The sequence below is a fragment of the Carya illinoinensis genome, chromosome 1 (assembly GCF_018687715.1).
Source record: "Carya illinoinensis cultivar Pawnee chromosome 1, C.illinoinensisPawnee_v1, whole genome shotgun sequence".
Classification (NCBI taxonomy): domain Eukaryota; kingdom Viridiplantae; phylum Streptophyta; class Magnoliopsida; order Fagales; family Juglandaceae; genus Carya; species Carya illinoinensis.
Window position 1 is genome coordinate 51664791 of NC_056752.1, and position 71939 is coordinate 51736729.

Below are 71939 nucleotides of genomic sequence, written 5' to 3' on the forward strand. Positions count from 1 at the left end.
TTCCATGCATTACATTGGTCAACAATACGTCACAACTCTCTCTATAGTTATTCACAACTCCAACGAAGGAATCTCTTTTTATTTGAAGATGTGACAATCTTCAAGTTCAATAACCCATTGAATCAATCTTTGTTATAAGAAGAATAAGAATCATATTACTATCAAACACTTGTTACATAAAAAAGCAAAATAATAATATTATAGCTTTTAATAATGTTGGACTATGCTCAAAATTTTAAGAGTTATGTTATATATTACACTGTATTCAACTCTGATCAAATTATATTGATGTAGAATTGTTTATCAATCGTTAAATCAATTTTTATCTTTTAAAATATAAATTTAAAGATTCCACGTCAACAACATAAAATCTAAATGAGAGGAGGATTTAATATATAATATATTTTTTTAAAAATTATTTATAAGTTGATATGGATAACAATGTAAATATTTTATTGAGAAAAAATTTATTCATCTATTTTTTCAGTATCATCTGATTATTTTATAATGTGACATTAGATGATAAGTTTACAAGAAAAATATAATAAATAATTTTTAATTATCTAATACTACATAATAAAATGTTAAAAATTAGAATGATGAGTAGTATTATTTTTTTAAAGAAGATTCAAAATTAAGTTTACAACGGCTGGGCCCTACATTTCCAACGGCCGACAGTCCCTCCCAAGCACAATCAAACCCAACCCCCCACCCAACGGCCGAACCACAAAGAAAAAGCCCAATTGATACCACCCACTTTCCCTGAAAACGTAAAACTTTAAAAATATCAAGGGCATTATCGTCAGTTCATCTCCCTCCAACCTCTCCGTCGGTCGTCGTTTAAACGTCGCTATCAAGTCCACTGCTCCATCGAACCAGACCGAGCGAGAAAATCTGAAGAAACTGGAGAAAAAAAGTACTGAAGAGAGAAGCTTTCGAACACCGTGAGCTTTTTCTTCTACTTCTTCTCCTTTCTCTTCACGAGGAAACCGTAATTCTTCAGATTTCGTTTCTCTATAGAAGTTTAGAGAGAGAGAGAGAATGGGAGGAGCTTCACTGTCTGGCTTGCAGGAACACCTGAAATTGGCGAGGGAGTATGCTATGGAAGGAGTCTATGACACCTCCGTTATCTTTTTCGACGGGGCCATTGCTCAGATCAACAAGTGAGTGATCTCTACCTTCATCTCTTTAGAATTCTGTCATTGGATAAGTGGCTTGATTTTGGTATTGTATTGATAATCTTGGAAGTTCCTAGGGAAGTGTTTGAAAATGTTGGTGTTATTGGCTTTGATTGCGCGCTTGTTGCTTTTCCATCAGTTTTGGGCTCATGATTTCCATTGTTTCATATGGATTTGGGGATTTTTTGTTGTGGAAAATGCTTGGCTGAATTTTTCCGAGGTTCTGTTTGTTTGGATGGAGAAGTTGAGTAGCTGAAGAAGGAAAATTTAGTGCGGGATGTACATTTTTGGCGTGGACAAGTATATATATTTTTTTCAGTAACTGTAAGCAATCTTGTTTCTGAAACACTCCGGAATTTTAGAATTTTGTATATTGGGTTTTGTTTTAGGTGAGGCTTAGGTAAGTTGATTAGAGTTGATATTTTACTTTTCAAGTATATGGATATTGGTGAATACATGCAATTGGGAATTTGGGAACGTGGACCTTTACTTACTGGAATTTGCTAATTACGTCAAACATAGTTTTCTCTTAGTTAAATCTGCTTTGCTAATGTGGACAAGGCTCAAAATATTTACCCCAACCTTCTACATCGTAGACATACTAAGACATACCCAGGGTTAATAGAATATCATATCCAAAAATGCTTATTGATTGTTGTCAGTCACACTATGCTGCAGATTGTGTCATATAAAATGATAACACCTCAGATTGTGATATTTCAGTATTCTGGTTTGTGCCGGGGTTGGTAGTAAAGTTTTTTCCGTATCTGTTCTGATTTCAGACACCTTAATACTCTTGATGACCCTTTAATTCGTGCAAAATGGATGAACGTTAAAAAGGCCTTGTCTGAAGAGATAGAAGTTGTAAAGCAACTAGATTCAGAGAGAAAGGCATTCAAGGAAAGTGCCATGGGACGACGCACTTCTTCGCCACCAGTAAATTCTAAATCTTCATTTGTTTTTCAACCATTGGATGAGTACCCAACTTCCTCACGTGGTCCAATGGATGATCCTGATGTATGGCGGCCACCTAGTCGGGATACTTCCAGCAGAAGACCAGCGAGGGCTGGTCAAGTGGGCATGAGGAAGTCCCCACAAGATGGGGCATGGGCTCGCAGTTCTGCTAGGACTAATACAACTGGCCGAGCTACAAAGGCTGGTGGTTCAAGCAGGGTTAACTCAGGTGTTCGAGCATCAACTACTGGAAAGAAAGGCACTGGTTCTGGCAAATCTAGTAAAGGAGATGCAACGGTAAGTTGTAGTTGGCAAACTAGTTCTGGTTAACTACAGTTTGGAGTTACCGTAATAAAGTATATTTTTGTTATTTAGAGGACCTATAGTTGGTAATAAATAGGTGGATGGAGTTTTATCTGCAAAGGAGGAAGCATACAATCACATGGTTGTTTTTTTACTGTCCTTGCATGAAGAATTTTTGATCCCAAGAGTCATATTACACTTGGCTATTCTGGTTTCAAATCAAATTGAACCCCAAGCATCAATGTTCTATTGGATGTTTAGTATGATGTGGAAGTTTTGAAAAGTTTTTAGATCCAAATGATGGAATTACTGACACTGAAATTATCAAATGTTGGAGTTTTCCTTTGAGATGTGACCGTATCAACTAATGAGTTTTTTAATTATAGTTTATATGGGATCAAAAGTATGGTTTGGTTATTCGAAGTTAGTGACTTGATGGATCTAATCAGGCTAAAGTAGACAAGGCCTTGATTACCTAATTTTACTTTAATAAAGGATTAATTTCACTTCTCAATGCATAAATTGGTTTTACGGAAGCACAACTCCTCAGTGTATGGTGTTCATCTAACATTATATGGTTCGTCTTACCTTCGATGTATATGAAGATATTGCAAGCCCCATTGAGAGAATATATTGTATTTAGGGTTTGTTCGACTTATAGGCAAGTAATTGGTGCAGGCTGGGATTTTCTTCGCACAGTTGTTTGATCTTTATTATGATTTTTTTTATGATCTTTATTATGATTTTAGAAGGAAATTATGCAAGAGATGGATGAATTGATCTATCCTATTTCCATCCAGGAATTTTTTTATTATTTGTAACTACCGACCACTTTTTTATTCTTATAATGTGAATTCTTTCAGAATAAAAAATGTGTAAACTCTAGCTTTTTTCGGTTATCTTTTGTTGCTATCCTCAAGTTCTACATGTTATTTCTGTTGAGGAAACAGTAATCCATGCTCTTCTTCTGTTTCCAGCCTCTGAAGCACCTGTACCTGTCTGCCTTCTCTAAGTATGTTTAATAGTTATATAGGGCTGAGTTTATCTATATTCTGCTAAATGTGTTTTTGGAATTATTAGATTAGTGATGCTGAAGATGGAAAATCAAAGAGGGCACAATATGAGGGGCCTGATCCTGAGTTGGCTGAAATGCTTGAAAGGGACGTGTTGGAAAACAGTCCTGGAGTGAGATGGGATGACGTTGCGGGGCTGAGTGAAGCAAAAAGGTTACTAGAAGAAGCTGTTGTGCTTCCTCTATGGATGCCTGAGTATTTCCAGGTACTATTGGCTGGTTATATATGGTTTGTGTATCACTAAATTAAATCACGTTCATTAACAATTTTATTAGCTCATATCTCACTTTAATTATACATACCCGCATTAAACCTATAGTATGTGCTCAGATGCAGATTTCTTTCTGCTCTTATCATGCTTTAACGTTCTATGTGCTGGGATTATTTCAAGTTCATTTGAATGAGTATTAAGGACATGCCAACATAACTTTTGTATTGGATGTGACCACCCAAATTTAATTCTCCTTTTAATTGGCCTGGGAAAACAAAAGATAAAAGAATAAATTTAAAATATAAAAATTAGTTTTTTAATTTTATTAGATATTACTTATCCAAAAGAATGGGTAGGGGTCTGACTAATTTTCTATCCCACATTGCTGCTTCTCCTTGGATTTAATTGCTTTCTCTTGTGAAATGAGATGTAGCTGCAGGTATAATAGATCATTGGTTGGAACTTGGGGTTAAGCTTATTGCTTTTTTACTTGTAGGGAATTAGGAGACCCTGGAAAGGAGTACTCATGTTTGGTCCTCCCGGAACTGGGAAGACGCTACTAGCTAAGGCGGTTGCTACCGAGTGTGGTACCACATTTTTCAATGTTTCGTCAGCTACATTGGCTTCTAAATGGCGTGGGGAGAGTGAGCGCATGGTGCGGTGCTTGTTTGATCTTGCAAGAGCTTATGCACCAAGTACAATTTTCATTGATGAGATCGATTCTCTCTGCAATGCCCGAGGGTAAGTCTTTCACTTCTTCTTGTGGATACTTGGAATGCCAATTGATGTTTGTTCTGCTTCTTTTAGTGTAAGATCTTAATGATCCTTTTTTCTCGGGATCCTTTTTCTTGTGTGTTATCCATCTTTTGGCTATGTTGCTGCTCATATAGTTTTGTGCTTTTATGGATAACCAGATCTGTGATATGTTTATTCTGCTCTAATATGTAAATTAATTGAATATTTTTTGGCAATTCTGTTTTGTATTTTTATTGAAGCCAAATTCAAATAATTTCGTTTTTTTTTCAGGGCATCGGGGGAGCATGAATCATCCAGACGGGTTAAGTCTGAGCTTCTAGTTCAGGTGGATGGTGTAAACAATAGTTCCACAGGTGAAGATGGTTCCCGTAAAATAGTGATGGTTTTGGCAGCTACTAACTTTCCATGGGACATAGACGAGGCGTTGAGGTTGGTTTTCTATATTATGAATCTATCTATGGGTTTTATTTTTACCCAATGAGTTGTCAATTGTAGTAACCATCCTTTATTCATATACATGTCTAAAGTCTACCATTTGAATTTATTAATCGTACTCGATATAATTTAATGCAGGAGGCGGCTGGAAAAGCGTATTTATATTCCCCTTCCAAATTTTGAGAGCCGTAAGGAGCTTATACGGATCAACTTGAAAACTGTAGAGGTATAATAGCGTATGGGTATTTTTTCTGGGCATGTACTGGAATATGATGTTTTGACAATCCCAGATTTGTCTTTTCTTTTGGTCCTGCACATAACTTCTAATTTCTCTGCAGTGTTATCTGAATTTCTTGTTTCTATTTTCAGACGTGGTGTCATTTCTCTTCTGGATTTGAATATAATTGTAATTTGATTGGCATATAACTGCACATACATGTTTTACGAAGAAAGTCTCAAGACTTTTGAATAAAAACTAGGATTTCTCATCAAAAGATTCATGGTAGCTTAAGTTGATCTTGTTGCTTCTGCTTTCACTGCATTTTTTTTTTTTATATTGTTATCGTCTTGAAGGTATAATTTTGTCGTAGCCGGCAATTATGTGTGCGCAATTATCATAATTTTGTTTCGAAGCCTAAATATATTTTGCAGTTCTTTTTCCCTGATCAATCATATTTATCATGTATCAGGTGGCCCCTGATGTAGATATTGACAAAGTGGCTCGCCGAACAGATGGGTACAGTGGAGATGATCTGACGAATGTGTGCCGGGATGCTTCCTTGAATGGCATGAGGCGTAAAATAGCTGGTAAAACACGTGACGAGATTAAGAACATGGCAAAGGATGAGATTTCAAACGATCCTGTTGCCATGTGCGACTTTGAAGAAGCCTTGGTGAAGGTCCAGCGTAGTGTTTCTGCAGCTGATATAGAGAAGCATGAGAAGTGGTTTTCAGAATTTGGGTCAGCATAAATAAAGAAATAAAGAATATAATGCCATAGAGAAGATAGTACATGATCGTCTTCCTAACGAGTCAGTGTGATTGTCTTCGGATTGTCTCTCGGTATTTCATTTGTTTCTCCGGCAGCCGATCGATTGTAATCAAGTGTTTGGAAAGTTATACAATTGCTGTGCTATTTTTTGTATGTAATCCCTGAAATGTAATGTAAATTGAACTCGATCTCAAAATGCCTTATTAATTTACTTCACTCTCGAAATTTAATGTATAAGTTCTGAATCATGTAACAATCCAAAGATGCGACGAATCATATCCAAAAATCTTAGTTATCATCAGCAAAGCAGAATTGATTTCGTGACCAATGAAGAGTTAAAAAGAAAAGAAAAGGTGAATTAAGAAGAGGAAAAGGAAAACGAGAAGCCTCTTTGACTCTGAAGTGGCACATATTGAGAGGTCAGGCCTGCGATCGAGAAGAGTAGGACGGCCGAAGCGTGCACTTGGCTAATTAACCACCAATTGCCGATTGCATTGTGGCTAAAATCGACACAACCAATTTCATCTATATGTCTCATTCTTTCTCCCTCCATCGCATGCACCGCCCCCATCTAAACCTCATTAATTACACGTGAAAAGCTTGGGCGGACACCCCCATCGGCGATCGCATTGCCCACCAAGGGATAGACACTCTTATTGATGCTTCCGCCCAATGTTCGGTCACTTGCGTGCGTAAGTGCCTTTCCCTTTCTTCCTTTTTCGTGTAAAACATAATCGAGTACCTTACTAATTTTTTGCTCAGAAAAACCAAAGTTATAAAGTACTTCGAAGGTTTAAATTTATTCAAACAAAAAGAGAAGTTCTTTTGATTCGGTGCCAAAGAATAAATTAGAAAATGAATGATATTTGCAGTTATGAAATAAGTAATTATTGCGTAATTTCTTTAAAAAAATTAATAAATATAAAAATTATATGGGAAAAAAATTCAAAGTGATTTTGTAACGCTTGCGCATTCTATAATTATATGTAGATAGCATTATTCAAAAAAGAAGGAAAAATGAAATTTGGATAGATATTAGATATTGCTAAATAACTCTTTTTTTTTTTTTTTTTTTTTTGGAAAGAAAACTTATTAAAAAAATATAAGAAAATAAGAAAAAGGTAACTTCGGGGGTGAGTTTATCATTACTAGTTAAACTTCTCATATAAATGACCTTGAAACGAGGCTCTTCCAACCGTGCCGCCCGTCCATCCACCACCCTAGCTAGAAAATGGAATTCTTCAGTTTGAAGATGATCACTCTCATTCATTTCCATCTCCTTCTCTTCACTTTCTTCTGCTGCAATCTGAGAGCCACTTCTGCACAGTTGATTCCAAACGGCCCGTTACAAGGTGACAACCCAATATTTGAAATCGAACACTAGTACTCGATCTTGTTTCGATAAATTTGTTCTAGATCTGTATGTATTATGTTATTGAATTAAAATGGGTTTGGTTTCGATTAGCGTGTTTGGAGTGGTAGTGATGATGATGATGTGTTTCTACATATAATGCGTAGATGTACCGTGTGCACTAATAAATTGTGGGGAAGGGACATGCAAGGCCTCTAATGCTTCAACGCTAATTGGTTTCGACTGCGAGTGTAATCCTGGTTGGAAGAAAACGCAGATCGGTCCTTTGACTTTCCCCTCTTGTGTTGTTCCTAACTGTGAGTCTCTCTCTCTCTCTCTCTCTCTCTCTCTCTCTCTGTGCATGCAGTTTGTCTATATGTGTGCACATGATGCATGGTTGGGTTTATGTCTCTGTGTGCACTACTACTACTTTATATGCATGCAAAGAAGTACTAGAACCGCAAGGCAAATGCCCGCAAGACCATCCATACATATACATTACAATTTAACAGTTAACAGACTTTCATTATGTTTTACTCCCTCTCTCTCTCTCAAAAAAAAAAAAAAAATCCAGCTTCTCCTATTTTCAATTCTTTTTATATATAGTGTTTCTTTTTAATTAGCTGCTTAGAAAACAGTTTTTTGTTCGTCAATTATCAAAGGTCGACTAACGTTTCGGATTCCGTGGTTTATAGTCAATTCTGCTATACTTTTGGAACTGCAATCTTTAGAAGATTTTTTGTTGTTGTTATTATTATTATTATTTTCAATCAAAACGACAGCCATTTTGCTCTTAATATGAAATGCGAAGTAGGCCCATCGCATAACTTATGGTGTACATTAGGAACTCAACAACTTAAAGTTGGGTTTTTTATTTTATTTTATTTTTTTAAATGATACATTGTGATTGAACAATTAAAATCCTAGAAGTCGAAGCTCATTGTTAATTCATTCCATTTGTAATATTTTCTTGATGATTTTAACCGATTAACTACTTAAATTCCATGATTATAATTTATGAACTCTATTTGTTGTTTTTTTTTTTTAAAAAAATAAAAATTCATGAAATGAAAGAAAAGACAAATTAATTAATTGGGTGATTGATGATATTGCAGGCACAGTTGATTTTCAATGTGGGAAGGGGTCAACATCACCACCACCAGCTCCTCTCGTTCCACTTCCACCCCCTCTAAATTTGCCTAACCGTACGCCCTTCCCATTAACCACCGCATATATATATATATATATATATATATATTTAATTTCCAAATATATAAAACAACTAAAAGTATAAAGTTGGTGCAGTTGGAGAAAATTAAGCATTTTCTTTTTGTTTTTTGAATTGATTTACAGCTTGTGCTCTCGTTTGGTGCGGCGATGGAACTTGCGTAAGCAATGGAACTGCATACACATGCGAATGTAATGAAGGCTCCCAGAATTTGTTGAATTTAAAAGGCAGAGCTTGTTTTAAGCAATGTAAGCTAATTTCTACAATACAATCAATTCCTTTAATACTAATTCCTTCTTCTTCAATAGAAGCATCAATATTATATATTAATTTATACATAGTCTTTTAAATAGCACCAAATATAGGTTTAAATTATGAGAAATAATATATACAATTTTAGAGTATGCAAACCCTCTATACTTTAAAAAAAAAAGTAAGATCCACATTTTTTTTTTTCAAAAGAAGTTCTCGGAGTTTCTACATCCTAAAACTGTATCTATCATTACTCTTTAAATAATGATGATTAAAAAAAAAAACTGCCGGCAACTCATAATTAAAAAGTAGGTTCAAGAATTTGTTTCTCTCCCTAATTCATGTTTTTACCTAAAGTTTGAGATTTTTTTGATTTTTATTTTTTGGGTCTGTATAACAAATAAAATTTTTATTGAATTGATAAGATACATGTTAAATTGATGGTTACAATTCCTTTTGACAGGCTACTGGGGAGCAGATTGTAATAGTCTGGGGTTCGGCCCAGCACCCACTCCTCCTGCCTCGCCGAGAAGTACTGGACCTCCTGGCTTAAAAGGGGGTAAATTTATCTAATCTTTTGCTGATCTATTAAAATTGAAAATTCTTGACATATTGCTTCACACACACAAATATATATATATATATATATTAACGATTTAGACAACAAAAATAATTCCACTTTTTCCTTATAAAAGTAATTATATATTATATTTTTTAATATATATATTACTTATCATTCTGGTATCACATATCAACAACTGAAAATAATTGTTTTTTCTTAAACTAATGAATCGGAGGAGCAGATTCCTCCCGAGGACTATATATGGGCCCATGAGCCCAATCCCTTCCCCCCTTATTTAATCCCGTATCTTATTTGTTTGCCTTATGGGCTGAAAGAGTAGTCGTAATTGCCTGGATTTGCTCTTGCGCAAGGGTAGATAATTACTTGTTGATCTACTTCTAAATTAAAATTTAATTAATTATGTAAAATGATATTTATAATTTTAGAGTGTGAAATTTATTCTTATTTTTTTTGAATAAAAAAATAGATAAATTTAAGATCTATATAAAAAAAATTATTTTTTTAATGATAATCTTCACTTTTTTTTTAACTGCAATACATAAAGACTGCACATTCTATATATAATATTACCCAAACAATTATATATGCATTAAATATTAATGTCATATTAACGAAAAGAAAAAAAGAAAAGATTTTTTTTTTTTTTTTTGGAATTTCAACAATTTGTCATTACTCATTTTATTGTGTTGACGGTGGGATCAGGGAGGAATAATTTTTTCTTTTATAAATATATTATAATGTATGTTTTGGAATAAATAGATAATACCAATATTATAAAAATCTGTACGAGTTGCACCAATCGAAAAATTCATTTACAAAGATCAATGCATGCAAGATCACCACATAGTAGTCAAACAACAACCTTTGATCTTTCGAGAAAGGCTATGTTATACCACATATTAAATTTTCCCCCTCCTCTCTCTTTTTCTGTTTTTCATGTTAATAAAACTGTTTTTTTTTTTTTAAATAAAAAAAATTAATCGTATTAATTTCATTGCGCTAAAAATAGGTTATAAATTAATTATTAAAAACAGGTAACATACAACTTTAATTATTTATTTTATTTCAGTCGTAGAAGCCCTCCTTTTAAAAAAAATTATCTAGCAATATTATACATATGGGATAGGCTAAAAAAGGATCTGCTGATGGATATCGATCGTAGGTACGCAATCGCTATTGACATCCACGTAGTCTCCTTGATCTTTATATCCCTTAGAGTATTGACTTAATTACTTAATATTTTTTCTTATGTATTGAACTATTCTTTTAGTGAATATTTTAAACAAAAATTTAAATTATTTTTTTAGGGTATGATAATATTTTAAAATTAAAATTTTCATATTTTTGTAATTATTTAAATTATTTTTAAAATTATCATTTAAAACTATAATAAATATGAGTATAAAAAAAATGTAGATGATTGGAAAAAGGATTTATTTTATTTATTAGAATAAAATATTAATAAAAAATAATTTAGGGGATGAATATTGATTTCATATATTTGGAGCACTACTGTTTATCCTCTAAACATTTTTTCTAAAATAGGGATTCGGATGTAGGGGAGATTTTAATCAAATTTTTAAATTTTTTATCAAATTTTAAGAAAAATAATATTATTGGGAATGAGATGAAAATGCTCTTTTATATATATATATATATATATATGGTATTTTGGTGTACTTAATTGTGTGAACTTAAAAGACTTTTCCTGGGACAGGATCTAGTGAAGCACCAATTTGCTTGAGGAGTCTCCACGCACTAACCACAGTAATGTTGGCCCTGATCTTTCTATGTTGGACCTAAGCGGGGAGCAAGAAGAGTCAAGACGTTGAACACAATGATCATAGAGATAAGAATAATGATCTGATTTTTATACGCCAATATATATACACACAATCTTTTGTTTTTGGCAATAATTATAACACGTGCGCGCGATTCTAGCGGCCACTAGCTAGCGACAGTACGTTCTATATAATATTAAACAAATTAAAACATTATCTTTCTAGTCGATCTTCTTGTCTTTTTTGAGGATGTTTTCCAATCTCATCATGTGCTTCTCGACCCAAAAATTTATAAAGTGGACTACGTTTTTGTATATAGTCAGAACTACTTTCTAATCTTGATCGTCTGGTCAAAATTATCACTGAAAAGTCCGGGGGCCTGTAAAAAATGTTGCAGATTATTGTTAACGAAGATCATGACGAGGTTGGTAATATAAAAGCAGCACGTCGTTAAGATCTAAAAATGATTTAAAAATCCCAAGATCATATAAATTAAATAATATGTAAATTTTTAAAATTAAAAAATTAAAGTGTGATCGCAGCATACATGCAGTACTCTATGGCATGGCTTGTATATTTTCGATGATATCTATAGAAAAAATTTAATTGCAAGCATAATTGCGTATTAATATGTATACGAATTGAATATGATTAGTCAAAAAGTTGATTTGATTGAAAATAGTGCTAATTTAAATTTTAAATATGAAGGAATCAATTTTGGTATTCATATTAGTACACTACTTTACTTATATGTAGCAAAACTAATATCTATATCAATAAAATTTGACAAAGATCATATACTTTAATTGAGAAAATTACAAATTTAAGGATTATAATAATGATAATTAAAATTAATAATCGGAAGAAATGAAGAGAGAATATTATAAAACCGATTGATTGGATTAGGTAGTACTCAACCTGAAGATGTTTATATATTGAGCAGACAAGTTCAGAAGCTTAGCAGGGTGCATGCCAACATTTCGTGCTAGCTTTTCACGGATTGCACATTAATTGGGACTACTGCTCTTTAACTCGATCGAAAGGACAAGTACTTTTAGGTTCACAGATGACAGTAGTACTGTCGTGTTAATAAACAAGGTTGGAGTTTGGCATGCATGTATGAAGGTACAAACCTAACCTATTGAATCTGACAAGAAAAATATACAAAAACCTGTGACCAATAGTACAGGAGGAATGGTAAGCTGTTGAATCATGCAGCATGTGTCCTGCTAATTTACCTCACAGATCAGGACAAGTCGTGCGCGAGGAAGATTATTTCTGTTATCATGGGAGCAGTTTTAAGATGTCTTGCCTGCTTTGCTTTTGTTCTTTCTATTGTACGTCTCAATTTCTGGTTCCTTTAGTTCTGATATTAATCTTCTGTATATCATGGTAGTCATGATCATGTATATATAATTATAATATCTTCATGAAGGGCCACAATTAATTAATTTTTTGTACAGTTTGTCTTTAAAATTAGGGAATCTTTGTTTTCTCCTTATGTATATCGAAATGGAGTGAATCGATGAGTCCAGTTAAAGCATCTTAACAAATCAAAGTAGTCGAATTAGTACACGATTCCATTCAATTTTCTTCTATTAAACTAGTATAGACTTGGATGCTCCGCGCGCGCTGATTGTAGCTTTGCGTTCCATTAGAAAGGGTACGTACTTACTGGCTGGCTTTGCACAATGACTTGAAGACCCAAGAATTGGAAGAGAAAGTACAGGAGCATGAGCAGCAATCAATTTATCAATGTCGTGTGTTGCTTCCCCAACTAGAGGACAAGGCATGCATGATAATATGTCATATGATATGTCGCTAAATTAGATTTATATACCGCCCATGAATCAAAGCTGTACAGAATGGCCGCTTGCTTTACGCAATTATTGTCTTTTCTCTCATCTTCTTCCATATTTCCAAGAATACTTCTTTCATCTGTGTGCGAACTGCATTTGATGAGATTTATATATATATGTGTGTGTGTGTGTCATGTGTTCAGGGTGGACATGCAAATGGAGGGAAAGTAGGTTTCAATCGTCCGGCCGTTAATTACTTGAATTCGTTGAGGAGGAATATGGGAAAGATAGTATATCATGTTAATTTTTTTTTTTTTTCTCTTGGCACCGTACAAATTTAAATAAGTCTTGGGATTTTTGGGGGGCACCGGAACCTAACTTTGAGGTGCTCTTTATTCTGACTATATATATATACACACCCTCGCGGGAGCATTCCAATTCGATTTTTTATACGTTCTAAAATCTCTAAATTTTAGAGAATTAACTTAACTTTTTGACAAAATAAATACTTTATCCAGTTCCCTATTTTAAGGTATAGGTTTAGAATGTAAATAATGATTCTCTATATTTAAATAGTCACAATTCATCCCCTAAATAAGTTTTTATATATATTTTATAGAGAATAGTTAAAGATGTACATAGAAATAAAGTTGTAGAAATAATAATAAAAAAATAGTTAAAATTTATAAAAAATTATAGAAAACTCAATGTGAATACTCTTAAAAAACTAAGAGAGTACAAGGTGTCAAGGACTCGTTTGGATAGCTATCTTAATTCATATTTTTTTTATCTCGTTTAATCCTTTTTTTTTTCTAAATATCACTCAAATACAAATATTTTTAAATTTAAATCTTTGACTTTTTCATTTAAACATTATCTAATAATTACAACTTTATCAAACTTCCATATAAAACACAACAAATAATTTAATTTTTTTTAAATCTCAAAATAAAAATAATATTCTAACAATATTTTAACTTTAAAATATTTTTATTCAATTTTTTTCTCACTTTTTCCAAAACTCAATAAAATATTTTAACTTAAACCATTTCACAAATACTAATAGATTTCTGATCATGTGATCAACATACAAACGAGGCCTAAGTAGTGCTAGCTACGTTGACTCTTTTTTTTTTTTTTTTGAAATAAAGAACTTTATAAGAGAACCATTATTAATTAAGAAATATTTTAATAACAAAAAGATTTCAAAAAAGTAAATTTATAAATTGACGTGATTTAATGTAATAAATTAGATTGTAATGCTACTTTTATTGTAAAATATTAAATCTTAAGTATCATATAAAGTTTTATCAATTTATAAATTTATTTCTATAAAATCCTTTTGTATATATAACACTTTTTATATTGATTAGTAAGAGCGATAATCGCCTTCAGATTTTGAAACTTGAGATAGAACCCAAAGTGAATTTGGTAGAATGAAAGGCAGCTCGCTTTAAAATTAAGCATCTATTAATTTTTCATTCTCGTTAATGGCGATAAACCCGCCTGGCTTGTCCAATTAATTTAGGCAAATATATAAATATATATTCAATTATTACAGTACAACGCATGCACTGTATCACTGGCTATAGTTTTTACTTTTCAGCAAAATTAATATATATATATATATCAACCTGTTGATTAATAAAATATTATTCTGGGCATAACATCTGATATTTTACTTTTTTTTTTTTTTTCCTGGCCTCCATATATTCTGTATGGATGGACACCGTATGATTGAATGATTGTTGATACAAAAATTTTATTTATCATTCTCATATTACAATATATCACACATTTTTTTTCTTACTAAATGTGTAGTATATAGATGTTGAATAGAAAAATTCTGTTAGTTTAATATCAATAAAACTAAAAAAAATTATAAAAAATTTAAAATAATAAAAATGTGTGTGGTACTATATATATGAGAATAATGATGAGTATCAAAACTCTTTTTGAAACTAGCTAGCCACGTATTATTTACTCCCAGAATTATCATGTGAAGACAACAAAACTCATGTAAAAAAAAAAAAAAAAAATCGATTCGACCCGGCCAGGACATAATTGGCTATGATATTTTGGTATTTTATGGCTTTATTAGGTTTTCAAAATTTTAATATACGTAGATGTAGATACCTGCACGAAGTACGTACCTTTCAAGAATAATTATATAATGGGTCAAAGATATCATGAATAACTTGGCAATTACCATATATATATATATATATATATATGCATGCAAGCTAGCTAGCTAGATGCTCTTTCGGTACCCTCACAAAGTAAATTATAAGCTGCTGCTATATATGGAAATAATAATAATAAAAAAATATGTTATCATGACTGGCATACTAGTAAGCCCAGGAGATCGATCAGATATTGGATAAATTAAAGCTAATTTAGATCATAGTACATATATATGCCAATTTTGTGCATTTGTGACGTGTGTGTGCATGGCAGTCATGCATCCAGTGGAAATATCGCATTATTGTCAAAGCACCCTGCAAAACATACAGGAAGATCAACTTCCAAATTAAGAGTGAAATTGGCGCCCCATTGCTATTTTGGAAATTATTATTTCTAGAAAAATTATATTAATTTAATTACACTCCCAAACTACCACTAATTCTTTTAATTTCCAACATGATAACCAAACTACCAAGGTAATTATTGCCATTTAATTAGCTCCTTAATTTGAAATAATATAATTTATAATTTAATATATATCGAATCCATAAAATTTGGAAGATCGATAAAATATATATAATTTTCCATGTTTCAGTTATGAAAAGTTCAACGATTATGTGGTAATTCTTTTATCTTCCAAAAATAGAAAGTAGTACTTGGGGTTGACTAGTTCTGTTAATATGTTAGTTTAAGGGTTAGTACTATTCTATCTTTTCACAACTAAAAAATAAAAAAAATAAAACAAAAAACAAATTAAGGAAAGTTATAAGTACGTAGTGGTGAAAACTGAAGAAGATGATGTATGATGTATTTATACAGTAACTTATAATTACTAAGATATTCAGAGGATAAGAATAATGGTCCCCCCAACCCAGCAATTTTGTCGTCTTAAGTCTTCAAAAATCAAGCGTACATAACTTATGCAACTGAAGAATAAACACGTAAGAGTTATAATTATATCGTTCAAGTGCCTCTGGAGAAAAATCATGCACTGGATTCACTTTTGAAAGAGGGTCTCATGACTTGATTAGCATTTTGATGTTATATTTACAACTTATTAAAATGTTACGTGGCTAATCAAGATTATATTCTGAAATTCTCCTCAGTTTTTCAAAAAATACATCATGGTATTGTTTTTAAAAATCTTTAAATTATTACTTTTACATTGATGAGATGACAAAATTTGAATGATTTGACATACCTGATTGATATTTCAGGAAAGAATTTCGTTATGTATATAGAGCTATATATATATATATATAGAAAAATTATATTCATAAGCTTCATACACTACACATCACTCTTTTTATTAATTTATTAATTTTTTTCTCTTATAAAATATGTAGTATATGGATGATTAGTAGAAGAATTCAATTATTTTAAGAAGAATAAAATAAAAATAAAAAATAAAAAAATTATGTAGTGTGTAGTATAGAAGTTTATAAATAGCAAAACTCATATATATAATATCCAGCGAAATCTTATAATGGATTCCAACGTCAAATAAAAGTTTATTACGTGAGCACTGATCATCATCCTATATTATATAAGAAAAATAATATTTACAGTTAAAAATATATAAATGTAGTATAATTTTTTTTTGAAAAATAAATAAATATGAAATTTAAATAAAAAAAATTAATTTTTTTAACAACAAATGGCGTAATTTATTTCAAAAAAATTATGTAACACTTACCTATTCTATAATTATATTTATCGTTACACAATAACATCATTTCAAACATCATTTCTTTATTTTTTGTGTACCACGTTATGTGTCTGGATGTGTCTCTTACATGGGGATCGGTTTCCGCGCCTTCGTTCGCTGCTACATCATGTGATTGGTTGCGAGTAAGAAAAATAAGTAAATCCAAAGTGCATTAAGCTATTCACCATAAATCATGGCATTATTTATACTGAGTCCAAAAGGTGATGATCTCTAACTTCGAACTTTTTAATTATTTTCTGGCTTCGCGTGGACCCAGATAAGAAAGCAGATCATAGATATTAATCAGCTCTTTATAAGGTTGCTTCAAAGGAAACATACTAGCTAGGGATCAACGCATTTTTTACATAAATTGTGATCATGATCTCGATCTCGATCTTAATTACAAAGATTACTTGAAATTGTATGATGCAAGACATTTATTTATCATTTTGATACTCAATATATATAGTATAAATATCATCAATAGGTAGCATTATTTGTAGCAGATTTTGCTGTAATCAATATAAAATCTTAGGAAATGAGAGGTTTGTCCGTATCTATTACTCTGTTATTGGTAAAAATTATGTATAATATAAAAAATGCTACTACTGCTGAGAGAAGCTACCGACTCATGAGGTGGCTATTACACCGTGAATAATTAAAAACAATTAATAAACAAAAAATCAAGTAACTCTACCATCACCCCTCTCATTTTGAAACCCAAAGATCCAAACAACTCAATTTCTGATGGGATTGTAATTTTTGGTTAGCTCACATGTCAAATATGAGGGCTCCACTGAAATATGAGGGATCCAGTGGCTATATATGTAAGACGTACGATACAATTTTTTGATATCTTTTCTCGATGACATTAGCACCGCCCATATAATATATATCCTACCTACTCATAAATTATAATGACATGTATTAACGTCACATTTTGTCTGCATTTGGGCCGGATTGCTTAGTTGGTTTGGACCTTCACTCGATTTGCATACGGCTAGTCGATGGCGGTGTTGGGCCCGCATTGACGATGTGCGGACCCAGTTGTGCTGGGCTTGAATGAGGTTGTGTAAGCACTCGGCTTTTCCGTTACAATTGTATGGAGTCCATGTGTATGGCCATGAAGGTGAACAATATATAAATGCAAAGAGAGAGAAGTAGACATAAAAATTTACATAGTTCAACACTAGACCTACATCCACTGGGTTTGAGGAGATGGGAATCCACTATATAAGTTTTATCTATAGTCTATCAGAGTTTCTCATCCTCAATGTACAATAGATTTATAGATCATTTTTTCCGATCTGGACACCATCGTTGCAATGTCTGGAGGTTAGAGAAGCTCTCCCTTGAAGCCTTTCAGAAGCTTGGCCAAACGTTCCTCAAAAAGTCCCCCTAGCTCCAGAAGACGTCCTCCCGAAGATCCTTAAAGTCCTTTAAGTCGTCCACCCTCCTCTTCTTTTATTTTTTTTCCCATTCTTTATGTCATATCAACTCACCTCACGTCTTTTCTCCCATTCCCTGCCTTCTTGATACTATTTTTTTCTCTCATTTTTCCTTTTCCATACTCCATTATTTTTTCCTATTTCGTCCTCTAGTTAAGCCCCCTTGGTGGGCTTGGATTTTGAGGGCCCTCACGGGCCTAAGACGAAAATCACCCCTAAGAACATGATCATATTTAAGGAATTTAATTTTAATAAAGTTTTACAGTTTTCTAAACCCTTCTATATATTTGATTGAAAAAATTTAATTATAAGTATAATTGCATACTAATATGTGCATTAATCTAATGTGATTGGTCAAAAAGTAGATTTTATTAAAAACAGTGTTAATTTAAATTTTGAATATGAATGAATCAGTATTAATATGTAGATTAGTATACAACTTTACTTGTACGTAGCAAAAATCTATTTGATTTCTCTTTAAATTCCGTAATTTTCAGGCCAATCATGTGAAGGTTTTTTAGTAAATGGTGGTAGATCGCTTAATCCTTACGGGAAATACTATTCCGGGTATTCTCACATAAATTTCTTACTGAATTGCATTTTATTTTTTTTAATAATTTTTGTTTTTACTTTATGATTTAGAAACTGTTTTTAAATGAATTTATGTTTTTTTTTTTTAATTTTTAAAAAATATTTAAACAGTTTTAAAAAATGTTTGAAAAAAAAGTAAAAAAGAAAAAGAAAAAAAAATGTTGCTGTTCGGTGAGGATTGAGAATCTTATGTGGGAGTAGCACTTCCCCAATTCCTTCCCAGCTAACTAGCTTCCGTACGTTTGGCATTGCATGTCAGGCTCAAACGTCTACTCTCTGCATGTAATTTGCCCTGTGGTTTAATTAGTGGAGAGAAGCCAAACCCACTGAACCAAATCTGGGTTTTGGAGACCACAGTACTAAAAAATGAATGCCTCAATCATATATTATTATTATTATTATTATTAATTATATGAGTACTAGGGACGGCATTATTAGGGGACCAGGCTACTAAAACATTTCTCATTTTAATTTATAAGGGGGGCCGGGGTATTAATATAAGCATAAGCCTTTATGTTTTAATAATTTAAAGAAAGATCGAGTTTGCTTATATTTTAAGATGCTTAGTCAACCTTATAATTTATGCCTCTTGAAATCATTATAAATTACAAGAACTTCATTCTCAACATAACTAGCTAGCTGCAGTCTAATTAAGAATCATATCTATAAATGACTTTGAAATCACTCGTAAATTCTTAAAAATATAAAAATTCAAGACACATCGAAGATTTTTTCTAAAAGGATATTGTTCAATGTTAAAGTTCTAGTCTCTTGACATTTTTATAAATTTCATGAAATTATTTTTTTAGATAATGTGGTATCTCATACATCACATCACGAGTAATACTCTCATATTTGATTAGAACTTGATCATCTGAAACTTGAAATTAGATAAAAAAGAAAAAAAAAACTCAAGCACTCATGTATTTATAGAAGAAAAAACTTTTGGATATACATGTTTGAAACAATACATGCATGATATGCCTAGATTTTATATATCTTCTATATATAAAAAGTATCTATAAAATAGTAATTTATTATTTTAATAATTTTTTATTATTTTTCTGTTAATTTTTAACACCGTTCGTCTAAATTCCATCCGTATACTGTGTACCGTTGAATGTAAAATCTACTTTCACGGTACACAGTACACGGATGCCTTTGGTACTCGAATATGTATATACTTTCACCAACTTTAGTACTCGAATTGTAATGGTCTAATTCGATATTGATGATGAAGACGCGTGTGAAACTTTTACAGGAGCTCTCCTCCACGATTGCATGCCCATACCACTGCTCGGTGCATGCCTTTGGGAACTTGTTATGGGCATGCAATTGAAAAGAATCTCGATCCCGGCCTTGAGGATTTGGGAAGTGTTGACCGATATTACAGGTCTCTTAACTTGTGCGCGCGCGCGTGCAAGATGTTTTTGGCTATTCTGGGAACTTAATTAATTAATTCCCTGTACGAGGATTTGGGGAATTAATGCGACCTGACCCACAAAAGACTGGCATATGATCTATGTCATGCATGCGGTCTAATTTACATGTAATTAACTGCAAATATTATTGATTTCATTCTACTTAATTTCCTCTTAATTAAAGCCAATATTAATTAATTAAGTGATTAATCGTTATCTTATCAGATGGCTCCAAAACATGACGTTTAAATATAGAGAATTATTATAAATATAAAGAGATTACATATCTCTTTATAAATTTATTTTTATATAATTTTTTTATGGTTAAAATATTTCTCTTAAATATATATCATTTTAACATGTATATATATAATATGAGAATAAAAGTGTTAAATTATAAAATTATTTTTATTATAAAGTAAATTTAATGAATCACATAAAATCTTATCAATTTATAAAATTATTTTTATATAATATTTTTTTATAATTATAATACTTATATATATAAATTAAATAGGAGAATAAAAGTGTCACCGTACGTATAACTATTTGTTTTATTGTCTTAGACTCTGACTAGCTAGCTAGCTAGCTAGTTGATGATTTCCACTCAGATCTTATCCCATGACTTTTTTAATTCCAAAACTTTAGAATAATTTCACCCTTAAAATTTAATAACGAAAAGCAAATGCACGTCAGCATCCAACATGATAAAGAACAGAATACGCATTTTATGAACGAAAATGATGCCATCCAATAAGGTGGAAACTCAAAAGAATCTTGCTTTTTAGCATCAAGTAAAATAATTGTAAAACTAAAAGCAAAGTTAAAACAAAGTGGGATTTTCCAAATTTAGTAAGAAAAAAAAGTAGAAAGTTAAAACAAAGTGGGGCTTTCCAAATTTAGATATGTCTACCACATTCAATATTTTAAACACTAGCTATGTCCTTGTTTATTTTACATAAGGTTCTTAATCAAACATTTGGGGAATGAATTAAATCTACATTAATCCCACACAATCCCTGATCAGACCACATTTTTAGACAAACAGATATTCAAGTAAAATCTTATGAAGTTAATGGATCGAACAAATGTTACAGTCGAGTACTGATCATCATATATGATCTCTCATCTCGCATAATATTGTCAACATGCATATGCATACAGAATAAAAAGATGTGGCTGCGATCATACTAGTCTTTGAGGATTTGAGTCATGTTTGAGTTTTGCCATCAGAACCAAATTAAATACTCGATCTACATGAGAAAAGTTGTGTGCATCGATCCGAGCATATACAAATATCCATATACATAATCGTTTATAGATAGATGTGCCTGATCTTGGACACTTGCAGCAGCTAGCAATTATACAAGTTAACAGCCGAAATGCCCATGGTTTAGGATTTCTATCCTGTATGGGGCCAGGGAAGAAATCTTACAATCATATGGGAAGGTGAAAATGTTTAGCTAGCTAGCCGAAATCATGAAACTAGTCATTTTCCCCTTTCACGAACAAAACAAATTAGCCTATCAGCTTTGCTGTCCTGGCTAAAACCAAACAAAAAACATTGTAAATTGAAGTTCTGCTCACTAGTAGCTAGCTAAGAGTACTACTGTATACTTGAAGGCATGTCTGTTTTTTAACCGAAAATAGAAGTCATGAGCATGTTATATAAGCAAAAATGGTACTGTACATGAAATTTTCCCTAGAAATAAGAATATTTAACTAGCTAGGCAGGCATGATATATAACGCTCTTTTCTAAAAAGGGAAAAAAAAAAAAAAAAAAACATCCATACAAACTTTTACATGACATGCGCGCATGTTAAGAAATATATACCACCCGATCGATCAGATGGTATTTCATAAAATAAATTACTAGCATGTGTGGAGATAATAAATTAACGATTAAAGAAGAAGAAATATCTAAGAATAATTAGAAACCTGGAAATTTGTCATATTTTAAAGGGGAAATTTTGCCCCATGCACAGACAACAATGCAGCTTCACCCATATATATAGGTCAAGAATTGGGTATATTTACTGTGCAGCAAATGAAACTTCACCCCCAAATCATTTTTTCTGGTAAGTGGCCAGGCAACCGTCTCTAACGACCGGACCTCCCCATGTTTGTGCCACGTGAAGTACTGCATATGCATGTAGAATGATGATAAGGCATATGTGCGCAGGGCGAGTGCTCACGAGCAAATGTCCCATGTATGCGGGTCATCTCGTCATGGAAGGGGTAGCCCATGTCCCATGATGTATGAGGGTCATCATCCTTAGCTACGTACATATGAGCTACTTGTGGTATATCTATATATATCTATATCTTAGATATATATATGTACTTATATATCTATATATAATATCTACATATATAGGGGTATGAGTAAGATATATATATGACGTACGCACTGATATAATCTTGTACGTTGTGATTAATATTGGTGTGTGAGAGTGGCAACCACACAAAAGAAGAAAGAGGGGAATCAAATCAATTAAACAAGATATATCGAAGAAAATGCTCATATTTTCTAATTAACTTGTCGTCTGTGGATAAAAAAGAGAGAGAGAAATTGCAGGGGACAATGGTGGAAGGATATTGAATTATTCAAAGAACAAAGTGACCCATTGTGCAGTGCTAGTTTTTAGTAACACCTCTAAAAATGTTCAAGTACGACAGAATTTGTGGCTTTTGGGAGCCCACTGGAGTCACATAGGACAAAAGGAAACAAATCTAACCACAAAATACCAAAATAAACTTTATTACTTTTCTTGGAAATTACCAAATATTCAAGTGAAAAAGCATAGGAGCACTCACTAATTCAATTTTTTTTTTGGCCTGGGCCGGGGAATGAATCATCATGCCCTTCAACATCTCTCTCTCTCTCTCTCCCTAAAAATCTCTCTTTCCAATTGCTTCATGATGAGGAATCCAGAGGAAACTCCCAACAAGTTGCCAACCGTAGTACTACTCCCTCAGCCATATAATACAATAGATTCAAGAGAAGGTTCCCCAAATTTCGAAAGGGCAAGTTGGGAAGAAGTCGATTTTGGTCAATTTACTTTAACTGAAGGTTGGCATTGTTCTATTAGAGAGAGAGAGAGAGAGAGAGAGAGAGAGAGAGAGAGAGTAAAGGTGGGTATTGTCCTATAGTTCAGAGAGATTAGGAGCAAGATAGAGGGGGCGGAGGGGGGGGGAGGGTGCTGATTTAGATGTTTTTCTACTTGAGGACAAGACAGAGGCACATGGAGAGAGGGAGGGCCCTTCTCTTTCATGGAATACCTTTGGTTTTTGAGAGGTTGAGATGCCTTTCTATGGATCAGTTATATTGTTTGTAGAGGACAAGATGGTCCTTTCCGTTTTTGTTCTTTCCCTTGTCCAATACAAAATACTTGCTTCCCCTTTCATTTCTTGTCCCCTTCTGTCAACACTCCCCAACACCACTCAACCCCTCTTGAGAAACTACCGCTCCACCCCGTCCTCTCTCTCTCTCTCTCTCTCTCTCACACACACACACACACACACTAATCTCACCCCACCTTTGACATACTCCAATGCCCATCACCTCCAATTGCACACTCTTGCTCTCTCCCTATATAAACCCCCCCACTCCCCCCATCATTGTTATCATCTCAGCTTCCAGCTTTCATCCTTGCATTCTCACAACCAAAGTACTTCCACCAGTACTGTTACCACTGCTACTAAAACTTTATTCTAGCTAACTTTCCATAGTTCCTAGCTCGAGACACACCCACCAATTTCTTCTACACATAAAAGTACAATTAGTCCTCTCTCTTTCTGATCTCCCTACCTCTCGCTACAAAGCCCCCACAGCAAAACTTTCACTATGCCTTCAAGACTATCAGATGCCTTTAGAGCCCATCCTGTCCACCTGTGCCATAAACACCCTGACTTCACCTCACTCCAAGAGTTACCTGACTCGTACACATGGGGACACCTCGACGTCGAGTCTTCTTCTTCAGATGGTGACTCATTTAGCTCAGAGTCCGTGCCAGTTGTAGATCTCTCTGACCCAAATGCTCTCACACTAGTAGGCCATGCATGTAAAACTTGGGGTGTGTTCCAAGTTACAAACCATAACATCTCTCAAAACCTTCTTGATGACATTGAGAATACTGGTAGAAGCCTATTCTCTCTACCTGTCCAGCAAAAACTCAAAGCCGCTCGTACCCCAGATGGTGTCTCCGGCTATGGCCTGGCTCGGATCTCTTCCTTTTTCCCAAAGCTCATGTGGTCCGAGGGATTTACCGTCGTAGGCTCGCCACTCGAACAATTCCGCCAACTTTGGCCGCAAGATTATGGCAAATTCTGGTACGGTTATACATGCTCATGCACGTGTAAAAGCGCGATATTGTTGTTTGCTTTTTCATAGTCAAGTTTTTTCTTTTTCTTTTTCTTTTCTTTTGGCTGTGTGTTGGGAAAGTACTAAAGCTAAACATAAAACGCATTTCCTTCCCTTAATGCAATTAGCAAAGATTGCAATGATGGCTACGGACCCACAAAAAAGATTCGGAGCGAGAATAGGAGGAAAACAAAATCCAAATTGTTACTGTTTTCCTAGTTTAATATCCATAATGTTAGCTTCTTTCCTAGCATATACACAGTGTTCTTAATCTTCCTTGAATATATATATTTTTTTCCAGTGACATAATTGAAGAATACGAGACAGAGATGAAAAAGCTCGCGGGGAGGCTTATGTGGCTAATGCTAGGCTCCTTGGGCATATCCAAGGAAGATATCAAATGGGCTGGCCCAAAAGGTGACTTGAAAGGGGCATCCGCAGCCTTGCAACTGAACTCCTATCCTGCTTGTCCGGACCCCGACCGAGCCATGGGTCTAGCAGCGCACACCGACTCGACCCTGCTCACCATTCTCTACCAAAACAACACCAGTGGCCTTCAGGTCCACCGGGAGGGAACAGGGTGGGTCACGGTTCCACCAGTTCCGGGTGCACTTGTGGTCAACGTGGGCGACCTCCTCCACATTCTATCAAACGGCTCGTACCCGAGTGTCCTCCACCGCGCCGTTGTTAACCGCACCCTTTATCGTCTCTCAGTTGCATATCTCTATGGGCCACCAGGAAGTGTCCAAATCTCGCCACTCTCAAAGCTGCTAGGACCCAGTCGCCCCCCACTCTACCGGCCAGTCACTTGGACTGAGTACCTTGGCACCAAGGCTAAGCATTTCAACAAGGCACTTTCCTCTGTCCGCCTTTGCGCTCCTCTTAGTGGATTGGTTGATGTAAATGATCATAACAGAGTACAAGTTGGCTAGCTAGCTAGCTACTTACCTTCGAATGTTAATTTTCATTTTTTCTTTTCTTTTTTGAGAATTTTATCCATTATTTTGGCCTACCATTTCTTGTTTTGTCTGTTGTTTTTTGTTTGGCCATGTTATCGTTGGTGATCTCATTTCTTGAGGATTGTGGGGTTAACAAAAAGAAAAGGAAGGTGGAGGAATATTGATTAGGTCAATCGGCATTGGAGAAAAAAGACCCACAAAGGATAAGTTTATACCAAATTCCATATACAGGGGATGCAAACAAAAGAGCGTTTGGTACTATCTGTTGTCTTTGTGTTGAAAGAGATAGAGGGAAAGTTGCCCGATTTGAATATTCAAATAGTAAAGGACGCAAGCCGACGTCGTTGGTTTGCCCTGGAAGTGATCCCCCCCCCCCCCCTTCCAATGGTTGAATCATTGGGACGAAAATTGTATACTATCATATATAACTATATATTACTGAAGAAAATGAAACAATTTTTATTTTATTCGTCCCTGATGATAAAACGATAAAATCGATAAAAGCTTATACTAGAATCTGTTATCCAAGGAATACGATCGAATAACACTATGTTCAAGATAGAAACGGCCAAACATTTATATCGATGAAAGAATCTGGCTTGGAGAATTACTTATCCGAAAAGGATAAAAAAAAAAAGTGTGAGAATAAAGAGGAAAACGATATAATATTAATAAACAATACCAAAACAACTTTTAAATGATTGTATTTAATTAGGTTACTTAGTAGATCCAGATAACAAATCATTCAAGCTAGATGGATGTTGTTCGAACCAGCTCATGTGACATACGTTGAGATTGATTCTTTGTATGCTTAATATTCATCCATTTTTATATTGTTATTGATTTAACAAACTGCACCAAGATCTAGATCATCAGCATGTTAATTTGTGCACCAAATTTTTGAAAATTTTTAAAAGATGTTCGGAAAGATGTATAAAATGATTGAGAAGTTCTAGGCAAAAGTTTTGTGGGGTTTTTTTTTAAAAAAAAATATTTGTTTACAATAGCGAATTTTGATTTTTTTTTAATTAAAAAAAAAAACTTGTTGAATATCGTCAAACACAATCAAATAATGTTTCCCAAACACGACGACTTAAAAAATCGTTAATAAGTTAACCAATACCATATGAGGCTATGATTGTTCGTGTGATTTGATTTTTCCAATGTGGATTTCGGCGTCATTGTAAAGACACAAGTGTCAGTCATTTCAATGCTTTTTTTTTTTTTGAAAATCATATCCTCATGTAAAAGCTTGCTGAAGATGATGTTGCCTCTGCAACCACGTGCACGGCCTTGACATTAGGCGGCCTAACACTCAGAGCCACACTCCTTCCTTTCTTTATCATGGAGATAAGGCATTTTTTACCTTTACCACCTTCCTTTTTTCTTTTGTCTCCCCCTCATGATCCTACCCTTTCTACTTTCACTTTTCTCATATTTCGTAGCAGCTTTAAGCTATCAAAGCCAAAAGCACTTCCGTTTCCTGTCTCACCATCACTAGCACGTACTACTGCATGCCATTTATGCATCAAGGTCCATTCATGCATGACTACTGCCCCAGATGAAGTTACAGTACTGGTCCGTCTCATCTTCCATATAAAATAACTTGTAGATAATAAACACATGATGATCTATGTTTTTTTTTGGGTAAAGAAGAATATTAATTAATTAATATGCACAGACAAATCCATCCTAATATGAGAGCCACAATAATAATAATAAAACTGAAAAAGATTTGTAATTGCATGGTGATTAGTATGAATGCAACATGTGTGATTTATTGAGTAGAAAGATACACTTTATCAGTTGCAGAGAGGCTGAATATCTTCCTATATAATCTGTGGGTTCTCAAAGATATGAAATTTGACCTATATATGATGTACCCACTGGATTTGATTACCAAAATGGATGGATGGATGGATGGATGGTTGTTACAATTTCCATATTGGCCCCATCCTGGACATGACTGGAGGACATCAAAATCAATGTACGATTAAAAAGCCTTAAAGCCTAGTTTTTGTGGTATGTTTCTCCTAGAATAATTGTGGTCTAGACAATTATTAGTAGTATAGATTTCAGAAGATAAGACGGCCACAACCCAAGTTTGGGCTGTTATCTTGTGACTTGTGAGATGCAGAGGCTATCCTGCTAAAGTTTGATGCCATGTTTCAATATCTGCCAAAGTTTGCAGCTCCAAATCTCTATTGAATCGACTGGTATTTATCATTTTATAACTATTAGCTAATAATGCAATGATGTATACTTCACTGTGCATTATTTTCATCTCTAGGTAGCATTATATTGATTTTTGAGGCATGTTTGTCAAATATCAGAATCAATAATTAGGTCCTTTAATTCAGGGAATATCATAATCACTCTCAATCAAATCATATAAAAAGCTGGGTGGGTTGAAGTATGATTTTACGAATAAGATGTTTTAAAGTATGATTTTACGAATAAGATGTTTTACACGAACTAATTTGAATGCTATCAACATATAATCATGATGATTATAATCTCAGGTTCTCCACATTTCACAATCACTAATTTGACACCAATTCCAACTTGCATTTTAAAGTGAAAGTATTTTTAGAATGGGGACAATTTTTTTGTGTCTGATCCCACTTTGGCAAGTCCATTAAGATCATCTAACTACGCGGTTTCTCTTTTCATTTGAGATCGAGAATCATATATATGGCCCCACAGTACTGTAATAACTACTGAATACCCAAAGTATCGAAACAGTGGATTCCTTGGGTCAATGTCTTTTCAAATGACTCAAGTACCTAGCTATTGCCCAACTTCAACTTAATTTATCACTCCAAGTCTCCATCAAAAGGATTCATATATCGATCCTCTCATATTATTATACATTTTAAATGAAGAAAGTAATACTAGTCCAAATTAAGTACGTAGTTCCTTTTAAGAACATTCATTAATTATGGAATGCATGCCCTGGTTTTTATGACATTGACCTGATCGATCAGGAACCCACTCGATCGTGATAATAATGGAAACCATTCATATGAGATTTAAAAGCATGACGTGAAAATGCAATCTGGATATATGGTTTCTCCGTCTTTGAACTAATTAACCTCAAGTTAGCATAGATCTATCCTTGATGCAGTACTGACTCTTTAACTAAAAAGAAAGGGCAAGCTTTTACATATATACTTGCATGGACTTTGAAAGCTTGCCCTACAACTTTTAACTTTTTTTCTTCTTCTGTGGAAATATCTATGCCAAATCTTTGCATTAAATTGCCTTTCTTATCATCTATGTGACTTGATGCAAATTCTTGACCATAGTAAATTATCATGAGTAGCTGGCCTGATCATGATAACGACATCAAGCTAGCTAGCTGGATCAACTCCATCCTATCATTGCTGTTTAAAAATAATGGTTAGAATTATAAGATTTCTCTAGCTTCAGACTGACCTTTAATTTGATTGTCCTTCGTGGCCTTGCCCTTTTTTCTACTTTCTTTGACGAAACCTCAAGCACAGAAAGATAGACGTGTGCACTGAATGATTAGGGCCGGGATATCGCAAGTTGCTGATAACAAACCAAAAAGTACGTCGTATTCCTGCTGATGTAAGTCCATCTTTCAGTAGTACTAACTAACGCCTTTGATTTCTGAAGTGACTGAAACTAACATTCATCTGAACTTCATTAACATCTATTTCTTGACTTTCACGCTTTACTCTAAATGTCCACGCTTCTAGCAGTAATTTGGGGCTCTAATCTCTAAACCAAAGGTTGCAAACGTTTAGCGAGTCTGATCATATATATATGCATGGGACATCAATCAATACATGACAGGAATGCGCGCGAAAGCTGTCACCAACAAAAATTAAAATGGGGTAAGCAAAAGGCTTCGATCAAGGTAGTACCCAGGCCCGTTTGGGATCGAAAATTACGCATCATACAGTGTATACAATGTACATGAAGGCCAGAGTACGTTAAGATCAGGAATGCAGTACGAAAGAAATGAAGATGAAGAGTACGATTAATGCAGCACCGTGGGATTGGATGCAAGTGATCGATCGTACATACATAGAAATATCGAGAAAATTATATAGTTTATGCATAATGGCTTTACTAGCCTAATTCTGAAGCTCTTTCTCCTCCAATATTGGGGAATTCACGAGCTAGTAATTGTGGTGGCAACACAATCACAGCAAAAGACAACTGTGCATAATCTATATATAAGAACGGAATTGGAAACACATAAATAGAGTACGTATAACTACTGCAAGAAGAGCTATGGTAAACGAGATTCGTTTACGAGAAATTAAAGCTTATAACCTATAGGCTCCTACCTACCAATTAAGAAGACAAATGTTTTAGCTTAAAAAAAAAAAAAAATCATGTAAAAGTTAAACGTGAACTACTTTGAATGCCATAGCTTATTTTAAAAGTAAATCTAATCTATCATATCAATACATGATATCAGTTTATATATTTATTTATATAGATTTTTTTTTTAATAATTAGAACACTTCTCGATTAGTTAATTATTAAAACACCATTCAATTTGGTGCATTTTTACATGCTATATAATAAAATTTTTATGGTTTTTTCAACCTCCATATATTATTGAGACGACAAAAAAATCTTTTGCATTTATCAGTGAATTTAAAAAACTCAAAAAATGTTAAAAATTGAATTAAGCTTTTAAATTGCAAATACCTTTTAATCAACCCGAAAGTCTAGATTGAAGACCCCTCAGTACCCCTAAAATCAAATCCGCCATATAACGAAATTACAAAAGAACACTAAAGCAATTATTATTGCCTTGGCGCAAAATTGAAGACTCTTAAATCCCAAGATATATCCAAATGATCTCTTCAATCTTTTTTTATTTTTATTTTTATTATTTTATGTATGCAGTAAAAATTCGTGACCCGTTCTCTCCCGGCCCTTATTTTGAAGCAAGAACTGCATTGGTGTAAAGATGAAAGCAAAGTGCAATTTCCGATATCATTTGCATTAATATTGATCCATGATCGAAAAGCTAGCTCAAGTTCTATATTTCGGAATAAAGAGCCAAAACTCTCTCTCTCTCTCTCGAATAATAAAGAATCTCATTGATCACTTCTCATATCCAATATGAGATGTTAATACACTCGAACTAATTGAACTTATAAGTTAAATAACTAATAAAATAAAAAAGACTTATAATCGGGTGGGCTTTCATGATGAAGCTGATGGACTTCTGGACAAGAGTAGAGAGTAAGCTAGGCTATCAGCTAAATGATAGGACGACCCAAAAGGCGAAAATAATTTAAAAATCAGAATTAAGCTGGGTTGTTCATAAAGACGAGAAAAATCCCAACATCTTTAGCACCATTAATTCTCTCTAATTTCGGCTGGCTGTGGTTACGAACTTACCGGGGACCACGACTGACTAATAGTAATTAGTACATCGACTATTCAGGACGTACGTAGGTAAGATTGGGTACTGTACAGGAGGTGAATAGTAAAGTGTGTCCTATGAAAAAATGAACAATAATTGATGGAATTGACCATCACCGACGTTTAACATTAATCATATAAGATAATTATTTAAGGACAGATTAATTAAATTATTAAAACCACTAATCCGAACCTCTCACTTGAACTCTCATGTCGTACTTCGTTTTCCTCGATCCACTATAGTTGCCAGCAAGCCAACGATTTTACAATTTTCCAACCCCAAAGCAGTGATCTCCATGTTGTAAAGAGTAGAAAAAAAAGCACAAAAAATAAATAAATAAGTAAAGTGAAAGATAGATAAGTGAGAGCTGTTTTGTTATTTGGTCGGTCAAAGAAGAAAGAAATTTAAATTTATTGTCATTTTCTATATATCATAAGCTAGTGCAGATGGTGAGTCAGTGTGTGAACAAAAATAATAGATTTAAACTTTTAAAAATTAGCATACGTTTGAGGGATGAGAGGGACAATTACAAATTAAGGATATTTGAGTGTAAAATTACAATTTTAAAGTACATAATATTATTTATTAAAACTTTGTGGGATCTAAACAGTTCCACCCCTGTCGACTATCTATAATGTTTTCTCTTTCTTTTGCAATAATTAGCCCCGTAATTGACTGCTGATCTCTCTCATAAAACATTAATAATTTCTTTTATTTTGTTCTTCACTACGAGAATATAAATTAAGCGATCAGATTTATCTCTTCTAGACAATTTAAGTTTTTAAAATAACAGGTGATTTAATAAAGGATGAGCATGGAAGGTCTGAATCAATTTGAATTACTATTGGGAAATTTATTTATAAGTCGGTGTGGACATGATATACTTAGTAAAGTGCTTACATGCATGACTTGATTTGATTTAGAAGATAAATTTTAAATTTTAAATTTTAAATTTTAAATTTTAAATATAAATCTTACAATTTAATTAATGTGGATGATATCATGATTTATATACCGACTTGATAATAGAATAATTCTTAAATATTAAGTACTCTATACTATCTATTTGAGTTGAATGTTCCATGTCTTGGGCATACTTATTAAGATTAATAAGGAATCTAACTCACATGTGAGATCAGATCAGATCAGAGAATAAAAATATAAACTATATATAATTATATCTCTTCTAAAATCTTCCATGTCTTGGGCATACTTTTAAAATTTGAATATTATGAATCAAATTATGTCATGTGCATGGACGGTATTGTGGTATAAAAGCTTTCAAATATATATATATAACTAGTAGTCTTCATTTAAAGTATACCGACTTTTATAATTATGTCTTCTATTAACACGATTTAAATTAACATAAGATATAGAAAAGAAGACCACTTCGATCTGCTGGCCGGGGCCAGAAAATAATTATAAATTAGATCGACTTTATATTGAGCCACGATCATAAGGGACCCAATCAAAATTTAAATGCTTTTTTTAAGTCGATCATATGAAAGAAGCTAGAAAAGGTAAATAGCAGTTACAAAGAAGAGCTATAACAATATTATTATTCCCACGTGCACACGGATTGTAGGTAATTCATTGAAAACTAAAGGCCAGCATCCAAAGGAAAAGCTAATTTGGAAATCACAGAATTTTTTTTTTTTTTTTTCTTTTTTTTAGGGCCTGTGACCTTATAAGACAACACAAATACAAGCTGCTGCCTGCATGCATGCTAGCTAGCTAGCTTGTAATAACATTCAAACACCACAATAAGTGGTTAAAGCAGACTCGGCTCTCTGACCAGCTTCAGTGTAGTAAAAGGCGAGGAACTGAACATGATCAAAGGGCTTGAAGAGCAAAGGATGTTCCTCATCAACTAGCTCCTCTGGGGCTTTTATGATGTATCCTGCTTTGGGTATTGAAAACAACCCCGCCGAGTACCTTGCCTTCTCTCCCGTCATCATCACTCTATGATATGGAGAGTGCAGCCTACCATTTACCCATGCCTGCATGCTTGCAAACTCATATATTACATATTCTCATGTTAAAACTCATTCTATAATTAGGTGCATGCATGCATCCCTTAATTTATGGGACACGAACGTATACAAAATTATTACTGGAAATAAATTAAAGTTCCATAACAATTACCAGTAGAGAATCTCCAATCATGACAATGAAAGAGTCTGGGGTGGGTTTGACGTTGATCCATTCGCCATTTTTAGTCTTTACCTCTAATCCATCAACTTCGTTTTGATACAATATGGTCACAATGTTTTTATCTGTGTGCGCTGTTAGTCCAAGCTTCTTATTGGTATCGGTCGTTTGAGGCCCTGTATATTTCATTACCCGCAGAAGGTAATTGGTCGACCACATGTGTTCATCCAAGTATTTTTCCACACCTAAGCTCTCCAAAATCATCCTCCTCACTATTCGATCCAATTCTGATAGTTGCTCCGAGAATGACTGTATGGTATTGCTGCATGCCCAAAAGTCAGATTTAAAAAAAAAAAAAATGGCTGGAAGAAAGATAAATAATTATTTAGTGGTAGACGCATGCAATCTTTTTGTAATGTAGAGAAAACAATATTGTCGATCCCTCCAGAAGTACGTAATTCAAGAATTTTTGTGAAATATTTCTCTACCATTTAGTAAAGAAACCAAAGACGTTGCGTACAAGTTTCCATTGTGTAAATTTAGGGTAAGGCACGCCTTTAAAAAAAAAAAAAAAAAAAGGATCGTGCCAATAATTAAAAGCCACCTTTTTCCTTATGGTATATATCCACATTTTTCTCAAATTATAACTTGCTTCGATCTTGTTGCATGCATGTACCGAAAGCTTGTACAAATCACTATTGATCATCACTAAAATGCAATTCTTGTACGATCGAGCATATATATAATATTTATTTGTCACTAAAGGATGGATAGAAAGTTAATAATACCAAAAACTAGGTTTTCCTTCAGGCCACATGACGTTTGCGACGCTCTCAACTTTTTCAGAGATGTTTGCATCATCAATGCCCATGCTCTCATAGAGTGGCACCATAGGGTATTGCCCAACATACCCATGATACGGCTTCTTAGAAACGTTACGCAGCTTTGTTTGTAAAGGGAGGTCGAAAAGCTCGTCCGTTGCACCCAACAGCGCCTTTCGAAGCTCTAATGGAACTTTATGGAAGAAAGCCTCGAAGCAACCGTACCCTTCGAGTGCTTGTCGGACTTGGCCTTTCAACGACTCCCACTCGGGACTGCCTGGTTTTAGATCAACAGGGTTAGAGAAATCTATGGCAGGAAGTTTAAGAGCGGACTCGGACCCCATTTTCTTTAATTTGCTACTTCTTTGGTGAAATGTGGAAGAATAGATAAGCTAGCTGTATGTATTTATTCTTGCGGTTTGTTTGAGCTTTCCGGGTAGTACTTTGGCATATATATATATATATATATATGGAAAAATTTAGTTGCAAGTATAATTGTGTATTAATATGTGTACCAATTTATTGTGATTGGTTAAAAAGTAGATTTTATTGAAAACAGTATTAATTAAAATTTTAAGTATGAAAAAATTAATATTGGTACGCAGATTAGTACGCGACTTTGATTGTATGTAGTAAAACTCTACATATATATAGTGTGTGTATCTACATATATATATATAATATATATATATATATATATATAAAAGTAGATCTATACTTAGTGTCAAGTATTGAAAAAAAAATGAGATTTAATTCTAAGTACGGGATGTCAATTCAATCTTGCTTAAATTTTGTCTTTGAAAAATTTTGCTACAAATTAATTGACCGGCCGTGAAGATATATATAGAGAGAGATATTTTTGCTACTCATCATTCTCATACATTACAATTTTTTGAATTTTTTTATTGTTTCATTCTTCCTAAACTAATTGAGTTCTTCTACTCATCATCTATATTTATACCACACATTTGGTAAAAGAAAAAAAATTAAAAAATTATAGGATGATGATGAGTAGAATTTTTCATATAAATATATATATATATATAATTGGTTGGTCATGGATGACACCTCATTTTTGTTTAGAAAATGACGGTCAACTATCGCATGCATACAGATGATCATTACAGGGCCATATAGTATGCATGTGGTGCATGCTTAATATATAATAAGAACTAAGGACAAGATTGTTTATTGCATGCATATTGCTGCTGTACATAGCTAGGACCACTAGTAAGGCTTCATATATATACGTAACTGATTTGATAAGAGATAATATATACATTATTTTAAAAGCCGTACTACTCTTATATAATAATTAAATATTCATCGTACAATGAGTTTTCTTTTTTAACAATAATTATATGAAACGTAGTACAATAATTACAACGAAATATTGAAATTCCTCTGTCTCGTGTCTGGTAACTATATATATAATATCATATCACCTTCACCGTGTCTGGTAATTTTTTATTGACAAAAGAAATTAATGAATTAGATAAAATTACAATAGGAGGAGGAGGTGAGGAATCTTTACAAACGTACGCAGTAAAACAAATGTTAGGGTGCGATAAATAAAAATGAAACGTCCCTACAGCTAGCTATTTTGATCCCGTAATTGATCTCTCGACTTTTCAATCGTTAATTGACAATATTAATTATAAGAAATCAAAATTCAAATGGTGTACTGCATGATGCATCCTAGCTAGACTGCTAGTTTTGATATATATAATATTAAAGGCATATAAGGAAAGAGAAACGCATACTATAACTATATATATTAATACTATACCACTATACTCATATATATGTGTGTGTGTGTATATATCATGCTAATGTGATGGTGTTTTCTAAAATATCTAAGACTTTGATTAAGTGGAAATTGGAAAAGAATAATTGGGTGCGTACGTATGAGAAAAGAGGTTGACACGATCCTATTATTATTTAAGTTGTCAAATATTTAAGTTGTGTTTGGTTGTTGAATCAAATTTAACTTATTTCAATTCATTTCAAATCAATTATTGATTGAATCCATTACTTTTTAACTTCCCACAAAAATTTAAACTCATCTCAAGCTACTCATACATTTTAACTTAAAAATTTAAACCCACCTCAACCTAAAAAATTAAAATAATCTCAATGAGACTTACAAAATATTACTATTCACAACTAAACTCAACTCGTCTCAACCTCCAAAAAACAAAACTTCCAATTTTTTTTTTTTTTCATAAAGTGCTCAAAAAAGATTTCAAAATCAGGCCGGACACCCAGCTACATATATATATATATATCATGTATACAGTATCTGATTAATATATTATAATAAAACGACTTATTTATAATATATATGACATGATGACCATACCCTTTTTCTTTAAAAAAAAAACTATTTATATATTTATAATCATATTGGTTAGAAGTTCCTTTTCGTATAAATAGTTCATATCGTTCCTATTATATGGTTTTCTTATTGTTATTATTGTTCTGCCTTGACTAATTATATGCAAACTGCATTAATGGAGAGCCAAAAAAGAAAAAGAAAAAAGAAACAGACAAAATAGCTGCCAATTGAAATCAAGTTGCTACTCAAAGATTGGTTTATATATGGGATCATTTGTATCAATTTTATTGATCAAGTTGTTATAATGATCGATTATGTTTGCTTAATTCGCAAGATCACGTAATTAATTAACTGATAAAAAAAAAAGGAGGAAAAGCTTCTATGCCCCTTATGTTTGACTGTCCTAGTTGACCGTCGGTTAAAATTTTTATTTTTTTATTTTTTATTTAGTGATTACAAAAATGATTTTAAGTATATTTATGTATTATTTTAAAATATTTAAATATATTAAAAAAAGTGAAAAAAAATTGCTTGGGCAACATAGTAGCCTAACTCTTAAAAAAAAGGGTGGGACTACTGTACTGCCCTCTTACAACTAGTCGTGTTGCCTAATTTAATTTTTTTTCACATTTTTTAATATATTTAAATATTTTTTTTAAATATTAATATATTTAAAATTACTTTTTTAATTATTAATATATATATATATATATATTTATCGAGCAGGACACTTGAGCGGTACCACCCGCGGCATATAAGTAGCATTATGCTAAAAAAATAAATGATGAGGAGGCAATGGCCAGTAATCTTGAATATTTAGGGACAAGTACTACAACATAGGCACCTAGCAAGCAACTACGTCTTAACTGTTACCACGTTATGTATTGAACTTATACGTCAATATTCATCGCAATCAGCATAAGTCACGTTTATTTGAGAACAAGCAAGCATGCTGTGCATGGTGAGTGAGGTTAGAATTAATTGGAGATCATGATAAGCGTTGAATATCTAAGGAGTAATGTTGCGTAAAGTTGTAAAATACATTAATGTTATATATTTATTTTAAAAAAGAGCAGAATATATTATTAAAAAATTAATTAATTTTTAATGATTGAGCTGCACTCTCATTGTGCGATCTTGTCCGAATCTAGAGCACTGAATATTGTGCAATGAAAGAAATGAGCAGAAGGTAATTGGACAATGACATTCAGATCGATAATTAATGCAAGTTTGTAACTTATCTTAATGGGGTTTGAATAATGAGCAATGCTACATACAGTCGTAGAATTGTAAATGCCGCGCAATCACTTTGAAAAAGAGTGGGGTCTACGATTAAAAAGTTAATTTTTTTTTTATGTGGGTCTCATATTAATTCATTTTTTTCAAATCGATTGCACGCCGCTTGCATAACCACGATTATAAATATCATTTCTCTTGAATAATTGGTCTAGCCCTAACAGCCGCCGAATATACATGATATATATTTCACTATCACGCAAAGATTACTTGATCATGATCACCAATTCAAATCATGATCAAGTAGTCCAGCTTGAAAGATTATATATAATCATCCTCTTTATTTAGTGAAAGATCGATAAAATCCACCAATCCAATCAATGGTTTTGTTTTGTTTGTGTTTCTTCTTAATATTGATGGATATATCAGTTCTTGAAACTCACCCCCGCTAGGTCACATCTTAATTTCTAATTAATGCATTCAATTTGGACGATTTCGGCATTATTAATTAATTATATATACATATATATGACTGAGACTGACATTAACAAAATTTCCCTTGTCTTTCTGCAGCACGCATGCATGCATGTTGTTTTCTTTCTCTATCATTATAATATATAATATATGCTATATTATGTAACAGGAACGGGGTACGATTGACGAATCCAGGTTCTCCGGACAGAAAGCGGGGCAAATTGAGTAAGAATAATGATATATTATAAAATATATATCTTTTTTTTTTTTTATTTATGATTTTTCCAAGGAGCATTTGCTCCCAGTGGCAATGAGAAGCTAGCGGCAAACATTTTCAAAGCCCACAGTGGTCCTGAAAAGGACCAGCAAGCACCGGTCCACGCTCCTTGTTCATTATTTTTTCACACAGGTTAAAGTCCGCTGCCCATTTGGATTAATTCGAAGATAAATGGTTAGCTATTATCGTCCTGTCATAATATTTTAATAAATACAGTACTTGAATTCAGAATCTTTTATCTAATATCATGTTAATTAGTCACATTTAATAAAATAAAATAAAAAATATTTGTTTGACGTGCTGACTTACACTAAACGTACGTGCCGGTTTAAGCTTAATTTCTCCTTACTTGATCTTTTCTAGATTTAATTATGATTTTATAATGTTATTATGCTAATTTACCAAGAAAATGACAGTTTTCATCATAATCTTAACACGAAAAGACACTTAATTCATAATCTTATATTTTTCCTTACGAGGGATCGAGTTCGATGCATAAACCTCTCTCCCACTACTTTTTTTTTTTTTTTTTTAATACTAGATTAAATCGTCAATTATCCTAATAATTATACTACCCCACGTTAAATAGAAGAGGAATATGGCAGGCATATATATATACATATATACCACGAGGGGCATGCAGGACTAGTGTGTGTGTGTATATATATATACATGTATACCACGAGGGGCATGCATCTCCTGCCAATTAAGCAATCCATGCACTTGCGGTCCTTAATTAATTTGTTTATATCTCCAATATTAATCCATCAATATCGATCGGTTTGTTTGCTGGATTAGGGTGAAGCTCTTGTCCGTATGTGCACGAAAACCTATGATAGTCTCATTAATCTCGGGCACTAATTGGTACTTCATGAGCAGAAGATCAAGGAAACATGTCGACCCATTTGCAAGGAATTGATCATAACGTACAAAATCATTCTCTGCCATTTAATTAAGCATATAATATCTAATTAAGTCTCTGCTACTCGCTAGCTTTTGAGTTAGTAAGCCAGAAAGCACGGTTTCATTAATTGGCAAAGAACAACGATAAATATTAGCGTGAGTTAAGGATCGATCCATGATCTGAATATCTTGCAAAAAAATATATAAGGAGTAGCTGCCATGCATGCTTTCCAAGCCGATTGACTTGCTGGCTAGCTAGCTAATTGTCTTACCTGAATATAATAGAGCGCTTTGAATGTTAGTTAAAAAGAACTCCGACTGACCTAACGGTGGAAAGGGCCACCGCTAATAGTTCTCGCGGATTATCATTAACCTCTTTTATTTATGTTTTATTTTTTATTTAATGATTAAATAATATTTTTTAATAATATTATAAGTTTTATATAATATTTTTTGTAATGCTGCACGTGGTGGAAAATATTGAGAGGCACTCAATTCTCAAAACCCCAAAAAAGTAGTACTCCTAATGATCATGATCTTCACCTTTCATACATGAGCTTTAATTAACTCCAAACCGCTGACATGATTCTGATGAAGTTCAGACATGAAGGTCTGTTGTCCGTACGTGTAAAAAAACAAATGACATGAAATTTTTGTTACGACATGCATGCACGAGTGGCCTGCGGAGGAGGAGGAGGAGGAGGAGAGATTCCAGCTGGCTGTACTACTAAATAACAATTATAAGTACTAGATATCCAGGATTCCAGCTGGCTGTACTACTAGATAACAATTATAAGTACTAGATATCCAGCTAGGACCACTGCATGCTTACGTAAACAAAGTCTCTTTTTTACATTTCCAAGGCCTATTATTGGACATAAACCCGAAAGCGACGTTGTAATCTTGATCTTAATTATTTTCGAAATCAGATCTTTCCCATCTGCTAAACAGACCACCCACCTAATCTTGATCTGTTTTATACCTACCATTTTCTCTATATATATGTCATTCATTTTCTTATTTTATCCCTCAAAATCATTCTAAAATATAATTCATTATTGGACCACCTATGAAGATTTGTATTTTCTGATCGTCACCTTTGCATCTTTATATAAATCTATCTTTTTAATATTTTTAATTCCTATTAATTGTATAGTAATGTTACGAATCTCAGAAATATATGAAGGCATAAATATTTTGCGATAGAATCTAATATCTAAAGAGCTACTGCTCATCTTTGCAATCAGTAATGAAACTGAGATTAGCCAATTAAATTCGATAGAGTAATATAAGAATAATGTTTAAATTAAAGTACCGTACGTACATGGTTTATTTTTTTGCCGTTTCATTCAGTATCATGATGACAACTTGATGAATTGGTATTCTTCCATGTAAACGATTATAATTACCATAGTTATTCCACATACATTGAAATCAACTACTAACGGTGTTATTTTCCTTGTCTATTATTCTAAAGTAACCATGGGTCGATCTTATATATTGTAATACAACTAATACTCCACGTGTAAGGGAGGATTGTGAATGGAAATTTAATATTTACATACTACAAGAAATGAGGGTTTCCGTCTTACCCAAGAATTAATATGGTGGCTAAATGCATGGTATCCATAGAAAATACTTTATTTCCACAAACTCGTGTCGTGGGACGTTCATGGAATAAAATTGGTGGGATAAGTTTTTTTCCCACGACAGTTTAAACTTGTGGGTAAAAGTAAGCTTTTCTCACTAGAACTTTCGCAGGCAAACCTTTGATACTTGTGGCAAATAATCCTACATCTTTGGGAACGCTTGTAGGATTTAGTACTATTTGCCACAAAATTGATTTGTGGGTGCTAGAATTTTCATGAAGATCATTGGCGGGAATTACAATTTCAACGTAATTTTTGCCACGAACAAAAATGGTTAGTATTGTACATCTCCATGAGATTTCCCATCAGTCCATCTCGTGAGTAAAAGATTTTTTTCACAAAAACTGTCATTAGATAAAGGTTTTGAACAATATATCTTTCCCCACGAATTAATTGTTAGGAATTTGGACCTTCCAAATTCACACCCCTAGGATCTACCCTTTGCATGCATAACAAGAAAAATAGAGAAATAATAACAACACAAGATTTTACGTGGAAACTCCTAAACAGGAGAAAAACCACCAGACCCAGAGAAGAAAATACACTATGTGAAAAATTATTACAATCACATAATTTCTCTCCTCACCCCAAACACACCCACAAAGCTTTCCCTACTAGCAAAACTTTAACTCACACCTCTTCCCATTTTACAAAAATAGACAACAGAGGAATTTAACTAGAGTCAAAAGTTACTAGCTAAGCATTTGACTGGTGCACTTAAACTAAGAGGCTAAGCCTCTTATTTATAAGCCTTGAGAGCTTGCTCCTTCCCATTTCCCACCCATGTGGGACTAACCAAAGGAGCAAAAAATCCAACAATCTCCACCTTGCGACTTTGACTGGTCCCACAGCCAAGCTCCACCTCAATGAAGATCTTCATAGCTTCCGCTATCATGCTTCACCATAAAAGCATACCCACTTAGAATAAACCAATTCTAAGTATTTCACTTCGGCCCATATCGAAAAACAATCTTGCTGAAAATTATGGTGTAATTTCCACGTTTGGCTCTCTTGGAAGTTCATCAGCCATCGACATGAATTTCCACCACACACCCTACATTAATGCCAAACCAATGCTCGTGTGCAAACTTGTAGACCTGCTAATATTAACACATCCTTTATCATGGCAACTTTGGGAATTAGCAGAATGCCATAAGGATGTACATATCTCCGTTTTCATAGAGAGAGACACAACATTAGCATCAATACCAGTATCTCCATTTACTGACTTGGAGTCACCAAATCCGCTCCTTGTACTAGCCGTTTCACCAGTCGCTAGAATCACTGCTGACTTCAGGGGTTGATCTGCCCTTCCACATCTTGTGTAAACTAATTTCTCCACCTCAAATCTGACAAGATTTGAAGTCCTACTTCCTGATATTGTTTTGACGAATTTACTGTAGAAATGAATAATACCTCACTAAGTCAGTTCTTAGGAAAGATTGGAGGGTCACAAGGGACACTTAAAATTTCCAATCTCCTAGACAGAACCTCCTTAGACTGTACATATCCACACTACCACACCAAAACTCCACCCCACAAAAAGAACCTAGTGGCTCTGATACCAATTGTTGGAAATTTGGACATTCCAAATTCACCCCCTAAAATCTACCCTTTGCATGCATAACAAGAAAAATAGAGAAATAATAACAACACAAGATTTTACGTGGAAACTCCTAAACAGGAGAAAAACCACCAGACTCGGAGAAGAAAATACACTATGTAAAAAATTATTACAATCACATAATTTCTCTCCTCACCCCAAACACACCCACAAAGCTTTCCCCACTAGCAAAAATTTAACTCACACATCTTCCAATTTTACAAAAATGGACAACAGAGGAATTTAACTAGAGTCAAAAGTTACTAGTTAAGCATTTAACTGGTGCACTTAAACTAAGAGGCTAAGCCTCTTATTTATAAGCCTTGAGAGCTTGTTCCTTCCCATTTCCCACCCATGTGGGACTAACCAAAGGAGCAAAAAATCCAACATTAATATCATCACTATTTGAGGCATCTCATTTTTTCTCCATCCACCAATGAACATCCCATTGTGATTTCATAAATAACTTCAAATAATGCAAATCATACATATAACAAAATCCAAATAACACAATGGACCATTAATTATTATGAATTTTTCAACTCTTAACTTCATTCCAATATGTTCCAAGTCAACCATATTCAAGGAAATACATCATGATAGAAATGCTTTTACCTCTAAATAACTCAAGTAACTCAAGCACAGGGACAAGCTTTTACATTATATACAGGGACAAGTAACTCAAATTTATGATTACCTCTAAATAACTCAAGTACATTATATATGTGCTTTTACAGGGACAAGCTCGTGTATCCAGGCCTTTGGTGCTCAAACTTGAACTGAAAAATCCCAAAAACATCAAGAACATTCTTGAATGCCGTAAAATAATGACCCTGTAAGAGTACAAAGTTACAAATAGAAGTGCTCATTTAGGCCAAAAAAAAAAAAGACTTAAAACAAATTCGGCCACCGAATCACAAGCAACTCATGATTAATTATTTAAGTACCTTCTTGTGAGTTGATAAAGTCTTCAGAACATAGGGACTCATCATGTAAAACTGCACCTAAACATCATCAGCTACAAACGGTTCCCTACTTCTACCAAACCACTCATAAATCTCAACCAAGTGATCATTGATCCTATACAAGTACTTAACAATCAAATTGATAGCTAAAGTTCTAAGGCGAAATAGATTTCCCACTTCTATTGATGACCAGCAACTCAGGGCCCACAACCATTATTTTCTGCAGAAGAATGACAAATAGAAAGAAGAAAATATGAAAACTTGATTTTTTTTCAAAAAGCATATAGATGGAGGAGGCATAATTACTTGAATTCTTTTTTTTTTTTTTTCTGAAATTCTTGGGGTCATCTTGGTCTTCAAAAGGGTATGCTCCCACTAACATGACATAGAGAGTTACTCCACATGACCATACATCTGCCGACTAAATAAAAGCAAGAAAATATATTATCCTCACTGAAACTAACAATTTCAAGTTGTTCCCATTTATAGCTACCTAAAATTAGGAATGTTAGCGAGCACACGATATATGAGTTGAGTTCAGTACACAATAAGCAATTTGAAGCTTATTCTACATATTATATGTAGAATAAGCTTCAAATTGCTTATTGTGTGGTATCATTACCAAAAACGAAGAAAAGTAACTGATTTAAGAAATTAAATATGCAGAAAGAAGGAGTTTCAGCTTCCCCCCAAACTTGGATTGGGGATCTACATGTAGTGAACCAAATGCTAGTGTAGGACGGCAACTGGTGCCATATTGTGAAGGGAAAATGCCATGTCAAACCAAGTTCAATATAGCAACACTCCCAACGTATCACACCAATTTTGAAGTGTACATGAACCTGCAATTTTCAAGACAAATTATACTGCTAAAATCAACCTAAAACCGAGTACGAAGAACCCGCTTTGTGAGTGAGCAATAAAAGGGCCATGTTTAAGTTCAGACGCCACTGGATTAATAACAAAAGGGAACCCAACAATATGAAGGAAAAATTTGACTTCAAAATAACAATAAGAGATTCCCCAGTATTACAAAGCAAGCAAGTCATCAGATAATTCAAAAGGCATGAAAAATACCAAAATGATGAATCTGACCACCAGAAGGTCCTTTAACCTGAAAATTTCAACACATAATAGGATCAATGGAGGTTTTCAAACCAAAAAACAGCGCTTGAAAAAAGTGGACTCACGTGCTTCCAACACTTAGCACAACTTCACAACTATGCCTATTGATATTATAAATCAAATTTATTATTTATGATACCAATACAGGTAACACAAGCATACACAATCACATTACCCAACCAACCCATCCTTCATACACAATCAAATCCAATCCAACACTAATCTAACATCAAATCACGTTCCATTTATTTCTGACATCCAAAAGCATAAAATAACACTAATCTGATGTATACGTATGCATAGTTGAATCAAGTTTACTTCTCACCTGTTTGCGCAGGGGCAGGACATCTAAAATATGAAGCCGGTAGGTATAATTATCAACAACACAAACTAGAGATTTCCTCTCAGCCCTATGCAAGAAAAGCCACTTCATCCAAAAAAGAATCAAATAGTTCCAAGAACCATGCTATTAACTTCAATATTTAAAAAAAGTAAAAAAGAATCATGCATTAGGGACCCACGTATAGTTATCAACAACACTAACTATACGCGTATAGTTAGTGTACGCCTAAAAAAGTAAAAATTTACATTAACCATGCTGTATAGCTAGTTAATTACTCATGCATTATCAATTTTCAAGTCTCTAATTAGAGTATAATCACAGTTCATTCCTTCAAAACATTCCAACAAAAAGAACCCCAATATTAACTCAAACTCATCGAGTGCAAGTCTGCAACATCCATCTTAAAAATAAGCAAACCCATTTGAATCAAACATAGATAAAAATTAATCTTATCTATATACAAACGAATTTTAAGAGAGTTTAAATTTTTGTTTTACCTTCAGGTTCTCCACAGCGCTAGAAAGGTCATTCTTGCCCTAAACTCCAGTAGTCCTACAGAAAGGAAAACCAAAAGAATTACATTTATTTACAAAAAAATTGTAAAATAATAAAAACTCAATGTATTAAATCATCAAACACAAATGGAGATGGTGGGACTTCAAAGGTGGCGGATCGGGGCTGGGGAAGGGTGCTTTGGTCCTATGAAATGGTGAAAAGATGGTGGCCAATGGTAGTGCAACGGCGGCGCGGGGACAATTTTGGCCCACAGCTTGCAGCCGTGCGTAGAAGAGTTTGGCGGCACGAGAGGGACTGAAAATATAGGGGTGAGGTCGCCAGCTGATGGAGAAGAGAATGGAAGCAACGGCGACATAAATGGGCAGCGCACGGCGGCGCAACAACCCCCAACCTGAATGGGTTTCGCACGGCCAACGGGGAGGAGAGAGAGAGCGTGGGGAAGCGAGATTGAGGTGGGGGAGGTCGCCGGAGTGTGGGGGAGCTGGTGGGCTAGGCGGTGTCGCCTGACGGTGGCGCATGGCGTGATTGGGTGGAGGACGGAAGACGAAACGTGGGTTGCGCACGGGCTGAGGAAGAAATAAGGAGGAGAAAAAGAAAAGAATGAAGGAAAAAGAAAGAAGGAAAAAGAAAAAGAGGAGAAAAAGAAAAAGAAAGAAGGAAAAAGAAAGAAGAAAGAAAAAAGAAAAAGAAAATGAGAGAAAGGAAAAAACAATTTAAGGAAAAGAAGGAATGTGTAGTCTGTTTAATCTCAGTTTTAAAATGGAACTAACGAAAAAGATTTTACCATGGTAAATTTAAATAATATAATTAAAATGTAGTGATTTAGTAAAATAAAATAATAAAATTTATTAAATACAAAACAATAATTAATAACAAGAAAGTATATTAAAATAATTTTTACAACTAAAAAAATCATAGAATAAATCTAGCAAGAAATTTGATAAATTTAAAATAAAAAATTAATATTTTAAATCAATTAAAATAATCCTTCAATAAAAATACACTAAAATACAGACTTCAAATTCAAAATGTCCACTGATTCTCCGAAACATGTTTTAAGAAGAAAAAAAAAAAAAAAAAAATCGACATCAGGTGTGGGTGTGGGTTATAAAGTAGGTTGATGTATAGTATTCCTCTATTTAAAAATATGTAGAGATTTTTGCGGCGAGTAATATTCGTGGGAATTACTTATTTAGTAGCGGCAAAAAACAATAAGCCACGATGATAAGGGTATAAATTAAATAATTTTTTTCGGTGACTTTAATCTGTGGTAAAAAGACAATTTAATTCATCACAATAACTATTTTCCCACTAAAAGTTCATATGTTGCCCATATTTATTATCTAGGAAACAAGTTGATAACAAAAACTACAGACGTAGTAGGAAAAAATCTTTTGCCACCAAATATTATCGACCAAGATAATTTCATGGGAAAACACCTATATTTATTCTCTCTAAACAATTTAGTGGCAAAAGATCACTTTTTCCCACGACAACTAGTCATAGAAAAATAACTCATGGCAAAAGCTCCTATATGTTGTAGTGACACTCTTCAAATTGTTTGGAAGCGAGAAATTCTTAATATTGACGATGAAAGAAGCATTGATTATGAGATTGGTAAATTATTTTGGAATATAAATCTAGATGCAATTTGGAGATTCTTTCAAGTAATCACAAATTATGTTATTGTCGGTTCAACCAAAAGTGTGTGATTTCAATCGTGTTATATCTCGAGAGTCATGTAACACCAAAATGACCTATTTGGATGCTAGAATATATGTGGAATTGATTATAATTACACTCCAAATCTATTGAATGGCGGTGATTCATGAATGCATCCCCACAATATTGCCTTAGTGTTAGAAGTTACTGAAAATCAAGAAGTTTTCAAGGAAGCTTAAATTATAATAACATAGATTGGTCATTCTAGAATATGAGCTCCCCTGTGGCATTAGCAATCATTACACTTATCACTTATGGAATTGGTAGCATTAGGTAATTTTGATTTTGATTTATGTTTAGACAAGCATCATATATATTTATAAATAAAGAGGTTTGCAGGGTACATTTAGAGTCTAGAACATTACAGAATGGGGCGTCTTTACTACTATGAAAGTCTAATAAACAAGAGGTCGAGGAATAGAGATAAGTGAGATGCTTCCGTGGATGTTACTAGAGGCTACCCATTGTGAAATGTCATGCACGCATCAATTATGGTCCGGATATTGTAATTTTCTCATGTTCCAGCTTTCGAAGTACTGCAACAGAGTACTTGCATCTCTGGCAATTGGCTCTATGGACCAATCTAGGCAATCGTCTGGATCTTCAACAACTCGTATTGCCATTAGTGAATCTCCTATGATCGTGATTTTGTTGATATAATAATATTATTATTATATAATGGGAAAAACCAACTTTAAATGTATCCTTTCTCCTTTTATATATATAATCAATCGAAAGAAACAGGCCGGCCCGTACGTTAGGTGATAATATTTATATATAATATATAAGAGTTGAAAAGAACGTGCAAGTGCCTGATAGAAGTGGCCGGGCTGGTCCAGTTCAGCCGAACTCATTGATCCTTTGGGCCATACTTGCCTAAATAAGTCCCGTGCAGCCTCTTGAAAAGTGGAATCTATAATAAATTATATTTTGAAGTCGAGTAATATTTTTTTTTAAAAGAAATGCTTAAGATTTATATGGTCTAAACTTGTATTTAACATTACTCATAATTTTAAACCATAAAAAAACATTGCTATGAAAATAACAAAAAAAAAACTATAACTTGCTTTTAGAATATGTTTCCTAAAAACAGATTTTATACCATACTCTAGCTCATTAATTCTTCTCTCCTTATATTGTGTTGATATGATATTTTCTAATAATTATTAGACGGATTCTTATTTTTTAAACAGTACCATATTTCAAGGATAGTGCCACATCAACACATGAGTACGTCGGATAAGAGTGGGACGCATGCAATATTAGTATATACCATTCTCCTTAACAATATGTAGTGCAATCTTTGTTTTCTGCAATTCAAAAGAGGCCAGAACACAGTATTTGCGAGCATAAAGATATGTACATACACACATGATATATATTCTATGCATGAGAGTACAAAACCATGAATCATATATAGTCGTTACTTGATTTTTATTAAGAAATTTAGAGAACACTTGCATGAGTAAAAGGAAAGTACTCATGTTGCAAATTCATGGAGGCTAGGCATCGGTTTTAGAACACACCCTATATTTAATTAAACCGTGCCAATATTAGTTGATCATACAGAACGTTACACGATGCTTCTTTCGATAAAAATTAAAGACAGTTTTTAGACTCCACAATAGGATTTGATAGGGTACTTGTCTTTATGAGTCGTATTTGTGCTGAAGAAATCCAGTAATCCGCGATGATTAAATGGCTTATACTGCAACGGGTGTTCGTCATCGACAAGCTCCTTGGGCACTTCTATAATCCCATCGCTGAATGAAAATAGTGCAAGGGAGTATCTTGCTTCATTCCCATTCATCACCACTCGATGCCTAGGAGATTGAATTCTATCGTTGCTCCATGCCTAATTATAAACCACGCAAAACCAGGCATATATCCATCTCTTAAGAACATATCGTGCTTAAAACTTCAAGATCAATTCAAAGCTAGCTAGGATGGTAGTCATGACAACTCACCATTAGTGCATCTCCTGCCATTACCATGAAGGATGAAGGTGGGTATTCGACACTAATCCACTCGCCGTCCTTTGTTTCGACCTCCAAACCGTTGACTTGATTTTGGTGAAGTATGGTTGTGAAACTCTTGTCAGTATGGGTGACAAAGCCAAGATTAGGCTCGTTCACCTCGGGTACTCTATTTTTCAGGACCCGCAGAAGATAAGTGGTCGAGCCTGTGTAAGAGGCATGGTACTTCCCTACCCCATAGCTTTCATATATCATTCTGGTCACCATTTGGTCTAGTTCTGCTGTTAGCTTTGCATATGAATGCATGCATGCACTAAACAAGAAGATCACATGATATGTATTTATACGTAAGTGACAAAAATAAAGGAGAAGATAATGATCATAAGAATTATACAGGTAAAATTGGTTCAGATTGTACCTGAAATGATCATTTCCATCTGACCACAATAGATTTGAGAAACTTTGAGTTGCCTCCAGAGTTGCTGCGTTCTGAATACCCATGCTTTCATGGAGAGGAAGTTTTTGAATTTGTCCAACATACCCATTCAAGCGATTTTCGTATTTGTTTTTCATTTTGATTTCTGTGGGGAGATCAAACAACTCCTCTAAGGAACCGAAGACTTGTTTAAGAAGTTCTGAGGAAACTTTGTCGTACACTAACACAAAGCAGCCATAGTCTTCTAAAGCTCCTCGAACTTCCTTGCATGCAGACAGCCAAGAGCTTGTTCCAGGCTTCAAATTTTCAGAACAGGAGAAATCTAGAACCGGAAGCTTAGGCTGCAACTCAGAACCCATGATCGTAGCTAGTAGCTTTTCTTTCATCTAGCAATTGTATACAAAATCTCCTTCCTGATCAAGGCACTGAAGATTACATGAGTATTGCTGATCAGGCTGTTTAATTTATAGATCATGCGCAATAGCGTGGTGCTAATTAGAAAAATAATAACGTCATGTGATAGCAACAAGTGGGATCGATATGAATAATTCCAGCTCCAATCTCTTTAAGGTCCGATTAATTACACAAATAAAATAAGATGAGATATTTTAAATAGTAATTAATAAAATATTATTATAATATAATTTTTTAATATTTATTTTATATATAAATTTAAAAAAATTATAATAATAAATTAAGGTGAGATGGGATAAGATTTTTAATTTTATCTAATCAATCCGAACTTGTTTTCACGATAATTCATTGTTTTAACTATTTACTATTAATTATATTTTCCTACGTACGGGCCGCGCGGATGTGACATTTATGATATTTAATGTGACATCTCGTACGAAACTTTTCGAATTCGAATATGATGCGCATTCGATCTTTATTATCCTATGATCAGCTATATATTATATATATATATATATGTATATGATCGATAATATTGCTCCCATCAGCTGTAAGAAATAAATAATTAAGAGAATCGAAAGAAAGAAGAGATATAATAGGTACGCGGTATATATCTTTTTATAATAATAAGTGTATTGCTACAAGAATAAACAGTAAATTTTTCATTCTATTTTTTTATCCGTATGTATTGTGTAGTCTCTTTTTTAATCCTCGTGTTGTGCTTTTGTGTCGGTGTAAAAGTAGATATTTTAATCTTTTACTGTAGCTATGTCAGACAGTAGGATGCAGGTACTTGTACAACATGCCAGCTTTTGTTCCTATACTGTATAATGCCGTCAAGTTCAGTACGGTGCAGCTACTTGTATGATGTGGTTTATCTATTCAGGGAAAACGTCCCAACCGGTCGGGTAGAAATTTCATTTTAATATCAATCAATAAAAATTCGCCACGTAGAAAGTGCAGCAAACCAAGATTTACACCCACATCATGCAGAAGAGTACTTCAATTTATTCTTCCCCTCTTCTCTCTCCCTTTCCCCCACTCCTGGTCACCTGCAAGTCCTCTCTCTCTCTCTCTCTCTCTCTCTGACTTCCTTGAAGATCCATCTTCATAATACATCTTCGTAAAGCTTTCCACTAATTTTCAAAACCCCAAATTCTTTCGATAAACTCGATGTTCTTCCTTTTTCTTCATCTATTTTTTTTTATCTGTATTATGATTTATTTGATGAAATATTTGGTGGGTAAGATGTATTTATCTAGGTTTTTTTTTTTTTTTTCTTTTATCCTGGAACTGATCTAAGTCTCTTGTAAGAAGTTAGAGGAATTTGAAGAAGATGATGATAAGAGAAAGAAGTCGATGAAGAAGCTACACCTGGAGCGATAATCTCACGGGGTTCCATTAATGGAACTTCATCAACTAGGAAGTTATTTACAAGCTCCATTGGGTCAAATAGGCTTCTGATGCTTTTCTCTTCTTCTTTGGTTTCAATAATGGAGAATGATTATAATGAGGTCTCCGGTTCTTTGTTTTGATCAAGTTCAGCTATACGATAATCAGTCTAAAAATTTTGATATTGTTTTGGCTCTTGTTCTGGTAGGTGCTACAGTTGTTGTTGGGGTTTTTCAGTGGCAGTAAAGATTGGCTTGTGAGTGATAGGATTTTGATGTCCATCTTTTTCAGCTTTTTCTTGATGTGAGTATTTGAGTGATTTTTTTATCTGTGAGGCAGGAGAGAGAGCTTTATTTGAGAGAGGGGAAGCGTAGGAGAGAAGGACAAATGTTAATAGAAAAATAAAAAAAAATCAAGTACATGCACATATACGAATCACTTTACTAAAACTCATACGTAGTAATATTTCATTTGTTGGTGTAAAAACAGGTGTCACACCCGACCGGGCCCTAGCGTCTCTCTTTCATTTATGGAACATGGTGATGAAGCAATGATTTGGAGCATGATATTGACAAAAGGGAAGCAATATTTATGGTTGTATCAAACTTTGTGCAAGGGTGAATGGTACAACATTAAGATTATATTGTGGCGGTTATATGTTCGGTAATTTTCATGGTGTGCACCGCCTTTTTCAAAGAAAGTATATAATTTGCACCTTGGGACATTATACAGCGTTACTCAATTTTGTATTTATTTATTTTCAATAAAAAGCATGTTAAAATTAAAATAACAAAACCACTAATTATATTAAATAAAATAATCATTTAATTAAAATACAGGAAAATACAACCAAATGAAAATAATTTTATTTTAATATGTATGTTATTATGATGTGTATGTTACTTTATTTTAACATATATATTATTTTATTATTAGGTTATTTTCTCACAACTAGAGTAAATGTTCAAGGGATGTTTCCTCTACTACTACTGTGTGTGTATATATATATATATATGGTTGCTACGCACCAATAAAGGCTTTCATTTCAACATATATATACAAATAAATTATATATAAATAATTATATCTTAAGGTCACCACACACCAATTTAATTTAAAAAATAAATTTTAAAATTTAAATTTTATAAATCAAGCTATATATGCCATGTAGATAGCATACGTGTGGTACTGCAACGTATATGTACGTATAATGAATAAGTACTGTTATATCTATAAATAAATTATATACAAATAATCCCACAAACTTATATGATTTTATCTGATTCGTACGTTAGTTCTATTTTATAATAAAAATAATTTTATAATCTAACAAATTATATGAAATCATATTAATTTATAGAATTATTTTTATATAATTTTTTTGTGATAAACATATTTTCCATAATTATAAGTTGAGGACATGGCATGAGTAATTTTGGTCTACACGACATAACACGAGTGGTCTTGAGGTTGGGCGCTGCCAGCAAGGACCACGAGCAAACTCTCTTTTTTGGTATTTTGCTACATGAGCAATGCTACATACAATCGTGGAATTATAAACACCGCGCAATTATTTTGAAAAAGAGTGAGGTCTATGATTAAAAAGTTAGTTTTTTTTCGTGTGGATCCCTTATTAATTCATTTTTTTTTAAATGACTACACGCTACTTATATAATTATAACTGTAAATATCATTTTTCTTTACTGCATAGAGTAGTACTTTGACCGACTTGGTTATATTATAAAAAAGCGCTGGCGACGTTGTAACCATAATTTAATTCAAAATTCCAGATTATATATATATACACACAACAGAAATCTAGTATTGGCTGTCATCTTTATAATGCCACGTAAACAGGTACCTAATCATTTAATTCTTCTTTACTATGTTGTTTGTATTGATTTACCTACCGTTTCTGTTCAATTTAGGAGACTTTTCCGACTACTATAAATAAACCATAGCAGGGTCACTATCAATTTGTCAGATACACTCATTAATTATGCAAGCGTCTTACATTTTTTTAAAAAAAAAATAAGGCCCATTAAAAAAAATTAATTTTTTTTATTTGAGTTTAATATTTATTTTTTTTAAAAAAATATGACCCACTCTATAATTATAAATATCATTTCTCATCTAATTGTCACCATCTAGCTTAGACGAGTGCCTATACTTCCATTGTAACATTTATGTTATAACCAAATGTCAATCATCGCTTCTGCTTTTAACCCGTGCGTTCATTGTCCATATCCCCAGGTTGGTATCTTCGATTTAACAAGCCATGCCATATTAACGTGAATGATGGAAGTCACTCCTCTATCCGGTGAATCTATTTCACCTTACTGACAAGAATATCTACAATTAAGTAGACTCTGGCTCTATAAATTATATTTTCAATGCATTTCTTATTTCCAATTTTAGTGTTGGTAAAATTATAAGTACTATACCAATATTTAGTATCTGTGAATACATTGTAAGCCAAACTGCTGCATTCGTAAGATTAGACTGCTGAATTCCGCCAAATATAGATTTTATTGGGTCATCAGCATCCTACAATAACTCAATGGTCTTAAAAATAAGAACTAACCACTTCTGCAACTCATATTAACACCTTGTGCTTTCTGCTAGAAGTAGAATTTAGCTAACGTTAGCATCAAAGCACGCTCATTGTAGATAGGAAAGAAGAAAAAAAATTAAGGGGAACTATATATATCTAAGAATTTAGCAGCTTCAAGAGCAATCTAGAATCTAATAGAATCTAAAGGAGGGACGATGATTGCCTAGCAGAATGTTTGTCGTTAACCATTAACTGCATTTTTTTTTTTTTCCCATTCAAATATACCATGATATCGAGCCAATTCCTCGTTGACACGGCTTTATTTGCGAAAGAAGTGTGGGGGAAATGTTTCTTTGCATATATTGTTAGTCAGGTGTTGTAATGAAGGCATGAGGGCTGGAGCTGCTTGTACACCATGCTTTAGATGCATGTATGGCTGAAGAAATTCGCTGTTTTACCAAGTCATGCTATCATGGGATTAGTCCAAAAACTGAAATGTTGCTGGTTGGGCAGGACCGTAGGAGACACACTGTTTTTATTTATTTATTTATTTTTGTTTGTATAATGAACCGGTGCCATATGATACATGTAAGTTATAAAAGAAATACAAAGAACTTCACAAGTTTTTGTTTTAATCTACTCGACATCCCATTCGAGTACTCATTTAAAAGAAAAAAAAAAAAAAAAACTATCGCCTCTGGAAGTTCAACATTTTAATGGACAGAGCAAAGATAAATGCAAAGAGTAATGCAAACCCAACAGTGACAGCTGCAACCACTCCCACGAACTCATGTTTGAAACCAAAATACTCTCTCACAAAATCTTCCACTGTTTCCCCACTCTCAAGGATGTCCTTCTTATCCCCAAACTGTGCTGCAACCAACCCGTAAAGGGTCCAAGCTAATGGACATGCCCAAGAGTACCATCTCCACCAAATTGGGATCCTCTGTTTTTTACCAGGTAGGAAAATGAAAGATGAGAAAAAAAATTACTCGAGGGTAGTATGTATAGAAGATGAAAGGGAGATGCGCTTGAAAGAATTGCGAGTATAAGAACTTACAGGTCTTGGGATTATAAATCCTGAGAAGAGATTCCATAGTGCATAAAATGCGGAGGAAACTATGGAAGAAATGTGGTAGTTTGGTGTCGCAGCAACAGTCATCATGCCATAGAAGGTGAAGTACAAAAGGGAGACATACATGAAAAATATATACCAAAAGAATTTAGCTGCAGTCCATTCAAAACCAATCATTGCATAAACTATGACACCATATGCCGCAGCTTGTGCAAAAACATATGGGAGCTCAATCAGAACCTGTAACAAAAAATGAAATTGCATGAACGTGGGTTTAAATCTTATTGAGAAGTTGATGTCTTACACATGCGTTTGATTAAAAATAAATAAGATGTCGTAGCTGGAAAAATTGTCAGTACCTGTGCCAAGGCATAAGGCAAGGCTGAATACATCCCTGCTGCTTTTTCTCTGTAAAAGACTGTTCGTTCAACAGCCACCACTGGCTGCACTGAATTGGCATTTTTAACACCGATAAAGAGAACAGAAGCGTACATCGAACCCATAGCATTAAATACATCTTGTTTCTTTGTCCTGTGATCATCAATGTTTGAAATTCAACTCAAAAGCTCAAAGATATTACAAGAATTTGCACATTTGTGAATTGCTTAGTTCTGTAGTTGTAACTTACGCTTTTGAGCCAAGGTTCCAGAACATTGTCCCGAACATCAGGGCTATGATGGTTGTGAAGAGAAACCTTACGGCAGTATACAGCGGGTTGCGCCAATATGACCAGTGTTGTTTCCACAAGCAAGCCATGAATTGTGTGAAATATGTCTGTGAGTATTGTGTAGGGAAATAGAGGTCCTTTGATCCAGGAGCAGGGCTGCTCAATTCATTAATAAGTGCTTTGTTTCTCCTGTAATATTTGGCATTCAATGGTACAAGTTTTGTAAAAAAATTCCAACATAACGACTGCATTTATTTTTGTAGTTTAGATGATGGGAACAAAGATATTATTTCAGTCTTAAAACTTAGTCAGGTATATTATTAGACCGACCTGTAGAGCTCCGAATTTCTGTACACATCAGCAAAATCAATTCCCAAAGCCGTTTCATGTGCTGAGGAAGTAACTTCCAACATCCAAGTCGCTGGATTATGACCATCTTTAATCTTACTGATTCCCTCTATTCCCTTGATGTAGCAGAGGTAAATGTATTAGCAAAATCTTTCAGAAAGAAAAAGATTTACAGGATAATTATGACTGTACATATCTCCTGATGGTCCTTGAGATCATACCTCAAAATAATTGATTAGATGGTAAGAATGGCGACCCAATGGCCCTACATATATCTCCTGACCCCCACGCTTCATTAGGAATAGCTGTAATTTCATGTTAAATATGTCATACTTGTTTACAGAAGATAAGGTCCCCAAAAGTTCCAAACAATTCGGTTAATTAGTATTCCTCACCTCATCAAATGATTCAAATATGTCAATGCTTGGCTGATGGATGGTGCACACAACTGTTCTTCCCGTGTCCACAGTGTTCCTCACAGTCCTCATGACAATAGCAGCAGCTCTAGCATCCAGCCCGGAAGTTGGTTCATCCATGAAAATTATGGAGGGGTTGGCAACTAGCTCTACTGCAATGGTAAGTCTCTTGCGTTGCTCAGTCGAAAGGCCATTCACACCAGGCAACCCAACCAATGCTTGCCTCAAAGGTTTCAATTCCACGAGCTCCATAACTTCCTCAATGAACATCTGCAATCATTTTTCATTTTCTAAAATTAGCTTTACCCGTGCTGGTTTAAGAATTCATGCAGCTTATGGGATGACTCCAATTTTTTTGTCATCCAGAGATCTTCAACTAGTAGATAAAGCTTTAGAATATAATAAGAAAATACAGAAACAAAGTCAGCATTTGAATATAAAAGTCTCCAATTTTAGATACCAACCTTCCTTGCTTCAGAATCAACATCAGGCGATAGGCGGAGCCATGCTGAATAGAGCAAGGACTCATACACAGTAACATGAGGAGAGTGGATGTCATTTTGCTCACAATATCCAGAAACTCGAGCAAACGTTTCTTGCTTCTTTGGGTACCCAGAAATTGTGATATTCCCATCAATATATCCACCGGTTTTTCTACCAGCCAGCACATCCATCAGAGTTGTTTTACCAGCACCACTGACACCCATCAGAGCTGTGAGAACTCCTGGCCTGAAAGCACCACTCACACCCTTCAGGAGCACCAATTTATCTTCAGTAACACCTTGAATCTTCATTTCCTGCAAAGTCGTTTTAAACAAATAGTGTGTAGATTTGAAAGTTGAAACAAAATTCACTTCATTTACAAACCATTTTATAATTGCTGCAAATTACCTGTGGCATGTCAACCGAGTATGTAATTTCATCAAAGGTAATGGAACGTTGTTCAAATGGAAGAACCATGCCTCTTTTCCTATTCCGATTGACCTCTACTGTATCCTCCGCACTAACAGACAAGGACTTAGAGGAAATACTTCTCATGCTAGTTTCAGTTCTACTCCCTGCAGGTCCACAAAATTCAGTTGGCTTTAAGAGAAACAACATAAATTAAGAATAGAATAACGGAATAGAAACACACAAACAGCTGTATCTCATGAGATATATCACCTATTTTGAATTGGTGACTTGAGCTATTTCCTCTACGTGGTGACTGACTGGCTTGTCCTGATATGTCATCGTGCCTATTGCTTTGAGGTTCTTCTTGTTTAAAAGCCTGTGGCTTTCCCAATGCTGCACAATTGTTTATACCAAATTACTACACATAATATCACAAGTTCGTATGTATGGAAATGGATAAAGTGGAGCAACGCACGATTGAGATAAGCGAGCGCCAGAGTGAAGCCAGCATTGAAAACTAAAATATATCCAATCAATCCCCCTACTCCTATCCAATACCAATAGGCATGTGGGAAGAATCCACGGGACTTCAACACTTCAATTCCCAGTGATTCCGTTGAGTTTGGGAGAACCTTTAACAGAAAAATAGGTACAACTGTCAGACAATTATTAAAGATAATAAAGAGAAAAGGCCGCACATTGACTAGTTCAAGAAATTACATGTCTCCAACTCTTCCCAAGGAACTCATTAACTACTATAGCATTCTGCCCATACATCAAAGGTGACGTCCAGTAACCCCATATCCACCACTTCTTCATGTTATCTGTGGGAGTAGGCAATGACAAAAGAAGCATTAAGTAGGCTGCAGTTCAATAACGATAGAGGCCACATACAGCATTATGAACTTGTTAAATTATACCTCTTGACAGGACAAAGCCACCCAATGCAAAAAGCATGACCAGTGCAAATGAACCAAATGTGGTGGCAATAATCAGGTCCCCCCTACCAATTGCTGCAATGAAGCGGAATAATGCAGAAGCCATCTGATTAACAGCTAAGAGCAGAAGGCACTGTCTAAAAAACCTGGAATATGTACATGATTGGGAAATAAATAATTTGAAATAGAAAAGAAAAAGGATATTGAAACAACTCTTTACGGGCTAATAATAGAAGTGATAGTTTTTTTTTATCTTATCTTTTACCTTCCAGCACTTGGATCAAATCCAATGACATAGTAAGTGATAAAAACCCAGACAGCAACTTCTACAACCGTAATAGGGATCTTGATGATCCATGAAGGAAGAGAGTATGCCCATGCAGGATAGAATCGGAGATTCCTTTGCTTGAAGAAAACTGGAAGCTTTGCTACTGTCATGGAAATCTCAGCTGTACCATTAAACATGATAACAACAACACCATAGAACAAAGCACCAGCGTAGATCCCTCCGTCGGTCACTGAATTGCGGTGCATCTCCGTCCGTAGGAAAATTGTCATTGCAATCAAGGCCATTATTAGAAGCTAAAAGAACAGAAAAGGTAAAATTTAATCACAATCATGTGTAATGAAATGTAATACATACATACATACATACATACATACATACATTATATATAAATATATAATACACAAAATCAAAATGAAGCTAAAAAACTTACTTGGATGAGCTTGAAGATGTAGACAAACGAATTTCTCTTCATAAGCAAGAATTCTCTTGATAAGCAAGCTTTCAACAGCTCTGCCTTTCTAACACCATACTTTCTAGTTGTCAAAGCAGCTGGGTGGCTCTTTGCCCTGTTAAATGGAGTTGCAAGCTCTTCTCTAAGTTTCCGTCCCACAAGAAACGATTCGAATGCCTCGGCAAATTCCTTGACTGTTACAAAATTGTAAGGCTCATCTTTAGCTGCCCAATACTGCTCCTGATCTTTCTTTGACGTCACCTATGACAAATCGGTTACGTGTGAATTCAACTATAAGATTTTGCATGCAGTCCTCTTCTTTTTAGAAGATAATAATATCTGTTAGCTTTTGAAACAAACAAAAAAAGCTATGTTTAGACTTACTTCTTGGAGGAAGTCGGCCACCCCTTTCCTTTCAGGACATTTGAAGCCCATAAATTCAAAAAACTCAAGAACTTGCTCACGGGGACCCTGATATACAATCTGGCCATCAGAGAGGAGAATAATGTCATCAAAAAGATTGTAAGTCTCTGGTGCTGGCTGGAGGAGTGAGATCATGACAGTGCCATTGAAAATGTGAGCATATTGCTTGATTGAATTCACAATCTGAAAAGTTGTCGAGCTATCCAGACCAGTTGATATTTCATCCATGAATAGCACCTTAGATGGTCCAACCAACATCTCACCTATAATTTCATATATCTGAAGATTATTCCTACATTCGCACAGAAAATATATATTTGTGCACATTGAACTAGGAATGATTACCTGTTGTTACACGCTTTCTTTGTCCTCCAGATATACCTCGTAACATTTGATTCCCAACCAAAGTATCTGCACAGACTTCCAATCCCAGAACCTGCAAAGTGGATTGGATGAGACATGAACCGTGGTAAACTACCTTGGATTTTATAAACTCTTTTCCTCGTTATGTAACAATTTGCAGTGATGTTACCTTTAAAATATAATCTGTCACCACGCTGGCCTCCTGACCTTCTGTTGCTATTGCCTGAATTAACAATCCCATATAAAAAAAAATTCAAAAGCAAATGTAAAAAATTATTCTTCTGGTTTGAACATAGCTTGCACATAACACATTAATGGAAGGCGACTGTTTTTGCCGTTGTAATATCTCAGTAACTACGAAAATATTGTGTGAAGGGGAAATTGAGAGAGAGAGAGAGAGAGAGAGAGAGAGAGAGAGAGAGAGAATTCCCCTGTATCAAGATAAACGACTTGTTCATCTATAAAACAATCATCAAGCTAAAAAGGTATGTCATTATGCTATAGTTATACGTATACGTTAAGCTATAATCTCCTAATGTGATACGTAAGTGGAAGTGTAGTCCTTCTTACCTTCATGTAGATGTCAATATCAGCATCGGGCTTAATATTTGCTTCTTTCTCTCTTTTTGCTAGCTCTACCAGCATCTCTGCAGTAGGGGGTGTTAAAAGAAAGGTCAAGCTTAAATCAAATAAATAATTCGATTACAATCTCAAGAGTACAATGAAGGAAGGATAGAAGAAAAACAAAGGCCTATCCGTATCCTAACCATAACGTGATCCGACCCCTTGACATCTTGCAGAAAAGGCCAAGGTCTCCCTTACTGTCATTTCGGCAATATGGAGGTCATGCTGACTGACATAGGCAGCAGTTCTCTGGGGAACAAACTCCCGCATTTCATGGCCATTATAAGTAACATTCCCAGAAAACTGAAAGAGAATTTCCGCTTCATATATTAGATATAAAACCAAAAATAACAATAAGCAATCCAAAATGTTGAAAAAGTCCTGAACTTTTATACCTTCAGGTCAGGATCGAGCTCTCCAGCCAAAGCCAGCAAGAGCGTGGTCTTTCCAGAACTTGGAGGACCCAAAAGTAACGTCATTCTATGTGAAAACGTCACACGTACACGAACCATGTTAAAAAAGTACAACAAAAGTTCTAACCCTGACGGTGAAATATTAAAGAGGGAGATTATCAAACATTGAGAGGTCATTCAGATAATCGGAACAAGGGCTGCCTCCTCACCTGCTTGGCTTGATGACCCCACTAACATCTTGAAGGATGGACAAATGCTTCTTTCTACTTGGAAGAATATGAAGATAATTCAAGAAACCCTTCAAAATCAAAGGACAACGGACGTAAGTTGTATAAAACTAATGAAAATGAAAAGCGTCAATATTTGTACAGTGTTAAAAAAAGGTTTACATATTTACACAACGTTAATTACCTCAAAAATGTTAACGGAGAAATTCAAGCAAGTAGGTAGAGCTCTGCTTCCAACATGAGCTTCTGCCTCAACTTTTAAATTCTCGAATCGGACTTCAATTGTCGGAAGAGGAATTCCTACTCTGAGAAATTTAATTTTAAAAAAACATAACTGAAAATTCTTATAAAACATACTTATAAAAATTAAAAATTAAAAAAAAAAGGAAAAAAAAAAAGACATGTTGGATAAATAGGATGAACAAAACTTACATAAATATAAATAACATTGAAGTTACCTGTCGATACGATCCTTGAGCTTCTGCAAGAACTTCTCATTATCCTCTTCGGGGACCTTCAACAGCCTCTCTATTAAACTCTTATTTTCCTCAACTCCAAGATCATGTATATTGATTTCACTGGCCACGCCTTGCGGCGTAGTCAGCAAACCTTTCTTCAGACGATTGAAAGTAGGAAGCTTCTGTAGCGCTGCCCATTTAAGAGCTTCTTCGTCGTCTTCTTCTCGGGAAGACCTTGAGAAAACTTCCATGGTATTGTTTCTCCATAGCGACGCGTTGTAAATATCACCACTCTCCATTGTAGAAAACCCAGGACTGTTGGTTGGAACTGAAAGTAAATAAGGGCGAAGATTTCAGGCCCGGAACCCGGAAATGCAGAAATGGGTTACCAATTATGGTTCGCTGGGTTTTATTCTTTCTCCCTTCAATGAAAGAATGTTTGGTGCGTATTTATAGAGAGGTTGAAGTCCATATACATTATACGGTGGCTTTTGAAGTGCCAAAATAGAAATGGCAGAGTTCCTAGACAGTGGACAGATTTCACAGTGAAATATCTTTCGAAATTCATCCGTAACAGTTGTTTGACTCTGAAACAATGAAAAATCATTTCTTTAAAATCACAAGTTTTCTTTTAAGACGCGAGACCCTCCTCAAATAATGGAATACGTCGGCTGGGAAACTTATTATTATTATTTTTTTTTAAGAAAAGAGTCCGGACCACATGTTTAAGTGACCCTTCCCGAATAAATTAATAAAGCCACTTATGATAGAGGAAACCGTGGTTAAAAGTCCAGACCATATCCACAAAAAATTGCTAGGCAACCTTCCAGCAAAGTCAAGGAACCAAAAAAGAAAAGAAACCACAAGACTCCGTGTATATCAGCACTTTCTGATGTAAAGTAGGCCAGCTTTGTCGATTCTTAACAAGCCTCTTAACAGAGGAGGCACCAACTCCGACTGACTCAAAGATAGCATAGCAGCACCATTATCCGATGCAAGACGAGCCAGGTAATCTGCGGGAGCATTTCCTTGTCTATAAATGTGACAGATAGTGAAGCATTTTCCTCCTAATAAGCTCATAAGTTCATACTTCATCCCAATAATTCTCCAAGTACCAGACATGACACTTAGACAGTTGGAGACAATTGACTACTATTATTGAATCCAATTCAATTTCCACGTTATTCAATCCAAGTTGGCATAGGAATCTCACGCCTATAAGTAAGCTCATAAACTCTGCATAATTATTTGTTCCATTACCAAGGGGAAAGGAAAAGGCTCTTATAAAATTACCATGAAGGATCCCATAGTATACCCCTTGCCCCTGCTTTGCCTGGATTGCCTCTGCTACTTCCATCAGTATTTAATTTAATCCAGCCTTGCTTCGATCTGTACCAGTAGACAGCCTTTAATTCTCTGTTGTATCGGCCCCTTGGATGAATATTCAGGTCAGCTAATATAGTCTTATCTTGTGATGATAGGCATTACTTCACACAATTTTTCTCGCTTAATTTGGCAAGCCAGAATTTTACTTTCCTCCATGTCTCCTCCACCAAATCCACGTTCCCTTTCATCCTAGCACAGCACCTACGAGTCCATAGCTGCCATGTAACAACAGCTAGAATAATTCCAATTATCAATCCACGGGCAGACTTTTTTTATGCTCTATGATACCAAAAATTCACCGCTTCTATCCAGGACTCAAACTCAGTTCTCAACATACCAACCTGTTTGGCGCATCTCCTCCAAATATCCTTAGCTACCTTGCCCAGCAGAAAAACATGGTTCAAGTCTTCATAGGCTCCATCTACACAGCAGTCACACCTGAAGGCTAGGAGAATCCCAATTTTCCCAAGTCTATCATGTTGGAAATATTTCCAAAATAATATATATTATATTTATTATTAATAATATGTTGGGATTTATTTTTGAAAGTTATGAATTATTTTGGAAAAAGAGAATTGAAGGAAATTTTATAAGCTATTGCTTATGGTTATAATATTTGGGTCGCCACAAATCATTACTTGACATAGTGGTATTGATTGCTCCTCTCAATCAAAAGGACATGGGTTCAAGCCATGCCTCTCTCAAAGGAGAGATTTTGTTGATTTTATGTAGCAACAAGTGAAGGGGGCACAAGCAAGTGCGAGGCGCTGCAATTAAAATGGAAAATAGCCATGCATCTGGGCTTGTGAATTGGCGCCTGGAAAATAAATGGCAAAAGTCACACCACTTGGGAATCGAACCAATGTGAGACGGATGAAGAGGAACCAACGTGACCATTGGACTGGGTCTAAGGCAAAAGTCACGCCACTTGGGAATCAAACCAATGTGAGACGGATGAACAGGAACCAACGTTACCATTAGACTGGGTCCAACCTTTGGATCACTTGGTAAAATTTAATGTAGAAAAACATAATTGACAGAACACATAAAGACAAATTTGAAATTCTCTCTCTCTCAAAAGTTTTTATTTCTTTAAAACTTGTTATTAGGATCTGTTCATTCTGTAGAGAACAGATTTCTAATCTCTTGGTTGAATAGTAAAATTTGAGGGTCTTCGAGGTCTAATTTTGTGTGTGCATAACGCAGTTAGACAAACAGACTTGTTCTAAGTTTCATTGTATCTTGGAAGTAAATTCGCTTGTAACCCATGTGCATACCGTAATTGGTGGGGGCGAATATTGTCTTAAGGAAAACGACATTTGTAACACGCCTTGAAGCAAACTTTCTCTCATTATTTTTGTTTTGCAGCCCCTTTTGTTCCAACAATCTTAAGACAATATTTCAATTATTAATGGCGCATAGTTTGAGAGAGTTTACTTTAGAGTTTGTAAAACTTGATCGTTTTGATGGAACCAATTTTCGACGTTGGCAAAAGAAGATGCACTTTCTCTTGGCCAATCTCAAAGTGGTTTATGTTCTAACTACTCCTAGACCATCTGTAAATGAAGACGAGACAATCGCTCAAAGTCGGGCAAGTATCAAATTGGTACAAGACGACTATATTTGTAAAGGACATATTTGCAATACAATGTCTGACACATTGTTTGACGCATACCAGAACAAGGCAACTGCCAAGGATCTATGGAACACACTTGAAGCTAAGTATCTTTTGGAAGATGCTCCAAGTAAGACATTTCTAACTACAAAATTTTTCAATTATAATATGATAAATTCTAGGTCTGTTGTTGAACAATTCAATGTTATGATGCATATTCTTGATCAATTCTCCCAACATAACATGAAAATGGATGAATCCATATCAGTTTCATCCATTATTGATAAACTTCCTCAATCATGGAAAAAATACAAAAGAAGTTTGAAACATAGAAGGGAAGAAATGTCTCTAGAAGAGTTAGGCCAACATCTTCGTATAGAAGAAGAGATAAGGCTTAGAGACAATAATGAAGAGCGTGACTATTTAACTTCTAACATGCACATGGTAGAGGAAGGAAAGACCCACCAACACAAACAGCCCAGTGAATCCGAATATAAAAACCGAAAGAGAGAATAATTTTGAAAGAAAACAAAGTCACTTCCAAAATGAAAATCAGAAGAATCTGGGAGTAAGTTGCTTCCATTGTGGCAAACAAGGTAATTATAAAAGAGAATGTCGTTTTCTTAAAAAGAAACCACATGACTTTGGTTTTAAAGATAATTTTGAAACTATGATCTCTGAGACCAATACTCTTGAAGGAGATAACTCCTGGTTGATTGATTCAGGAGCAACAAGGCATGTCTGTAAAGACAAGAGTTTATTCAAGAGGTACGAGCCAATGGAAGATACATATGTTCTATACATGGGGAACTCATCCACTGCCGTAGTTAAAGGCAAAGGGACAATAAAAATAGAGTTCACCTCCGGAAAAGTACTTACTCTCAAAGACGTGTATTATGTACCAGAAATTAGAAAGAATGTTGTATCTGGTAGTCTTCTGAATAAGTTTGAGTTTAAATTAGTTTTTGAATCAGATAAATTTGTACTTACCAAAAATGGTAATTTCGTGGGGAAGGGATATTTAAGCAAAGACATGTTCAAACTTGATATTAATAATTAAGGTTTTTCTTAATTTACAGCATTTTGTTTAGAATACATGAATGTTAAAAATCTAGTTGATATGGATAATTTAGATTTTATTTATGAATATGCATGCAAACAAATAAAAAAAATTGTGTGACTTCTATGTGATTTTTCTATATATTGTTATGTTTATATAATGTCTTCAAAGAACCAAATTATTTGGATAGTTGTACAAAGCATTTTATGATATTTGAGAAATATCATGGATTATGGTATTGAGTACAGTTGATTTCCTTCGGTTATAGAAAGAGATTTCTTTCAGTTGTAGAAGGAATATAAATGTCAGTTGGGAACTGAGCATGATGATCACAAATCAACCAGTGGGTAAATATTTATCCTTGGTGGAGTAATCTCCTGAGATTAAAGAAGCAAGCATGCATAACTTAATCAACTATGATGACTAAGTTTATAGCATTGACTTCTTGTAGTAAAGAGGCAAAGTGGCTAAGAAAATATTGATAGAGATATCGGATTTGGCCAAAATCAATGCCCCCAATATCTTTGCATTGTGATAGTTAGGTTGAATTTGTTAGAATAATTTTAAATATGGGCTACTATTGATTGCATGCTTTATAAAAAAAAGGGGGTTAGATATAAATAGCTCATAATGGTACTTTGGTTAAACCCAATATGTTAAGTGATCATTTTGGGGTTTATTGCACCTTAGTAAAATATGATTATATCCTATTTAAAATGTGGTTAATTGTATGTAGGCCTAGAAGTTTAAGGGTCTTATTCTGTTTTTTTCTAGACCCATTGGGTTTTGGAGTTTTTAATGGGAGGACTCCACATAAGACTTTTATATATATAGCTAGGTCCCCTCTCCTCTCCACGAATGTGTGTCTATTGGCTTACCCCATTGATAGCTAATACTTTTGTGAGGAGAAGGAGGTGAAGATTTAGCCACTAATATTATTCGTGGGATTTCAATATTGTTTTCAAGATGACTTCCGCAGGTATGATATCTATATTTTATAATCTTTTTGTCTATTAAGATTCTTATCTGTAGCATGTGTTTCTAGTTTTTTTTTAACAGAATTGGCACGGGCCAAAGCCATATATATAATGGCAAGTCTAGGCATATATTAAGGCAATTACTCATAGATAGATTAATTACGATTGATTTTACTAGATATTGTCGGAACAGACATATCCATTAACTAAAGAACTTGCAAGAGAATTGATGTGGGACATCAAAGGGATGAGTTTAAAGCCAAAACAATAAAATCACCAATAATGAAAACTCAACTCAACTCTTGAATATGTCATGACTTGAGTTCAATGAGCAAAGTACATTATATGTTTGTGGTTTGCAAGCACCATGTTATTAAATTAGTTTTCAAACTAATTTACCATCCCAAGATTTAAGTGCTTGGTACGGTAATGAAAAGGAGAGGTTGAGCAAATAGCTCTTAATAGACTTATAACATGGTTATGTTAAAGTGTTTTATTACATGACACTTTCGATAAGTCTACCTATATGAGTGTCGGGGGTGGTGCCCCTCCTATGCGAATTAGACTTTGTCACTAGAGCGCTCATGAAACTAGGATATAGACACAAGGCCAATCCACGTGTCTGCTTTTATGAGCTACCCAAAGAGAAGAAAATTTATATATGAGATATATCCGGCTAATCGTATAGAATTGCTAGTTCAAAGCATATCTACTATGCCATTCTGATTAGCTTTGATGTATTTTCACTATGTAAAGGTTCAAGTCCACAAGATAGCTTCATTTATATATAAGTTTTCCTATTTTAACCAAGATGTATTTTGAAAATGGTGGGAGATTGTTGGAAATATTTTCAAAATAATATATATTATATTTATTATTAATAATATGTTGGGATTTATTTTTGGAAGTTATAAATTATTTTGGAAAGAGAGAATTTAAGGAAATTTTATAAGCTATTGCTTATGGTTATAATATTTGGGTCTATAAATATATTATAAATATATTACTTATGGTTCAAGCCATGCATCTCTCAAAAGAGAGATTTTTGTTGATTTTATGTAGCAACAAGTGAAGAGGGCACAAGCAAGCGCGAGGCGCTACAATTAAAATGGAAAATAGCCATGCATTTGGGCGTGCGACTTGTGAATTGGCGCCTGGAAAATAAATGGCAAAAGTCATACCACTTGGGAATCGAACCAGTGTGAGACGGATGAAGAGGAACCAACGTGACCATTGGACTGGGTCCAACCTTTGGGTCAACGGTCACAATTAACATACATGTTCGGATCAGATAGGAAAAATCACAACTTTTCATTCATATCCTTTGGCCCTTTATAAATAGATCCATTGGCCTACGAATTTAACATAGAAAAACATAATTGACAGAATACATAAAGACAAATTTGAAATTCTCTCTCTCTCAAAAGTTTTTATTTCTTCAAAACTTGTTATTAGGATTTGTTCATTCTGCAAAAAACAGATTTCTAATCTCTTTGTTGAATAGTAAAATTTGAGGGTATTCAGGGTCTAACTTCGACCTTCGTGTGTGCATAACGCAGTTAGACAAATAGAATTGTTCTAGACTTTATTATATCTTGAAAGTAAATTCGCTTGTAATTCATGTGCATACCGTAATTGGTGGGGGCGAATATTGTCTTAAGGAAAACGACATTTGTAACGCACCTTGAAGCAAACTCTCTCACTATTTTTGTTTTGTAGCTCCTTTTGTTCCAACATATCATCCACACTAAGTGCATTGTTGAAGCACTTCCACATTATCACACTCATCTTCTTAGGGAGACTTGAATGCCAAATCCAATTTTCCCATCTTATTTTTGAAGCTCGTACTCTTATACATTCCCAAGCACTCGATGTAGTGAACATTCCATCCTCCTTAGGCACCTAGAACAACTTATCTGCACCTTCCTTGCGTCCACCCAGGGAACTCACAATATCATTGGCTTTTTGGTGACCAACCAGATGACATAACAAATCCAGGTCCCAGCCAATGTCCAGTCAACATTCTTTCAGTTTTAGACGAGGCACAAAAACAGGAAAGCTAGAGGCAATAGCATCTTCTCCCATCCATTTATCAAACCAAAAGGAAATATCACCCTCATTATGCTTCCATTTAGAATGAGCATAGACACTAGGCACACAATTCATCAAACCTACTATTTTTTAGAATGTGAGCTTGACACAGGAGCTGATTTAGAGTATTCATAAGCCGGTTCGAGGGGGAAATGTTGTCTTAAAAGTTGATATGGCGAAAACATATGATAGTATTGATTGGAGCTTTCTCATTCATGTGATGGATGCATTTGGGTTTTCTACAGCTGCTTGTAATTTAGCAAGGCACTGTATTTCTTCCCCATGGTACTTGGTAGTGATGAATGGCATTCCTAAAAGTTTCTTTTAAGGAGCTCGAGAGTTGCGGTAAGGGGATCCTATCTCACCTTATTTGTTCATCGTGGTGGAGGAAATTTTGTTGTGCATTTTGAAGAAGAAATTTTGGGAAGGAACTATTGGAACTTTCTCACTTCTGCGAGGTTCCCCGATTATCTCCCATCTACTTTACGTGGATGATATCGTCATTTTTTCAAATGGCAATAAAAACTCCCTTAAGGCAATCTCGGATTCTCTTGCACTTTATGAGGCTTGGTCTAGTTAGAAGGTGAGTAAGGGGAAGTCATCTTTGATTTTCTCTAACCGTATCTCTATTGCTAGAAGACGACGCTTACTGAGATTGATAGGCTTCTCAGAATGATTGCTTCCTTTTAAATACTTAGGCGTCCCTATGGTGTCTGGTAGACTCAAGGCCATGCATTTTGATGATCTTCTTGGACGAATTCAGGATAGAATAGGTGGTTGGAAGTCCAAGCTTCTCTCTAATGGAGCACGGTTATTACTTTTGAGGCATGTGCTTAGTGGCATTCCGGCTCACATTCTTTATATTCTTCAAGTGCCAAAATCGGTTATTGTTGCTCTTAATCAATCATTAAGTAATTTTTTCTCGAGGTAGACGGATGGCAGACCGAAAAAATATTGGAAATGATAGAATTCGATGAGTCTACCGACTAGTGAGAGGGGCATTGGTGTTGATAATTTTCAAGATGTTCAAAAATCCCTTCATATGAAGCTGCCTGTAAATTATTGACAATTGATTCTTTATAGTCTCAGTTCTTCAAGGCCAAATATGTGAAGGAGGATCATATATCTCTCTCACCATTAAACAAAGGTTCTCGGTTATGGAGGTTCCTACATGTTTCCTTGCTCATGTTAAGTGATTAAAATAAATAAATAAATAAAATAAAATAAAATAAAGAATTCTTTAGTTTTCTTCTATAAACTAAAATAATCTCAATTATTAAATATGTTTAATAAATAAAAATTAAAGTAATTTTTACAAAACTCAAAAATCCCTTCCCTATCTAAAACATATTTTCAATGCGTCCACCACTTTTTCAAATTTTCAAAGAAATAAATAAATAAATAAATCGAAACATGTTTTTTGGGAGTCATGTTTCACAAAACCTTATAAAAAACTATGAATAATGCTACACTTTTCGTTGGATTTTTTTTTTTTTTTTATAAATTTTGTTACTTCCTGATGAATGAAGTATTTTAATGATGTTGTGAATTTTTTTTTTTAAAATATTAAAAAGTGTTAAAAAAATACATGTAAAAAAATACTTGAAATTGAACTAACGGGAGGCCCCAACGGTGCGAGTAGTACCACCCTAAAACTATTTTTAAAGGCTTTCTAAAACGAGTTAGACTTTAAAAAAAAAAAAAAAACATCTAAACGTGATCCCACTGTTCCTCACGATGGTTCAAATTTCCCCTACATGTCCGTGTGGATAGTAGTACTGATGGATGTGTTTGGGTGTCCTCAACACTTCTCAACTCTTCTTACTACTATTCATTACTTTATTATTACTTTTCACCTATTTTTATTACTATTCATTACTTTTTACCTACTTTTTATTACTATTCAGTACTTTATTATTACTTTTTGCCTACTTTTTACTACTATTCACAACTCTTCTTAACACTTCTCAACATCCAAAGATTCAAGAGTAACATACATTAGAGAGAGAGAGAGAGAGAGAGAGAGAGAGAGAGAGAGAGAACCAAGTACATGATGTCTATATCTTTGGATCCTACATGTGTATAATATATATCTTAATCAAAATGCTTAAAGAAATTAGAACTTACTAATTTTTTTGTATTATTAGTTTCAAGTTGTGTTGATCAATGTCACAATCCCTCTTGTTGAACTCAAGATTTCAAGTTTCATGTGATTATAAATCTACACATGGATTTTGATGATAACAAATGAATTCAAAGAATAAAGAAGTCTCAAGCTCAAGTTGTCTACACAATGGAGTCAAGCACATCAAGGAAACAAGCATGAGCAAGAAGGGAACAAGTTCACATTAAAATTATAGAGTAATGTTGTAAATCTCTTCAAAATTCGAAATTAGGATTAATGCTCAAAATTAATATTTTATCATAAAGCATTAAAATACATTTTCCACATGTGCATGAATATTTTTGAAAATTAAATTTGAAAATTTTGAAAGATGATTGATTGTCATCTTTTGCATGTGCATGCCTTGATTAAAGGGTTGAACTTTGAAAATATTAAAGATGATTGATTGTCATCTTTCACATGTGCATGTTTTATTTGAATATTTTCAAAAGTAATTGATGCTTTTTTAGACTTATACAAAAAGTAAAAGATTAGGTTTGAATTTTTTGAAAATGAAAGTGTGCTCATTTTGTCATATGCCAAAAGTAAAAGATTAGGTTTGATTTTTTTGAAAAAGTGAATGATGTTGTCTTTGACAATTGAGAAAGAAGAACCTTTTATTTGAATTCTTTGAAAAAGTGAATGATGTTGTCTTTGACAATTGAAAAAGAAGAACCTTTTATTTGAATTTTTTGAAAAAGTGAATGATGTTGTCTTTGACATGTGAATCTTTTTAAATTTGAATATGAAGTCTCATATGCCTATAAATAGATCATTTGAGAGCTTCACATTCACAACACCAAGAGCATACAACATTCATTCAAAACTTTCATTATCTCTTCTCTAAACATTGAGCCTTAATCCTTGTTCATTTTGAGAGATATAGCTTGCGCTGTATTGTTCTTATTTCACTCGTTGAGGAGTGTTTTCTGATAACCTACCCACTATCAGCTTTTGTATCAGAAAAAGGGTGTGTATAACCCTTGTGTGTGTAGAAAGTATTCTACACAGGGAATAGTTGAATCACCACGTGTAAGGTGATTGCAAGTGTAGAGGGTGTTCTACACGGATCCTTTGTAGCGGTGTTGTTCAAAGGTGTAATAGGTTTCTATCTCCACCTGAAGGAGGTTGAATAGTGAATTTGGGAATCCTCAAGGGGTAGCTTGAGGCGAG

At 34.2% G+C, this 71939-nt stretch overlaps 7 protein-coding genes across 7 annotated transcripts; 4 read left to right on the plus strand and 3 right to left on the minus strand.

Annotated features, from left to right (window-relative positions):
- Positions 1-829: 829 nt before the first annotated feature.
- LOC122282826 (katanin p60 ATPase-containing subunit A1-like) lies at positions 830-6126 on the plus strand. The gene is made up of 7 exons (XM_043094874.1): positions 830-1163; positions 1961-2429; positions 3516-3713; positions 4216-4460; positions 4746-4904; positions 5049-5136; positions 5600-6126. Exons 1-7 carry the CDS (start codon positions 1042-1044, stop codon positions 5879-5881), a joined length of 1563 nt encoding a protein of 520 aa, XP_042950808.1. The 5' UTR covers positions 830-1041; the 3' UTR covers positions 5882-6126.
- A 941-nt stretch (positions 6127-7067) lies between these two features.
- LOC122303358 (neurogenic locus notch homolog protein 3-like) lies at positions 7068-11410 on the plus strand. The gene is made up of 6 exons (XM_043115116.1): positions 7068-7253; positions 7420-7569; positions 8368-8457; positions 8606-8728; positions 9196-9291; positions 11033-11410. Exons 1-6 carry the CDS (start codon positions 7133-7135, stop codon positions 11116-11118), a joined length of 666 nt encoding a protein of 221 aa, XP_042971050.1. The 5' UTR covers positions 7068-7132; the 3' UTR covers positions 11119-11410.
- A 12370-nt stretch (positions 11411-23780) lies between these two features.
- Positions 23781-25826, plus strand: LOC122303366 (gibberellin 3-beta-dioxygenase 1-like). Its single transcript, XM_043115128.1, has 2 exons — positions 23781-24580; positions 24913-25826. Exons 1-2 carry the CDS (start codon positions 24096-24098, stop codon positions 25541-25543), a joined length of 1116 nt encoding a protein of 371 aa, XP_042971062.1. The 5' UTR covers positions 23781-24095; the 3' UTR covers positions 25544-25826.
- A 6562-nt stretch (positions 25827-32388) lies between these two features.
- LOC122303376 (probable 2-oxoglutarate-dependent dioxygenase AOP1) lies at positions 32389-34376 on the minus strand. Its single transcript, XM_043115142.1, has 3 exons — positions 33932-34376; positions 33138-33465; positions 32389-32992 (listed from the first exon to the last, which is right to left on the minus strand). The coding sequence occupies exons 1-3, from the start codon at positions 34306-34308 to the stop codon at positions 32744-32746; spliced, it is 954 nt and encodes a 317-aa protein (XP_042971076.1). The 5' UTR covers positions 34309-34376; the 3' UTR covers positions 32389-32743.
- A 14062-nt stretch (positions 34377-48438) lies between these two features.
- LOC122303381 (probable 2-oxoglutarate-dependent dioxygenase AOP1) lies at positions 48439-49968 on the minus strand. The gene is made up of 3 exons (XM_043115155.1): positions 49510-49968; positions 49083-49404; positions 48439-48970 (listed from the first exon to the last, which is right to left on the minus strand). The coding sequence occupies exons 1-3, from the start codon at positions 49911-49913 to the stop codon at positions 48728-48730; spliced, it is 969 nt and encodes a 322-aa protein (XP_042971089.1). The 5' UTR covers positions 49914-49968; the 3' UTR covers positions 48439-48727.
- A 4437-nt stretch (positions 49969-54405) lies between these two features.
- On the minus strand, positions 54406-62094 carry LOC122282872 (pleiotropic drug resistance protein 1-like). Its single transcript, XM_043094932.1, has 24 exons — positions 61474-62094; positions 61200-61320; positions 60998-61086; positions 60771-60855; positions 60519-60678; positions 60322-60398; positions 59921-59974; positions 59734-59824; positions 59350-59651; positions 58945-59226; positions 58491-58807; positions 58208-58371; positions 58008-58111; positions 57763-57919; positions 57558-57680; positions 57285-57451; positions 56858-57190; positions 56373-56663; positions 56199-56282; positions 55960-56093; positions 55591-55818; positions 55322-55493; positions 54948-55202; positions 54406-54833 (listed from the first exon to the last, which is right to left on the minus strand). Exons 1-24 carry the CDS (start codon positions 61770-61772, stop codon positions 54576-54578), a joined length of 4347 nt encoding a protein of 1448 aa, XP_042950866.1. The 5' UTR covers positions 61773-62094; the 3' UTR covers positions 54406-54575.
- A 2176-nt stretch (positions 62095-64270) lies between these two features.
- On the plus strand, positions 64271-64990 carry LOC122300936. Its single transcript, XM_043111944.1, has one exon. It carries the CDS (start codon positions 64271-64273, stop codon positions 64988-64990), a length of 720 nt encoding a protein of 239 aa, XP_042967878.1.
- Positions 64991-71939: the final 6949 nt, after the last annotated feature.

What these genes read in the sequence shown, in the direction of transcription:
- LOC122282872 (XM_043094932.1), bottom strand. Translation starts at nt 61,772, where the DNA reads ATGGAGAGTGGTGATATTTACAACGCGTCGCTATGGAGAAACAATACC. An exon ending in AGCTCGATCCTGACCTGAAG is followed by an intron (nt 60,679 to 60,770) that starts GTATAAAAGTTC and finishes ATTCTCTTTCAG; the next exon opens with TTTTCTGGGAATGTTACTTA. An exon ending in TGCCTTATGCCTTGGCACAG is followed by an intron (nt 55,203 to 55,321) that starts GTACTGACAATT and finishes TTTTTGTTACAG; the next exon opens with GTTCTGATTGAGCTCCCATA.
- LOC122303381 (XM_043115155.1), bottom strand. Translation starts at nt 49,913, where the DNA reads ATGAAAGAAAAGCTACTAGCTACGATCATGGGTTCTGAGTTGCAGCCT. An exon ending in GATGGAAATGATCATTTCAG is followed by an intron (nt 49,405 to 49,509) that starts GTACAATCTGAA and finishes CTTCTTGTTTAG; the next exon opens with TGCATGCATGCATTCATATG. An exon ending in TGGCAGGAGATGCACTAATG is followed by an intron (nt 48,971 to 49,082) that starts GTGAGTTGTCAT and finishes GTTTATAATTAG; the next exon opens with GCATGGAGCAACGATAGAAT.
- LOC122303376 (XM_043115142.1), bottom strand. Translation starts at nt 34,308, where the DNA reads ATGGGGTCCGAGTCCGCTCTTAAACTTCCTGCCATAGATTTCTCTAAC. An exon ending in GAAGGAAAACCTAGTTTTTG is followed by an intron (nt 33,466 to 33,931) that starts GTATTATTAACT and finishes TTGGGCATGCAG; the next exon opens with CAATACCATACAGTCATTCT. An exon ending in TGATTGGAGATTCTCTACTG is followed by an intron (nt 32,993 to 33,137) that starts GTAATTGTTATG and finishes GCAAGCATGCAG; the next exon opens with GCATGGGTAAATGGTAGGCT.
- LOC122303358 (XM_043115116.1), top strand. Translation starts at nt 7,133, where the DNA reads ATGGAATTCTTCAGTTTGAAGATGATCACTCTCATTCATTTCCATCTC. An exon ending in CTCTTGTGTTGTTCCTAACT is followed by an intron (nt 7,570 to 8,367) that starts GTGAGTCTCTCT and finishes ATGATATTGCAG; the next exon opens with GCACAGTTGATTTTCAATGT. An exon ending in ACCTCCTGGCTTAAAAGGGG is followed by an intron (nt 9,292 to 11,032) that starts GTAAATTTATCT and finishes TTCCTGGGACAG; the next exon opens with GATCTAGTGAAGCACCAATT.
- LOC122300936 (XM_043111944.1), top strand. Translation starts at nt 64,271, where the DNA reads ATGGCGCATAGTTTGAGAGAGTTTACTTTAGAGTTTGTAAAACTTGAT.
- LOC122303366 (XM_043115128.1), top strand. Translation starts at nt 24,096, where the DNA reads ATGCCTTCAAGACTATCAGATGCCTTTAGAGCCCATCCTGTCCACCTG. An exon ending in CAAGATTATGGCAAATTCTG is followed by an intron (nt 24,581 to 24,912) that starts GTACGGTTATAC and finishes ATTTTTTTCCAG; the next exon opens with TGACATAATTGAAGAATACG.
- LOC122282826 (XM_043094874.1), top strand. Translation starts at nt 1,042, where the DNA reads ATGGGAGGAGCTTCACTGTCTGGCTTGCAGGAACACCTGAAATTGGCG. An exon ending in TCTCTCTGCAATGCCCGAGG is followed by an intron (nt 4,461 to 4,745) that starts GTAAGTCTTTCA and finishes TTTTTTTTTCAG; the next exon opens with GGCATCGGGGGAGCATGAAT. An exon ending in GACATAGACGAGGCGTTGAG is followed by an intron (nt 4,905 to 5,048) that starts GTTGGTTTTCTA and finishes AATTTAATGCAG; the next exon opens with GAGGCGGCTGGAAAAGCGTA.